The sequence below is a fragment of the Eleutherodactylus coqui genome, chromosome 5 (genome assembly GCF_035609145.1).
Source record: "Eleutherodactylus coqui strain aEleCoq1 chromosome 5, aEleCoq1.hap1, whole genome shotgun sequence".
NCBI classification, from domain to species: Eukaryota; Metazoa; Chordata; class Amphibia; order Anura; family Eleutherodactylidae; genus Eleutherodactylus; species Eleutherodactylus coqui.
Genome location: NC_089841.1, coordinates 10,938,814 through 11,005,923, shown reverse-complemented (window position 1 = coordinate 11,005,923; position 67,110 = coordinate 10,938,814). Strand labels below are relative to the sequence as shown.

The 67,110-nt window shown below is 47.8% G+C and overlaps 1 protein-coding gene across 1 annotated transcript; it reads left to right on the top strand.

The window, feature by feature from the left end:
- Window positions 1-27,539: 27,539 nt before the first annotated feature.
- GALT (galactose-1-phosphate uridylyltransferase) lies at window positions 27,540-40,517 on the top strand. Its single transcript, XM_066602303.1, has 11 exons — window positions 27,540-27,629; window positions 28,296-28,465; window positions 28,654-28,729; window positions 30,358-30,406; window positions 30,557-30,686; window positions 30,918-30,974; window positions 33,704-33,826; window positions 33,901-34,033; window positions 35,004-35,087; window positions 39,663-39,817; window positions 40,071-40,517. Exons 1-11 carry the CDS (start codon window positions 27,599-27,601, stop codon window positions 40,152-40,154), a joined length of 1,092 nt encoding a protein of 363 aa, XP_066458400.1. The 5' UTR covers window positions 27,540-27,598; the 3' UTR covers window positions 40,155-40,517.
- The last annotated feature ends 26,593 nt before the right edge of the window (window positions 40,518-67,110 follow it).

Below are 67,110 nucleotides of genomic sequence, written 5' to 3'. Positions count from 1 at the left end.
ACAGGATAACCGCAAAACACAGACTGAGATGGATCGAGATAAATTAACTATTGGGGGTAACCTCATTATCCTCAATGTTGTCTGACAGGATGTGGAGGAGCATAAGGGCTTTACTAAGGCACACTCCCCTGTCCAATTACCCTCCAGGCGGGTCCTCTACCTCATGTCTCCACAAAGCCAGTAAACGTCTCCTGAGGACTGGACCTGATTCTGCATCCATTCCCCTCCTATCGTACCGTAGAAGGAGCAATACCCGTTGGTGAGTTCCCCTAAAATCTCCCTCCACCCTGCCTATTTGCCTGGCAGGTGTAGTTTCCAGGGTAGTCAGTAATACTCTTTCCGGTGCAAAACACTTTAGTTATAGAGTATTCCTTCTTCCACTTCTCACAAACAGTGTAATTAGCGGAAATGTTCGTGAAGAGACTAATAAACCACTCTTCAGCATCTACAGGGAGATTTAGGGGGACCATCCCCGAGTGTAGTCGGGCACTACCGCACACGCAACAGTTAGACTTGTTGCTCCTGTTAGCATCGTACCTCATCAACTCCAACCAGAGATTCTGATCAGAGTAGCCAGTCGCTACTGTCAAGGTGTCCACAAAGGTAGGGTCAGCTATGATCATCATGTTCGTCAAGGTCTTTATCTTACGGCAGAGGGGGTTAATTATGGGCACGGGACTAAGTGAAGGCTTCCATTCGGGTGCATCTACCATATCCCTTATTTTAAACTTCCCTAAGGGATCTATCCTCCCGTACCGGTATGTCCCCAGACTATAAGTCTCCCCGTCCCCCGGGCTTGGATCTCCCATGGTTAATGTAAAAACTGCATTAAAACCAAGCAACATACTAAGTTCAGCCTTCCAATACCTGCTGTCATTATTCTCAAGGAGGGTTATACGACTAATTAGGGATTTCCCGCTCCTATCTTTCTTATTTAAGGCACTTCGCGGTTTATAGGGCCAGTCTATTCCTGTGTTACATCCCACTAATCCCCAATAACGGCAGTCTTCTCCCCAGACGTTATCAGTGGCGCAAACATATTGTATTCCCCGGGTATATAAGTCATATAACCAGCTGGACTGAGCTAAATCTGGCCTGCGGTGGGATCTTGCACCTAGACACGGGACCACAGTACAATAGTCGAAGGAATATGCGGCTACTTGAGCATTGAACGAGTTATACCAGAAGGTAACCATACCCTCATATTCTTCCGACTAAGGATTCCAGTTGCTACCTTCCTCTCTCACTAGCCCTAACCAGAGTAACGTCTTTGGCACAACTAAGACTGGTCTCCCGGATCTGAAGCTTTCTTACAGTATGAAGCATGGATCCATGTAAGTCTCTCGGCTAGTCTCACAGCGGTGGCAGTAGTCAGAAGCACCTGGTAGGGACCATCAAATCGGGGCTCAAGAGGGTGCTTCCTGAGGAACTTCTTGACGCACACCCAATCCCCAGGCTGCAAGATATGTGTCCCAGTGTCTGCCTCTGAGTCTGGAAGAGAACACCTGTGCATAGGCTTTGGTTAGTGCTTTAACAACGGAAATCACATACTTAGTCAACACATCAGATTGTAATTGTAACTACTGAGGATAGTAACAACCTAGCCTTGGGGCTAGCCCAAACAATCTCGTAGGGAGATAATGCATAATCCCCCCTGGGTTCATATCTAACACTGAATAGGGCTATTGGATGACAGTCTTCCCAAAGTGGCGTCATTTTTAAGTATCTTACTTTTTAGCGTGCCACTACGTCTCTCCACCTTTCCACTACTCTAAAGATGGTAGAGTATGTAAAAGGCCTGGGATACATCCAGAGCAGACATGACATGTTACATTCACCTGCGAAGTTTATACCTCTGTCTGACTCTGAATCACTTCTGGTACCCCATATTCACAGTTTACCTTGTTCATGAGCTTCTTTGCGGTTACCTACTTGTTTGCCTTGGTAACAGGGTCGGCCTCCAACCTGCAAAGACATCAACAACAACAAGCACGTATTCATACTTCCCAACAAGTGGGAGCTGAACGTACTCAATTTGCAATCCCTGAAATGGGTAGGGTGGTCCCGGTAAGTGTGATGTGGCAAATTTACTTCTGCCCTGACTCACCTATGGCATAGATCATGCTAAACTGGACAAATGATGCAGCAGCTACAGAGAACCCAAAAGTCACCCATCCTCTTTCAAGCGTCGTCGTCATTGCTGCTTTACTAGGTGGGTCTTTCCGTCCATCAGCTGGGCCATCATGGGATACAGGAACTGTGGTGGGCAAGTGCTGTTGACTGTTCACCACACGCTGTCCTGTTTCTGCTGCTCCCATATTAGTCCATTTATCCTTTCCTTCCTTGCTGGCTTGTAACTGTAAAAGTCTTTAGCATATCAAAGTCCACGTTTTTGTCAATGTCCAAAGTTTTTACCACTGACTCATGCTGTCAGTATCTTTCTTCTTTCTTCCACGGCTTGAGGGCCGCTGCCTTTGCTGTGCTGTCGGCGAGGGTGTCGTCTCTCGCTTTTCCAGTGTAGGAATCGGTGCGAACTCTCAACTTTGTCAGGTAGAAGTAGGGCCTCCATGAGACTCTGCACCGCTGCACCATTCTCAATTGGTTGTCCTGCTAAGGTAAAAACTGTCTGGCCTTCCATATTGGGCCGTAATCATGAGCTATGCCAAATGCATACCAGGATTCAGTGTAAATGATTGCCGGTCTTACCTCTCGCCACTCTACTCGCCTCAGTGAGGGCCTTCAATTCCGCTTCTTGTACTGTGACATGCGGAGGCAGAGCTTCTGCTTCTAGGACATCTTGTTGTGTGACCACTGCATATCCGATGTGGAGTCATCAATCCTCACCCTGGTACCATCTGCAAAAAGCTCAACATATGCATTGTCAACAGGGGTTCCAGTAACTGTTTGCATACCTGCAATTTCTTACTGTATTAGTACTAAATAATCGTGCTGATGTTCTATTTCACGTGGCTCGGAATCTTGTAGCACAAAATCATTTATTTCCTTTTATTTATTTATTTAAAAAAAAAACCCAATAGCTGATCTACAACACCTAGATCATCTATGCCTCAGATCACCTATGCCTCCCCCCTTTTGAACCAGAATACTCAATGGAAAAAAAGTAATCGCGTTCAAACTAGTACAACGTTGAAAAAGGAAACCAAGAGGCACAAAAACAAGCACTTTGTAGGTCAAGGTGACATTGTACGCAGCGAAGCCTGAGCGAAAATCTCCTTAAAATTTTTTTTTTCCAGGTCGCAGTTAGCATTTTTTAACACAAGGGGGCGCAGCACAAGTAAAATTTTACGTCACCCAGTGTAATAGTATTTCAGGGAACGTCCAGCGTTTAACTTTCACTCTCCTGTCGGAATATAATTATAGCTTCAGTGTAGACTGACACTAGAGTATACAAAAGACTTAAGGAAAAAACTAAAGAATACGGATGAATTAACATCCTACTCTGGGCAATTTAGTCCCTCTTTCTTCACATAAAAAGTAAAATTACTTCATCAAATTGCGTGAAAAAGTTTGCTGGGTGACTATAGGGAAATTATTCCATCTGTAGGAGCCTTCCATAACATCATCTGTCTGAGCATCCATTGGAGGAGCGGGCAGTGGAAAACAGAGCCCCTGGGAACATGAGAGAGCGTCCCCTGTCATGTATTCCCGGCCTCTGTCTCCCATGCATCAACTCCAATCTTTCATACACTATAAACCAGCTTAGTAATCTACTATGTCCCAAGCTGCATCTCCACAAAGGTTTGTTTCCCTGATCTTATCACACATCCAAAGTGGCCACATCTTGGAGTGTAACAAAGTCCGGTCAAACAAGACCTTGCTTCAGACAATCATGATGTTAGCACTGGATACAGTGGCATTGGGGAATATAGGCCTCCCAAGTGCAGCAAAATGTCCGCCAGAGGCAGAAAGGGGCGGGGCTACAAATCTCCCAGGTGAGGCAAGATGGCCGCTGGAGGAGGAAGGGGCGGGGCCAGGTCCTGTCCCAGATGGGGAGGGACCGGAAGTAACATCACACACCCTGAAAGTGAGCACATGGGGGGAAGTAACTTCAGGGTGGGGGCAGGGCTCACCACATTTTCTGCAGAGTCACACTATGTGGGGTTGTAAACATTGCAAGCGCGGCCGCCATTACAGGGAGGGGCTGTAGTCAACACAAAGGCATTACATTGTTCATAAGCAATACACATACCCCACTATACTTTCTCATCTTGAATCTCTTTCCTACGTTATACCACCTCCTAGCAAAAAGTAGCACCTAACACCTTTCTTTCTGCTGGGTTTCCTGCTCGTCTTCTGAAAACTTTCTACAGTCTCTTACCATGCTCATTTCTGCTTATCTGTCCATAACCTGACATTTCTTTCTGCAACTTTTCCTGATCCTTTTCTTTGTAAAACGTTTCTACATGTTTTGCATATTCCAAAACATCCTGTACTGATCCCTCATTCTATTCTACCTGCTTATTCTATCCTATTCGATGTTTCTGGACACAGTAGTGTTCCTCTTGTAAAATCTGCTTTCTTCAAATCCTTCCAATATAACCTCTCTTTCCCACTCAGATCACAATGCACATTAATTCTACAAAATACAAGACAAAGGGAACGGAAGGGTTAATTGAGAAAAGCTTTCAGTGGCGTAACTTCAGTCCACTCTCTTATCAGCAACCCTCCCCCAATAATAAACACTGCACATTCTTTAAACTGTCTGAAACACACACAAAGACTGATGATTATTTTCAACGACCAAGAGCTTCTGGAGACGTCAGCCGTCACAAAGCACGGCTATATTCCCGCGTATATACCTTTTCACATATGAGAACATAACACGCTCAATCATAAATGTAAATATGCGTATCATAAATCTTCCTAACCTCACTAGTTGCCTAGGAGTAAGTGTCTCTCCGGCGTGCTCCCTCAGACTTAAACAGCCGAGTCCGCCCTTCTGACACATTAACCCTCACAGAATTTATCTCTTGGTCTTGTATACACAATTTTTAACCGTCTCAGACATAGCAGCCACAGCATACAAAATACCCCTTAGGCAGGTTAAAACGGTGGTCTTTTCCGAGTAGAAAGAACTATATTACCTGCCTTTCATTGATTTATCACTCTGGATCAGAAACAGGCAGAATAGCAGTCAGAATTCAGCTCACATCGGTAGATTTTACATAAAGCAATCTTACCGTGTTCTGTAGATTTTCGGGCCCCTGAGTTCTGCGTGCTATCTGCCGATCTCTGTATTTTTCCAGAATGTAAGAAATCAAAATCTGTACTCGGCTCACCCAGAGACGCCACTGATCTGGATTATGGTTTTCTCCAGCAGGTTTCGGGGTATTTTGTAGCTTCCAAATTGTATAGTGTGCACACATCATCGAGCAGATCAGACACAAGCTATCAATCTCATATCCAAAATGGCTCTCTGGTCAGAAACACCCAGACAGCCCCTTTTATTGTAAAAACATACAATGGGCGTGCAACAGATTACATCAGTAACATATAGGATTCTCATTTGTCGGATCATATAGAATCCCCCCTCCTTCCTGACCACCTTCTCTCAAGTCCAATGTATAAGCAAGTCTTTGTCTTACAAACATGTGCTCAAATCTGAAACCGAAAGTAGATATCTCTTTGTTGAAGAAGATTCTGTGTGGGGGATGGGGAGGAATGGGAAAACACTCAGTAACATATACAAGCAATAACATAACACTGTGATTTAACTCTTTCCTTATGCAGCAGAGTTCCACATTAGGCTGAAGTCACAAAACACACATAATACGTCTAGTTTAGTACAAATCGATAGACATTTTATACTAACTAATCATCATGTCTATCACACCCCAACTATAATGCTTTATTCATAGTACTGGGCTCTCTATATATGTATCAGGCATCCCCCTGATACATATATATGTACACACACACACAGACACACGGTGGCACAGACAGATCTACAAGCCCAATGAGGGGAGACTGTGGCAACAGCGCCACCAGGAGAGCAGAGAGGATGAGGCCCGCTCTCTGCTGTGATGTCCTAGATACTCGGGGTTGAGAGACTCTGATCACGGCCCAGGCCTCAGCTCCACGGAACAGGAAGAGAAACTTCACATCCTACTGGAGGAAGACACAGCAGCACATTGTGTCAGTGGTTGCCATAGACTGAGAGGACTGTGATATGCCACTGACGCAAGCAGCCCCTACGCGATATGCCACGGACCCAAGCACCCCCTGCACGATATGCTATGAACGCCAGCACCCCCTACACGGTATGCCACGGACCCAAGCACTCCCTACGCGATATGCCATGGACGCCAGCACCCCCTACACGGTATGCCACGGACCCAAGCACTCCCTACGCGATATGCCATGGACCCAAGCACCCCCTACACGATATGCCACGGACGCCAGCACCTCCTACACGATATGCCACGGACGCCAGCACCCCCTACACGATATGCCACGGACGCCAGCACCCCCTACACGATATGCTATGAACGTCAGCACCCCCTACACGACATGCCACGGACGCAAGCACTCCCTATGCGATATGCCACGGACGCCAGCAGCCCGCACGCGATATGCCACGGACGCCAGCACCCCCTACACGATATGCCACGGACGCCAGCACCCCCTACACGATATGCTACGGACGCCGGCACCCCCTACACGATATGCCACGGACCCAAGCACTCCCTATGCGATATGCCATGGATGCCAGCACCCCCTACACGATATGCCACGGACGCCAGCACCCCCTACACGATATGCCACGGACGCCAGCACCCCCTACACGATATGCCACGGACGCCAGCACCCCCTACACGATATGCCACGGACGCCAGCACCCCCTACACGATATGCCATGGACGCCAGCACCCCCTACACGATATGCCATGGACGCCAGCACCCCCTACACGATATGCCACGGACGCCAGCAGCCCCTACGCGATATGCCACGGACGCCAGCAGCCCCTACGCGATATGCCACGGACGCCAGCAGCCCCTACGCGATATGCCACGGACGCCAGCAGCCCCTACGCGATATGCCACGGACGCCAGCAGCCCCTACGCGATATACCAGAGACGTCAGCAGCCCCTACGCGATATGCCACAGACGCCAGCAGCCCCTACGCGATATACCAGAGACGTCAGCAGCCCCTACGCGATATGCCACGGACGCCAGCAGCCCCTACGTGATATACCAGAGACGTCAGCAGCCCCTACGCGATATGCCATGGACGCCAGCACCCCCTACACGATATGCCATGGACGCCAGCACCCCCTATGCGATATGCCACGGACACAAGCACCCCCTGCTTGACATGCCATGGATGCAAGCACCCCCTACATGATATGCCAGAGACGTCAGCACCCCCTACACGATATGCCATGGACGCCAGCACCCCCTACACGATATGCCATGGACGCCAGCACCCCCTACGCGATATGCCACGGCCGCCAGCACCCCCTACGCAATATGCCACGGACACAAGCACCCCCTGCTTGACATGCCACGGACGCCAGCAGCCCCTACGCGATATGCCACGGACGCCAGCAGCCCCTACGCGATATGCCACGGACGCCAGCAGCCCCTACGCGATATACCAGAGACGTCAGCAGCCCCTACGCGATATGCCACAGACGCCAGCAGCCCCTACGCGATATACCAGAGACGTCAGCAGCCCCTACGCGATATGCCACAGACGCGAGCAGCCCCTACGTGATATACCAGAGACGTCAGCAGCCCCTACGCGATATGCCATGGACGCCAGCACCCCCTACACGATATGCCATGGACGCCAGCACCCCCTATGCGATATGCCACGGACACAAGCACCCCCTGCTTGACATGCCATGGATGCAAGCACCCCCTACATGATATGCCAGAGACGTCAGCACCCCCTACACGATATGCCATGGACGCCAGCACCCCCTACACGATATGCCATGGACGCCAGCACCCCCTACGCGATATGCCACGGCCGCCAGCACCCCCTACGCAATATGCCACGGACACAAGCACCCCCTGCTTGACATGCCATGGACGCAAGCACCCCCTACGCGATATGCCACGGACGCCAGCATCCCCTGCATGACATGCCACAGACCTCTATACCCTCTGCATCACACGTCAAACACAAGGCCCACCACATCATTTTATGTGACCCGCAGGCCGCGCAGCGCCCCTACAGGCATTCCACTTACCCAGCCTGCAGCTCCGGTCTGGCAGTGGTGCAGAGTCTATGGCTGCAGGCACCCCCTCACCCCCCTGGCGTCTACATGCCCCGTCCTGACTGTACACCGCCGCCGGACCGGCGCTGCAGGTGAGTGGAATGCCTGCAGGGGCACTGCAGGTCCAGAGCCCAATAGAGAGATCACTGTTACTATTGGGGCCACTATGAAGGACACGAACTTCCTTTTACTCTCGTTGTCACTGTTAGTAAGGATGATCTCGCCAGTCTCAGTTACCTCCAAAGAGTTATTCGTAGAAGTATGGGGGGACTAAAGCAGGCAGTCTGGCCTGACCTTCCTCCGACTCTTGACAGGTTCAGGGGTGAGTTACAGGTGTGAAGACTTGGTTTAGCCCTGTTCTCCGTGGCTTGCTCCTGGCATTTTCCTCCTGCTTTTAACCTCCATTAAGGCAAGGGTCTGCTGCAGACGGCAGACTACCTCCTCTCCAGATCACCTCCATACACCAGCTCTGACATTCCTTCTTTACTTCCTGCAGTCTTTCCCGCACTTTTCTCTTTCTCCCTGACTCACCTCCTGCCTCGCCCTGCTCATTTTCCCAGGTTGGTCTCAACTCCTCCCACTCCTACCAATCAGGAATTAATTAGCAAACAGCCAATCCGAAGCGTGCCGTTGCCGGGCAGAATAGTTTTTGCTATGTCTTATTGTCACTGGATTGGAGCTGTAGGTGTAGTAGCCGTTCCGGTCACTAGAAAATAGTCAAGATAGCCAGGAGTCGTTATCGGGAAATCACAGTATACAGTACAATTGTCGAGTCCTACCGATGCTGTATTGGAGCCCCTGTGTAGTAGCCAAGCCGGTCGCTGGAGAGTAGTCAGAATAGCCGGGAGTCGTTATCAGGAAGTCACAGTATGCAATACAAATGAATGAGATGGAAGCATAGTCAATGGAAGCCAAAGGTCAGCAGCAGGAGGTATCGGTATGCAGTAGAGGAGCAGGAGGGATAGGACAATAATCATGCATTGAGGAGTGATAAAGCCAGGCTTTTATAGGAGATGCGGTCAAGGCAAGAGGCGGGGTCAGGAACAGGAGGCAGGGGTCAGGAACAGAGACGGGTTCAGGAACAGGAGGCAGGGGCTAGATAACAGATCAGAGAACAAGTGTGAGACATATGCAGGGAAAGTGTCAAGAAGCTGGATAGCTCAACAAGAAGGGTCAGTGCTTGCAGTACAAGAAGTTCCTGGGTCAAGTCCTGACAGTAGCCCCCCCTCTTCTGGACATCCCAGGGGCTGGTGTATGGCGGTATCTTCTGTGGAACTCCCTAGTGAGTCTTGGTGCATGCACATTTTGGTCTGGCTCCCATGAATTTTCCTCTGGACCATATCCCTTTCATTGCACCAGGTATTGCAATCTACCTCTTCAAATGCGAGAGTCCATAATTTTGACAACTATGTATTACTCTTCCCCTTGGACTTTTACTGTTGGAGGAGGTGGCTGACTTCTTCCAGCCGATGTGTTCTCTTTGAATCGTTTCAGTAGCGACACATGGAAGACAGGGTGAATCTTCGGGCTGCCCAGGAGTTTCAAACAAAATGCCACCTGGCTGATTCTCGCTGAGATTGGGAAGGGGCCAAGGAATCTTTGCCCAAATTTGGGAGAGGGTACATTGGCCTTCAGATTCTTAGTAACCACACCTTCTCTCCGACCTGGAACATAGGGGCCGCATGGCCGTCTCTGTCTGCTGTTTTCTTATAAACATCCTGGGCCTCCCATAAGACTTCCTTCAACCTCTTCTGAGTTTCTGCTAATTTCGTCAGTCTGTAATTGATAGTTGGGACAGGAGTGTTGATCGTAAGGCAAGAAATGAAGACTGTATGGGAACCACAATTGGCATAGAACAAGCTCAGAGCGGTTGAATTGTGCTTGGCATTATTGTAGGTGAACTCAGCCGTTGGTAGGTTGTCTACCCAGTCATCCTAGAGATGAGATATGAAGCAGCGAAGATACTGCTCCAGGGTCTGGTTCGACCTCTCAGTCTGGCCATTAGACTGGGGATGAAAGGCTAAAGAAAGATTTACGGTGGTTCCTAGGGCCATGCAGAAGTGTCTCCAGAACTTTGAGGTGAACTGGAACCCTCTGTCAGAGACCACATCATCTGGAATTCCGTGTAATCTGAAAACTTCCTGGATCGTCAATTCTGTGGTGTGCTTGGCAGTGGGAATCTTTTCTATGGGGATGAAGTGAGTCATTTTCATGTCAGTCTACGACCACCAGAACAGTAGTCATCTCTTTTGACTAGGCAGATCCACTATAAAGTTTATCACTAGGGATTCCAAGTGTCCATATCTGGTCCTGAAGGCCGTCTTCCACTTGTCTCCGGGCCGGATATAACCAGCTTATAGGCTCTTCTGAGATCCAGTTTCGTAAACACCTTGGCTGCCCGAAGCCTCTCCGCAGTTCTGGGATTAACGGGATAGGGTAGTGATTCTTAATGGTGATCTTGTTTAGTTCCCAGTAGTCGATGCATGGCAGAAGAGTCGAATCCTTCTTTTTAGAAGAAAATGGGTGCTCCTGCCAGAAAGGAAGAAGGCTGGATGAAGCCTTTTTCTTGATTTCATCCAGATTTTCCCGAAGGGCCCCTAGCTCTGGTTCTGCAAGGTTGAAGATACGCCCAAATGGAATAGAGGAACCAGGGAGCAAATCAATAGGACAGTCGGCTGATGAGGTGGCAGCTGGTCAGCCTTCTTCTTGCTGCAAACATCCTTAAACATCTGGTAGTGAACTGGTAATTTCTCTAAGTCCTGTTGCTCATCCTCGAAGACCTGTACTGGTTTGGGGGCGGATGGTGCCATCTGGCAGTTTCCCTTACAGTATTCTGAGGGGAAGGCAATGGTCCTGGTTTCCCAGTTGATAGAGGGATTATGGGTAGAAAACCAGGGGATCCCGAGAATCACTGGAAGCTTGGTGGATAAGATGAGCTGGAAGCTGATTGTCTCAGGGTGGTCAGGGTTCATGTGGAGAGCCAGTTCAATTGTCTTCTGTGTAACGGGGCCTGAAGACAAGGGTGACCCAGCCACATTTTCTATATCTATTTGTATGGACTTGTGTCTGGTTACAATGTCTTTGTCACGAGTGAATGTTAAGTCCATGATGTTCCCCTGGCTCCCGAGTCTATGGTAGCTGGATTGGCCATTGGCTTGGCGTGGGCCAAGGCGAAAGTCCTTTGGGGCTTGCTTAGACAGTTTAGGGCATAATGTCCCGAACTCCCACAGTAGAGGCACAAATTTTCAGCCTGGCGCCTTTCCTTTTTTGTGATAGAAAGAGGTCTGTTGATGATGTCCACTTGCAAGGGTTCGGGGGAAGCTTAAGTCCCTAGTTGGGGACTAAATGTGGGTTTACTAAAATAGTACAGGGTGCTGGTGCCTGAACCCCGCAATCTCTCCCTTCCCCGCTCGAAAAGTCTCTGGTCAATCCGGATGCATAACTGGATAAAGTCTTCAAGGTTATCGGGAGTTTCCACTCTGGCAAGTTTGTCTTTTACTCACTCAGATAATCCCTGGCAAAATTGGCTCTGTTGTGCAGTAGGATTCCACATGGTATCATTGGCCCAGTGACGAAACTCTGCCATATATTCTGCAATGGAACGCCGCCCTTGTCGTAAACTATGTAACCTCCCTTTAGCCGTGGCACAGCAGTTCGGATCATCAAAGATTTGCCCCATAGTGGCCGTGAAGGCATTGATGCTGTCGGGGCTATTACTGTTGGTCTCTACATATGGAGAGGCCCAGGCAAGCGCCTCATCAGTGAGGAGGTTAATGATAAAGAGTACCTTTTTCCGGTCACTGGTAAACAATGTTGGCTGCATTCGAAAAATCCGGCATTGATTGAGGAAGCCAATCAATGCCGAATTATTGTGTGGTGGAACACAATAATCACGCACTGAGGGAGTGGCAAAGCCAGGCTTTTATAGGAGATGCAATTAAGGCAAGAGGCGGGTTAGGGGCTAGATAACTGGGATCAGAGAACAAGGCTGAGACATATGCAAGGCAAGTGCTCAGAAGCTGGTTAGCTGAACAAGAAGGGTCAGTGCTTGCAGTACAAGAGGTTCCCTGTTCAAGTCCTGACAACAATGGGATGATATGGAAGACAGATCAGCAGCAGGATGTATCTGTATGCAGTACAATGGGATGAGACGGAAGCATGGTCAAATGGAAGCCAGAGGTCAGCAGCAGGAAAGATCGGTACAATCGCAGAAGAGCAGGAGGAAGAGGAGCTTGATTAAGGTGGTGGAGCACAATCATCATGCATTGGATCTGAAGCGCGGTCAGGTGTTATAGGAAGGCCTAATTAGTAGCAGGACAGGAAGTGGATTTAGCAGGAGCAAGTAAACATAGAACAAGGCTGGGTTTCTGCAAAGAACTGTCCAAACTCCAGATAGCCCAGGGGAGAGAGCAGCTGACTGAAGCACAAGAGGTCCCAGGTTCAAGTCCTATCTGTTTTAGCCTGTAATTTAGGGAAAAGACAGGGCCTCTCTCCTACAAGATACCCTCTATATCTCCACAGGAGCACATAGCCAGGTATCAAGGACTTTCTGACTATTCGACTACCATGTAGTACCTTTTGGGCTGCTACTGTTCTACCCTCAACCTATTTAAAACAGTCGTCCTTGGTGTAACATAAGGTCCATAGGATGGGGCAGTTGACCTACTCGAATTCGTGACAGCACATTAATAGTAAGGGAACCAGAGTACTTGCAAGTATAAATTTTTAAGGGAGCACGTTGGGCTAAGACGGAGTCTTATGTCCCAGCTAGATATGGGGCCCCTACATTATTCTTCTCCACATACATCACATTAATGCATAAAATAGCATGTCAAATATGTACTGTAAAATAGGTAAGCTGGAAGGGAAAGAACATATATCTTCAAGTAGTCTCTCGGGGCACAATCTTGAGCGTTACTAACTCCTCTGAGCAGTCTCTCAGGGCAGACTCTTCAGTATTTTTGTATTCCATCAGTTAAGGGGTATTTACAATCCATGGGCATAATGGAAAAGTAACACGTTGACCATAAAACACCGGACGAAAAAATAAAAAATGAGAAACCATTTCGCACACAAACAAAAAGGCAGAAGAGAAGAATCATTCCTGATCACGTAGTGGTGGTTGTCCTCGGGTAATTCGAGAAGACCGTCTAGTCACTAGTGCTGGAATTACTGACAGACTTCTCCTGGTTCCAGGGGGTGTCGAAACAGAAACTGGTTGTGGAACTGAAAGGGTTAGCTGTTTTGGTATCTGTGGGATTGGCGACTGCAATCTGGCGAATGGGTTCTGGTACCGCAACATCAGATTATTCAGATCAAAAGGGGATGGACACTTAATGTCTCAAGATTCTAAGATTCTCCTGTCTCAGCATCGGACTCGGTTTCCGTTGTCTCAGAGTTTCTAGATGCCGAGGATGACAGAACTGCAAAGCATAGTTTGAGCCGATTGCGATGTATCACTTGAGAGCCTTTGTTAGGCTGTTCAATACAATACAGTCCTTTCTCAGTCCTTAGAAGGTACAGCTGAGATGGTGTAGGGTTGTAGTTCCCAACGAGAGTCAGGTTTCCTTGTACGGTGGTCTTTACAGAACCATACTCTGCATTTTTGTTAAAGGGGTGGTCTCGCGAAACCAAGTGGGGGTATACACTTCTGTATGGCCATATTAATGCACTTTGTAATGTACATTGTGCATTAAATATGAGCCATACAGAAGTTATTCCACTTACCTGCTCCGTTGCTAGCGTCCTCGTCTCCATGGTTCCGTCTAAATTCGCCGGCAGCTTGCTTTTTTAGACGCGCTTGCGCAGTCCGGTCTTCTCCTTTCAGCACGAGCCGCTTCAGTGTGCTCCCCGCTACAGCTCTTCTGCGCATGCGCAGACGAGCTGTCACTGCTCGGGAGCGCGCTGCAGCGGCCATTCTGCACCTTCCTCTGTTAGAGGAAGGTGCAGAAACTGGAGCTGCCCAGCGGAGAAGCCCAGCCCAGCCCAGCAGCCCCGAGAAGCGTCCCAGGTAAGTGATGGGTCGGGGGGGAAACTAGCGCTGCGCCGGGGGAACTAGCGCTGCGCCGGGGGGGGCTGCCGCTGTGATGGGGGAACTAGCGCTAGGCCGGGGGGGCTGTCGCTGCGATGGGGGGGCTGCCGCTGCGCCGGGCTGCGCCGGGGGGGGGGGGGGGCTGTCGCTGCGCCGGGGGGGGGGGCTGCCGCTGTGATGGGGGAACTAGCGCTAGGCCGGGGGGGGCTGTCGCTAGGCCGGGGGGGGCTGTCGCTAGGCCGGGGGGGCTGTCGCTAGGCCGGGGGGGGGCTGCCGCTAGGCCGGGGGGGGGCTGCCGCTAGGCCGGGGGAACTAGCGCTGGGCTCCGGAACCTAGCGCTGGGCTCCGGGGCCTTCACCTGGGCTGAGGGTCTAGCGCTGGGGAGCCGGGGGCTAGCGCCGGTTACCTGCTGCCTGGCGGTGGGCGTCTGGTCGGCGGCTGCGGGGCGTCTGGTCAGCGGCTGCGATGCGTCCGGTTGCCATGGAGACACAGCTGGCGGCGTCTCGGGAGCGCGCACGTCGGGCTGCAGCGAGCGACGGGGAAAGAGCCGGCGGCCATCTTGAGAAAACTTTTATAAGTTGCTGAAACGCTGGAACGGTAAGTACGAACCAGCTAGAAATGTCATTTACAGGGGGGCTTAGTAATGTATGTTTAATGGGGGGGACTGGGCAAAAAAAAAATTTAACTGCTTCCTCGAGACATCTCCTTTAAAGTCTTTTTGTTGTTTTCTCTGTACATCTTCTAAATGTGTATCCACAGAATGGGATTTAACAAGCAGAAATGCAAAGTCCTACATCTGGGCAAGAAAAATTAAGAAAGCACATACAGAATGGGAGGAATTGGGCTAAGTAGCAGCACATGTGAAAAAGACTTGTGTATACTAAGGCCTCATGTCCACGGGCAAAAGAAGAATTAAAATCCGTAGCGGATTTTAACTCTTCTCCTGCCCGCGGATCCGCATCCCACAGGGATGCATTGACCACCTGCAGGTAGATAAATACCCGCGGATGGTCAATAAAAGTGTTTAAAAAAAAAATGGAGCCTCTGGAAGCCGTCCGGATCCGCAGGAGACAAAAATCGGAATTTACTCACCCGCTCCGGTTCTTCTCTTCGCCGCGGCGCCATCTTCTCTCCGTCGCGGACGGATCTTTTTTCTTCGGGCTGGCGCATGCGCGGGGCACGTCACTGACGTCATCCTGCGCATCCGCCGGGCCGAAGAAAGAAAATCCAGCCGCGACGCAGAGAAGATGAAGCCGCAGCGAAGGAAGGATCCGGAGCGTGCGAGAGGTAAGTTTATTCTGATTTATTCTTATTTTCAGCCCTCATGTCCGCGGAGCAGGAGGGACCCGCTACGGATTCTCCATGGAGAATCCGTAGCGGGCCTGATTTTCCCCGTAGACATGAGGCCTAATACATCACAGAGTGAACATGAGTCAACAATGTGATGCAGCAGCCAAAAAGGCAAAAACAATTCAGGGATGTATTAAGAGAAGCATAGAGTCTAGATCACGTGAGGTCATTATCCCCCTCTGCTCTTCCTTAGTCAGACCTCATCTGGAATACTGGGTCCAGTTCTGGGCACCCCACTTTAAAAAAGACATGGACAAACTGGAGCAAGTTCAGAGAAGAGTTACCAAGATGGCGAGCGGTCTGCAAATCATGAAGAATGGTTAAAGGATCTGGGAATGTTTAGCTTGCAGAAGAGAAGGCTGAGAGAAGACTAAATAGCTGTCTACAAATATCTGAAGGGCTGTCACAGTGCAGAGGGATCAGCCCTATTCTCATCTGCACAAGGAAAGACTAGAAGCAATGGGATGAAACTAAAAAAGGAGGTGACACAGATTAGATATTAGACAGTGAGGGTGATCAATGAGTGGAACAGGTTGCCACGGGAGGTGGGGAGTTCTCCTTCAATGGAAGTGCTCAAAAAAAGTCTGGACAAATATCTGGACCCAATGACCCTGGAGGTCCCTTCCAACTCAACCATTCTAGGATTCTATAAAATGGAACAAGTCTGTTGGGCCTGGCGAACTCCGAAATCAGGCATCTCTGTTTCTTCCCACTGGTCTTCCTCAAGGAAATAGTCATCTGCTTCTGGTAACCTTGAGAGAGCATCAGCGTTGGTGTTAGTTTTACCAGCTCGATATTTGATACTGAAGTCGAAGTTGGCGAGTCTAGAGAACCATCTTTGTTCTAAGGCGCCTGGCTTCGCAGAGTTTAAATGAGTTACAGGATGGCTGTCAGTATATGTCACAAATTTCACGGCCGCTAAGTCTTTACAGATTGAAGGGTAGTGTGTAAACACGGATAAGCCAGAGCTGGGGGCGTGGGGAGATTCTCTTTTAAAGTTTGGAAGGCATGTTCTTGTTCTCCTCCCTCAGTTGATGGGAATAGCTTTTTCGGATGCCCTCTCAACACTTCCTGTAGAGTAGCAGCTACACAGGCGAAATTGGGTATAAAACGCCTATAATAGCCTATGAAACCTAGAAAACTGAAAACGTCTTTTAGGGTCTTTGGAGTCCGACAATTTTTGACAGCATCAGTTTTTTCTGGATCGGGGTATACACCATCTGTTACGGTATGCTACCCTTGATACGCCAGCACGGGTGCCCTAGATTTCATCCACAACCCCTGTCCCTGCCTACTTGCCTCCACTCCTGGCTAACCCCAGGCGGGCAACTGGGCGTCGGTCCCTACTCTCCCTAGGGACCGAAAAAGGGCCACTGGCGTACCTGGATAGAAAGGGTAGAATACCGACAGAACAGGCAGATGTAAATAACCAACACGAACAATACTAAGCAGAATTAAGGGAGATTGGAAAAACCTGGCGGATAATAGCAAAGTATAGCTGACAAGATCACAGAGGCAGGAGACCAACAGAGGCAGACTAGCTAGCACACTGAGGGAAACCAATAACTGGGAGTGATTGCAAGTCTCTGCCCGACCTTTAAACAAAAGCCTCCGCCCAGGGGCAGAAAGAGGGAGACAGCCAACTCCCAACAGAACACAGCTCAAGGGAGCTCGTGCACGGCAGCTGCACCCACAGGTGAGCGTGCGCACGGCGCCGTGTGCCACCACGCCGGCCAGGCACCCGCGCCCCCAGCAGCCGGGCAACAAACCGGGGGGACGCGCCCCGACCGCCGGACCCCGTACACCACCCCCCTGGGAGGACTAGCAACCGCTACAAGGTAACATTACTTCCCCTCTGATAGGGGACCTCCGGGACCCCACCACCATGTCCAGGCTTATCCGGAAACAGACGGTGGATACGCTGCACCAACACTGGAGCATGAACTTCATGTGCCGCCAACCAGGAATGATCTTCAGGACCAAAGCATTTTCAGGCCACCAAATATTGCAAGGTTTCCTAGCGCAGATGTGAATCCAGGATTTCCTGGATCTTATATTCAACTTCACCTCGGACCAGGGTGGGTGGTGGGGGACCGGAGGTGTGCCTCACCGAAGGGACAAAAAGTTTCAATAATGACTTTTGAAAAACCCTGTGAACCCTCCATGTAGCTGGCAAATCAAATTCATAAGCAAGCGGATTTACTACCCGCGTGATGACAAAGGGCCCCACGTAACGTGGCGCCAGTTTCAAAGATGGAATCTTCAATTTGAGATTTCTAGAAGACCTTCTGTCCCATCCTGTAAGGTTCAGATACTGACAGACTCCTCCCACTACGCAACTGCATACGAGCCCCCGATGCTTCCAGGTTCTTCTGTACTTCTTTCCATACCCCCTGCAGCGTCTCAGTGGCGACATCAGCTGCAGACGGAGTAGAAACAGCTGTAAGGAAGCGAGGATGCTGACTATATACGCACAGGAATGGAGATACCCCAGTGGAAGAACAAGTGCGGTTGTTTAGTGCAAACTCTGCCCACTGATGAGCCTTCTCGCTAGCAAACAACCGTAAATATTGCACTAAGTCCTGGTTCTTCTGCTCAGTCTGACCATTAGTCTGTGGGTGGAATGCTGACGAGAAGGAAAGTGACGTTCCCAGGTTTCTACAGAAAGCTCGCCAAAATTGCGCCACAAACTGAACCCCGCGATCACATACAATGTTCTCGGGAACCCCATGTAGGCGAATGATTTCTTTTACAAAAATAATGGAAAATTCTATCGCAGAAGGTAGCTTCTTTAACGCCACGAAATGTGCCATCTTTGAGAAACGGTCTACAACAACTAGGATAGTGGTGAACATCTGAGACTCAGGCAGATCGGTGATAAAATCTGTTGATAAATGCGACCATGGCCGAAAAGGCACCAGTAACGGTCTCAGAGGCCCCTCCGGACGATGACGACGCCTTTTACCGCGTGTACAGACAGAGCATCCCTTAACAAAGTCGCGGATCTCCCGAGACATGCCTGGCCACCAGTAGTGTCTAGTACAAAGATCCAGAGTCCCCTGAACCCCCGGATGACCTGTGAGAACAGATGAATGAGACTCTTCAATGACTCTGAGACGTAAGGTCTCTGGCACAAACCATCTGCCCTCCGGCACCCCCGAGGGAGCATCTTGCTGACGATTTTGTAGATAAGGAACGAGATCAGATTCTACAGCTGCCACCACCACCCCAGGTGCCAAGATATTCTCAGGAGGCACTGTCCTCACTTTCTGGCGAACCGAAACTTTGTGAGAGGGCGTCTGCATTCACTTTCTTCTCCCATGGAATATACAGTATGTAACGACGAGCTTAAACCTGGTGAAAAACAACGCCCACCTGGCCTAATGAGCTGTGAGTCTCTTAGCATTGGCGGGATATACCAAGTTTTTATGATCAGTATACACGGTAATGGGATGCCTTGCCCCCTCAATATGGTGTCGCCACTCTTCTAGAGCCCACTTAATCGCCAATAGCTCGCAATTACCTACTTCGTAGTTACATTCTGCAGAACTGAACTTCCGCGAGAAGAACGCACATGGACTATACCCAGATCTCCCGCTGACTTCCTGAGACAATACCGCCCCCGCCTCCACCTCCACCTCTGACACATCGACCTCAATGAAGAACGGTCGCTGCGCATCAGGCTGTACTAGTACTGGAGCGGCAGTGAACGCCCTCTTGAGATGACTAAAAGCCTCTAGGGCCTCAGGCGCCATCTCACCAAGTCGGCACCCTTCTTGGTAAGATCTGTCAGGGGTTGAGCAATAACAGAATAATTATTAATGAATTTACGGTAGAAATTTGCGAAACCTAAAAACCGCTGGAGAGCTTTCAGGTTGTCTGGTCTGCCCCATTGGGAGATTGCTGCCACTTTATCAGACTCCATCTGAATCTCTGTGGGTGAGACCACATAACCAAGGAACGATACTTTTAGTACCAAAAATGCATTTCTCCAACTTGACAAAAAGTTGATACTCACACAAATGAGTCAGAACCAGCCTCAGGTGCCGCACATGTGAATCCCAGTCTGGGGAGTACACCAGAATGTCATTGAGATATAGGACCAAAAATAACCCCAGGAAGTTGTGGAAGACCGCGTTCATAAATCCTTGGAACACAGCGGGGGTATTACAAAGTCCGAAGGGCATGACAAGACATTCAAAATGTCCGAACGGGGTGTTGAATGCGGTCTTCCACTCATCTCCCTTTCGGATGCAAATTAAATTGTAAGCCCCCCTTAAGTCCAATTTGGAAAACCAGTGGGCCCCTACCACCTGATTCAATAAATCAGGAATCAGGGGGAAGGAGCACTGGTTCTTCACTGTAATTGTATTCAAAGCCCGATAATCCACACAAGGCCTCAATGTCCCATCCTTCTTCTCTATAAAGAAGAGACCCGCCCCAGCAGGGGACCTGGATGGCCTGATAGGTCGTTTGGCCAGAGACTCTGAGATATAGGACTTAAGGGCTTCGTGCTCACGCCCAGACAAGTTGAAAATGGCTCCCTTAGGGATGGGACTGTCGGGGATCAAATCAATACCACAGTCCCACTCCCTATGGGGAGGCAAAGCCTCAGACAGTTTCTTGGAAAATACATAATGATGATCAGACAAATACTCAGGAATAAGTATGGTATCTGCTGAACACATGGATATAGTAGCTAAGTGACTGTGACAGGGGAACCCCCAATGTGTCAATTCCCGAGTGGACCAATCAAATCGGGGATTGTGCAGTGCCACCCAGGCCATACCAAGCACTACATTAACAGACATCCTTTCCATTACCAAGAACGACAGATTCTCAGAATGGAGAACACCCACAGTGAACTGTAACATGGGAGTCCTCCATTGTACAACCCCTGCCGACAGAGGGGTAGAATCAATACTAGTGAAGTGTATGGGGGACTTTAACGCCGAGAATTCAGTCATCAGAGGTCTGACAAAACTTGAACTAATCAAATTGGCGGCAGCACCCGAGTCAATAAAAGCTTGACCGGACCGAGTGAAATTCCGGAAGCCAACAACTTAGGGAGTACCTGTGATCCTAGGCCAGTGATGGCGAACCTTCTAGAGACCGAGTGCCCAAACTGCAACCCAAAACCCACTTATTTATCGCAAAGTGCCAACATGTAGGGGGGTCGGGGCTTATCATGACATATGATTTTACCACCGTCGATCCAAAAAAGACAGGGCTGCTTCAAAATAGACGGGGTGCAGATTTTGACTGCTTTTTGGATGCAGAAATATACTGCACAATGTCCTCAGCAGAAATTTCTGTGGAAAATTCTGCAGCATTTCCATATCTAAAAAGCAGTCAAAATCTGCACCCCGTCTATTTTTAAACAGCCCTGCCCATTTCCGCCACATGTAAACACACCCCAGCGGTAATAGTGACACCCCCCAGCGGCCCCCCAGAGCAGTAGTGACACCCCTCAGTGCAGTAGTGACACCCCCCCCAGCGGCCCCCCAGTGCAGTAGTGACACCCCCCAGTGGCCCCCCAGTGCAATAGTGACACCCCCCCAGTGGCCCCCCAGTGCAATAGTGACACCCCCCCAGCGGCCCCCCAGTGCAATAGTGACACCCCCCCAGCGGCCCCCCAGTGCAATAGTGACACCCCCCCCAGCGGCCCCCCAGTGCAATAGTGACACCCCCCAGCGGCCCCCCAGAGCAGTAGTGACACCCCTCAGTGCAGTAGTGACACCCCCCCCAGCGGCCCCCCAGTGCAGTAGTGACACCCCCCAGTGGCCCCCCAGTGCAATAGTGACACCCCCCCAGTGCAATAGTGACACCCCCCCAGCGGCCCCCCAGTGCAATAGTGACACCCCCCCCAGCGGCTCCCCAGTGCAATAGTGACACCCCCCCCAGCGGCCCCCCAATGCAATAGTGACACCCCCCCAGCGGCCCCCCAGAGCAGTAGTGACACCCCTCAGTGCAGTAGTGACACCCCCCCAGCGGCCTCCCAGTGCAGTAGTGACACCCCCCAGTGGCCCCCCAGTGCAATAGTGACACCCCCCCAGTGCAATAGTGACACCCCCCCAGCGGCCCCCCAGTGCAATAGTGACACCCCCCAGCGGCCCCCTAGTGCAATAGTGACACCCCCCCAGCAGCCCCCCAGTGCAGTAGTGACACCCCCAGTGGCCCCCCAGTGCAATAGTGACACTTCCCCAGCGGCCCCCCAGTGCAATAGTGACACCCCCCCAGCGGCCTCCCAGAGCAGTAGTGACACCCCCCAGTGGCCCCCCTAGTGCAGTAGTGACACCCCCTCCAGCGGCCCCCCAGTGCAGTAGTGACACCCCCTCCAGCGGCCCCCCAGTGCAGTAGTGACACCCCCCCAGCGGCCCCCTAGTGCAGTAGTGACACACCCCCCCAGCGGCCCCCCAGTGCAGTAGTGACACCCACCCAGCAGCCCCACAGTGCAGTAGTGACACCCCCCCCAGCGGCCCCCCAGTGCAGTAGTGACACCCCCCAGTGGCCCCTCAGTGCAGTAGTGACACCCTACAGTGGCCCCCCAGTGCAGTAGTGACACCCCACAGTGCCACTCCCGAGACCCACATAGTTTCCTCCTCCTCCTTCTGATGCTCCTCTTCTGGTCAGCATGCATATTAACTTTTTCTTCCCCACTTCTGCCTCAATAGGTAATTCCCAGCAACCTGATTGGTTGTTTGGTGAATCAGCCAACCCAAACAACCAATCAGGTTGCTGGGAATTGCTGATTGCTGCAGAAGTGGGGAAGAAAGTGTTAATATGCTCCCAGCACACACTCTGACACTCACGCTGCTGGACGCCTCCCCCTCCCAGCGAACCAAGTAGTAGGAGACGTCGGGGCAGGGGGGAGAGGGATTCCAGCTGCACACTGAAGTTAGTGTGTGCCGGGATCAGCGTGGCTAGCAGTGCCGTTTGTGAATGCCGGCAGGGGAGCCGTGGCCCTGCTGATATTCACAAGTGGTGAGCGGCCGATGGGGCGCGTGCCAGCAGGGAGAGCTCTGCGTGCCGCCTCTGGCACGCGTGCCATAGGTTCGCCACCACTGTCCTAGGCGATCCTCCCAAAAATCGCCTAGGATCTGAAGTCTTCCGCCGGTTCAGATTGATGTTGTAGACGCTTCTGAGGACAGGTCGCTACCCGATGTCTGGCTTTCCCACAATAAAGGCAGAGACGATAAGTCATCCGGAACTGTTGCCGTTCCTCGGTACTTAGCTGGTCCACTTCCATAGGCTCGGCACCAGAAGTTGGCATGGGAGAAGTGGGAGCGGGTCAGCTGGATTCCCTAGCCTTACGGGCCTGACGCTCCTCTTTTCTAGATCTCAGCCTTAACCGCCAATTCCATTGCATCATTGAGTGTCACGGGAGCGGGATGAGAAATGAGTAGATCCTTGACAGCGTCAGAAAGACCCAACAAGAACACATCTTTAAGGGCGCAACCATTCCAAGAGGTTTCACCTGCATACAGTCTAAATTTAGAGCAATAGTCCTCTACCCACTGCTGCCCCTGACGTAGAGACATGAGATGAGATACCGCCAACCCCACATGGTCCGGCTCATCAAAAATACCTCCAAGTTCCTGAAAAAACAAATCAACTGACTGCAGGCAGGACGAACTCTCTGGTAAAAAGTAGGCCCATGTCTGGGGGGGGGGGGGGGGGGGACCCCGAAGTAAAGACCTAATTAATCCAACTTTCTGGGATTCTGAGCTGGAGGAGCGGGGCCGCATCCGAAAATACAATCTACATGCCTGCTGAAAAACAAAAAACTTGCTGCTCTCCCCTGAAAATACCTCCAGAAAGAGGACACTTGGGCTCAGGAATAGAAGGGGCAGCAGAAACATGCACTAACTCCCGCTGCTCCTGGGCCACCATACGACCGGACAGGTCTTGGATCACGACCACTAAATCCTGCAACTGACTTGCGAGGGTACTCATGGCCTCCATTGGAGAGCAATTTTAGGGGCCAGTTATTATGTTATGGTGTACTACCCTTGATACGCCAGCCCGGGTGCCCTAGATCTCACCCACAACCGCTGTCCCTGCCTGCTTGCCTCCACTCCTGGCTAACCCCAGGCGGGCAACTGGGCAGCGATCGCTACTCACACTAGGGACCGAAAAGGGATGCTGGCGTACCTGGATAGAAAGGGTAGAATACAGATATTGAAGGCAGATATAAATAACCAACACGAACAATACTAAGCAGAACTGAGGCAGATGGAAAAACCTGGCGGATAATAGCAAAGTATAGCTGACAAGATGACAGAGGAAGGAGCCCAACAGAGGCAGACTAGCTAGCACACAGAGGGAAACCAATAACTGGCAGTGATTGCAAGCCTCTGCCCGACCTTTAAACAAAAGCCTCCGCCCAGGGGCAGAGAGAGGGAGACAGCCAACTCCCAACAGAACATGATAAAAGGGAGCTCATGCACGCACAGGTGCGTGCGCTCAAACGGCGCTGCGTGCCACCAGCACCACGCCAGCCAGGCACCTGTGCCCCCTGGCAGCCAGACAACAAGCTGGTGGGACCCTGCGCACCGCCGCCTCGGGAGGACCAGCAACCGCCGCATGGTAACACCATCAGCGCTCACAATGTGACCCGGGTATCGGACCTGTGGTTGAAGTAGATGGCTTTACCTTGAGGCCATGGTTCACCAGAATTTGGAATACTTGTCTCAGTTGTTGCAAATGGTCTTCGTAGGTTTTTGAGTATACAATAATGTCCTCCAAATAAAGTAGCTCTTCTCCCTGTATATACACTCCTGTATACTGAGGGTAATATATATATACACGGCGGCTCTCCTCCCTGTATATACACTCCTGTGTACTGGGGGTAATATATATATGTATACACAGCAGCTCTCTGGCTCGAACATGTCAGCTGCACCTCAAGAACATCGCAAGAATCCGCTCTTTTCTCACTGTGGACGCGCTAAAAACGCTCACTGTCGCCCTCATCCACTCCCGGCTCGATTACTGCAACTCGTTGCTGATCGGCCTCCCCTGCACCAGACTCTACCCCCTCCAATCCATCCTGTATGTGGCAGCCAGGCTCATCTTCCTGTCCAGCCGCTACTCGGACGCCTCTGCCCTGTGCCAGTCACTGCACTGGCTGCCCGTTAAATACAGAATTCAATTCAAACTCGCTACCTTCATCCACAAAGCCCTCCACAGTGCAGCGCCCCCTATATCGCCTCCCTCATCTCAATCCATCACCCAGCCCGGGCTCTCCGCTCTGCTAACGAAACCAGACTGAGCGCCCCTTTAATTCGAACCTCTCATTCCCGCCTCCAAGACTTCTCCAGAGCAGCACCGGTCCTCTGGAACGCACTACCAAAGGCTACCCGAGCAATCCAGGACTCGCAGAACTTCAGGCGTGCTCTAAAAACGCACCTCTTCAGGGAGGCATACCGCATTCCCTAAACAAACCCCTCTGTACTCCGCCTGATAACATGCTCCCTGACCTACTGACTGCAATCCCTGCCAGCCATCATAAACCGCTCCTGCAGTCATACTGTTTCTGCCATCACACGGCTCAAGGTCTGACCATTGTCTATGTGTATAACATCGCTCACTCTCCACCTCGCCATACAGTGCACATCTTCACCCCGCCATACCGTGCACATCTCCACCTCACCATACCGTGCACATCTCCACCTCGCCATACAGTGCACATCTTCACCCCGCCATACCGTGCCCATCTCCACCTCGCCATACCGCGCACATCTCCACCCCGCCATACCGTGCACATCTCCACCCCGCCATACCATGCACATCTCCACCTCGCCATACCGTGCACATCTCCACCCCGCCATACCGTGCACATCTCCACCCCGCCATACCGTGCACATCTCCACCCCGCCATACCGTGCACATCTCCACCTCGCCATACTGTGCACATCTCCACCCCGCCATACTGTGCACATCTCCAGCCCGCCATACTGTGCACATCTCCACCCCGCCATACTGTGCACATCTCCACCCCGCCATACCGTGCACATCTCCAGCCCACCATACCGCGCACATCTCCACCCCGCCATACCGTGCACATCTCCACCTCGCCATACCGGGCACATCTCCACCCCGCCATACCGTGCACATCTCCACCCCGCCATACCGTGCACATCTCCAGCCCGCCATACCGTGCACATCTCCACCCCGCCATACCGTGCACATCTCCACCTCGCCATACCGTGCACATTTCCACCCCGCCATACCGTGCACATCTCCACCTCGCCATACCGTGCACATCTCCACCTCGCCATACCGTGCACATTTCCACCCCGCCATACCGTGCACATCTCCACCCCGCCATGCCGTGCACATCTCCACCCCGCCATACCGTGCACATCTCCACCCCGCCATACCGTGCACATCTCCACCTCGCCATACCGGGCACATCTCCACCCCGCCATACCGTGCACATCTCCACCCCGCCATACCGTGCACATCTCCAGCCCGCCATACCGTGCACATCTCCACCCCGCCATACTGTGCACATCTCCACCTCGCCATACCGTGCACATCTCCACCTCGCCATACCGTGCACATTTCCACCCCGCCATACCGTGCACATCTCCACCCCGCCATACCGTGCACATCTCCACCCCGCCATACCGCGCACATCTCCACCCCGCCATACCGCGCACATCTCCACCTCGCCATACCGGGCACATCTCCACCCCGCCATACCGTGCACATCTCCACCCCGCCATACCGTGCACATCTCCACCCCGCCATACCGTGCACATCTCCGCCCCGCCATACTGTGCACATCTCCACCCCGCCATACCGTGCACATCTCCACCCCGCCATACTGTGCACATCTCCACCCCGCCATACCGTGCACATCTCCACCCCGCCATACCGTGCACATCTCCACCTCGCCATACTGTGCACATCTCCACCCCGCCATACCGTACACATCTCCAGCCCCTTTACCTTCTGTATCACCCATTACTTGTAGTATGTAAGCTCCTTGGAGCAGGACCCTCACCCCTACTGTCTCATCAGCTGATTACTATGTAACCGCGGTTCTGTAATGTTTGTATTTTGTCTTTCTGTATCCCCCCTGTCTATGTAAGCCCTGCGGAATATGTTGGCGCTATACAAATAAAGATTATTATTATTATTATTATTATTACAGCAGCAGCTCTCCTCCCTATATATACACTCCTGTATACTTGGGGTAGTATATATATAGATATATATACACAGCAGATCTTCTCCCTGTATATGCACTCCTGTATACTGGGGGTAATATATATATATATATACACACACACACGGCAGCTGTCCTTCCTGTATATGCACTCCTGTATACTCAGGGTAATATATATATAAACACAGAAGATCTCCCTGTATATACACTCCTGTATACTGGGGGTAATATATATATATACGGCAGCTCTCCTCCCTGTATATACACTCCTGTATACAGGGGGTAATATATATATATATATACACGACAGCTCTCCTCCCTGTATATACACTCCTGTATACAGGGGGTAATATATATATATATACACGACAGCTCTCCTCCCTGTATATACACTCCTGTATACTGGGGGTTTTATATATATATATATATATATATATATATATATATATATATATATACACAGCAGCTCTCCTCCCTGTATATACACTCCTGTATACTGGGGGTAATATATATATGTATACATCTCCACCTCCTTTACCTTCTGTATCCCCCCCATTATCTGTAGTATATAAGCTCGTTGGAGCCCCGCACCCCCACTGATCCATCAGCTGATTACTACATGTATCCGTGGTTCAGTATCTGGCCCCCCCCCCCGTATGCGCTGCTGAATATGTTGGGAGTTCTCAGTTCCGTGTTTCTTCAGCTGGTGATCAGCTGTCTTTTCCCAGGTCACATGACCCGGATCACATGACCTCCTGCCTGCAGTGAGGCGTGGAGCTGCCGCGGGTGTGATGGAGCCTCCGACCGCCTTCCTGCCCAGTGGTGAGAACCCGTCTGTGTGTGTATATATACATATATATATATATATATAGAGAGTACATGAGGGAAGGGGGGGACGTGGGATATGCTGCACCCTTTAGTCAGATACACCCTTTATATCACTCACTGACTGACTTCATATCTGTGGGGTTACATAGGACTGCCTATCACATCTACTACATTATCTGTGGGGTTACATGGGACTGCCGATCACATCTACTACATTATCTGTATCCGGTTATCACTATGTTATCTGTGGGGTTACATAGGACTGCCGATCACATCTACTACATTATCTGTGGGGTTACATGGGACTGACGATCACATCTACTACATCTGTAGCCGGTTATCACTGTGTTATCTGTGGGGTTACATGGGACTGCCGATCACATCTACTACATTATCTGTACCCGGTTATCACTGTGTTATCTGTGGGGTTACATGGGACTGACGATCACATCTACTACATTATCTGTAGCCGGTTATCACTGTGTTATCTGTGGGGTTACATGGGACTGCCGATCACATCTACTACATTATCTGTAGCCGGTTATCACTGTGTTATCTGTGGGGTTACATGGGACTGCCGATCACATCTACTACATTATCTGTACCCGGTTATCACTGTGTTATCTGTGGGGTTACATGGGACTGCTGTATCTCTCGTAGAGCACCAGCACATTCGGTACAATCCCCTCCATGACGATTGGGTTCTAGTGTCGGCACATCGGATGGGACGCCCGTGGCACGGTCAGCTGGAGAAACCTCCGCAGGAAGAGATTCCCAGACATGACCCCAGAAACCCGCTGTGTCCCGGAGCCCAGAGAGCGGGCGGGCAGGTACCGGGGGCCACACTTGTCTAGCTGGGAGGGGGTGAAGAAGCTTCTGTCCCCCTGTGTGTGTCGTCCAGCTGTAGGAGGGACCCCAAAGCATCCAACTTATTGTCTGCCCTTTCCCCCTCTTATGACTCCAACTCCCATCATCCTTTTCGCTGTCGGTGTTAATAAAGTTGTTCTTTGTCCTGAAGGTGAATCCCGACTATGCGGCCACCTTTATCTTTGAGAATGACTTCCCTGCGCTGCAGCCGGACGCCCCGGACCCAGGTGAGGAGCGGCGGGGTCCGTCCGCAATGTCTGCGATGACTCTTTACACACGCCCACGGTGACGCAGGGCGCTCGTTCGCTCGGTCAGGCTGTTATGGCATCCGCATATCAGTCGGTCGCTCACATTCACGAAGTGATGCCATGACTTAGCGGGCGCTGCTCGCACGCAGCAATGCCAATGAGCGAACAATAATTTTTTTTCCTGCGTGAAATGAATGATTAACGAGAAGCGAATGAACGGTTGGTGCAGGGAGCGATCACTCAGATCCGCACAATCCAAGGACTTTTTGATCAATATTTTTGTGTGTAAAAAGGCCTCAAGTAAGGCGGGTAATTACAGATGAGTAAGGAGGGGGGTGCAGGGCTGTGAGGCTGTGGATGGGCGAGGAAGATCTGTCAGCTGGGCAATGGGTGGTCGTGGAGAAAAGGGGGAGGCGGCTGGGCCGTGGGTGAATGTTGAGAAAGGGGGGTGGCGCTGGGCCGTGGGTGAGCGGGGAGAAGGCGTGGTGGAGGCTGGGCCGTGGGTGAGCGGGGAGAAGGCGGGGTGGAGGCTGGGCCGTGGGTGAGCGGGGAGAAGGCGGGGTGGAGGCTGGGCCGTGGGTGAGCGGGGAGAAGGCGGGGTGGAGGCTGGGCCGTGGGTGAGCGGGGAGAAGGCGGGGTGGAGGCTGGGCCGTGGGTGAGCGCGGAGAAGGGGGGGTGGAGGCTGGGCCGTGGGTGTGCGCGGAGAAGGGGGGGTGGAGGCTGGGCCGTGGGTGAGCGCGGAGAGGGGGGGTGGGGTGGAGGCTGGGCCGTGGGTGAGCGCGGAGAAGGGGGGGGGTGGAGGCTGGGCCGTGGGTGAGCGCGGAGAAGGGGGGGTGGAGGCTGGGCCGTGGGTGAGCGCGGAGAAGGGGGGGTGGAGGCTGGGCCGTGGGTGAGCGCGGAGAAGGGGGGGTGGAGGCTGGGCCGTGGGTGAGCGCGGAGAAGGGGGGGTGGAGGCTGGGCCGTGGGTGAGCGCGGAGAAGGGGGGGTGGAGGCTGGGCCGTGGGTGAGCGCGGAGAAGGGGGGGTGGAGGCTGGGCCGTGGGTGAGCGGGGAGAAGGGGGGTGGAGGCTGGGCCGTGGGTGAGCGGGGAGAAGGGGGGGTGGAGGCTGGGCCGTGGGTGAGCGGGGAGAAGGGGGGGTGGAGGCTGGGCCGTGGGTGAGCGGGGAGAAGGGGGGGTGGAGGCTGGGCCGTGGGTGAGCGCAGAGAAGGGGGGGTGGAGGCTGGGCCGTGGGTGAGCGCGGAGAAGGGGGGGTGGAGGCTGGGCCGTGGGTGAGCGCGGAGAAGGGGGGGTGGAGGCTGGGCCGTGGGTGAGCGCGGAGAAGGGGGGGTGGAGGCTGGGCCGTCGGTGAGCGCGGAGAAGGGGGGGTGGAGGCTGGGCCGTGGGTGAGCAGGGAGAAGGCGGGGTGGAGGCTGGGCCGTGGGTGAGCGGGGAAAAGGCGTGGTGGAGGCTGGGCCGTGGGTGAGCGTGGAGCAATGGGGAAGAAGCGGTGGCCGGGCAATGTATGGGTATTGCGGGGTATTGCTGTGGGTGGGCCATGGCTTAGTGTGGAGGGGGAGCAGGCAGCTGTGATGGAGCCATTTCTCATTCTCCATCCGTTCCTCCCTTAGGTCCTAGTGAGCACCCGCTGCTGCAGGCCAGATCTGCACGTGGAGTTTGGTACGTATAGCCTCTGGTCTACTATAGATTGGGGTATAAATATTGTGGGTGTTTGGTGTGTGACCCATGAGAAGGCGGGGCCACCACTATTTATGTTCCTCCCAGTACTCGGGCCACTGACTCCATAGCGCTCCCCTCCTCTCTCCCCAGCCAGGTCATGTGCTTCCATCCCTGGTCTGATATCACTCTTCCTCTCATGTCCTCAGACGAGGTCCGAGCAGTGATTGACAAGTGGGTGGAGATTAACTTGGATTTGGGGGCCACTTATCCTTGGGTTCAGGTAAGAAGCATCTGAGGCTTTTACATCACCCTTCGGCGCCATCTGTATGTGTGCTGCTCAGGAATAACTCCTCTAGGGGCCGTTTGGAGAAGCTCTGCTTCCTGTCAGTGAATAGAAACCTTTTCCATTACAAGTACAGGCTGAATACATCTCACAGCTAACGTATTATAGGTCACCCCCTGTAATATCTGGGGGCTCATTACGTCGCTTTTCCGCTCTTGTCTTTTCTAGATCTTTGAGAATAAAGGTGCCATGATGGGATGCTCCAATCCGCACCCCCACTGCCAGGTAATGTAGCGTCTACTGCCACCTACTGGTGATTTGTAGGATATGATGCCCTGTGACCTCCTCTATGGAGTAACCCCGCCTCGCCGTCCTCCAGTGGGGTGTCAGTCACCGGTTTAGGACTTTGGATGGCTTCTGTGCCTCTGTGGGATTTTTGACCTTTGCTCGGAGTGATTATATGGTTTGTTTTTAACCCTTTAGTCTCTCAGCTTCTCGGTGTAGTGGGCGGTGAGGGCGTGTTCACACTGTCAGTCATCTGTCCAGCACTTTCACGGGTTTTCACATTTGCCTCCCATTCGCTTCGGTTCTGAGCGGTTTCTGCTCTTTGGTTTTTCTTGCTGGGACATTACGGTTGTGGCCCGCGGACTTTGTCCACTACAAGAGGAAACCTAGCAGAACGGAAATGGTAGACAAGTGTGAAAGCGGGAAACCCATTGAAACAAATGGGGGAAGAACCGTTACTAAATACAGAACAGATAAAGATAAATGTGCTGCATAGACCAAACGGTAGTGTGAATGCACGCTGATCTGTAGTGATCGGGAGTGGTCACATGTCCCGCACAATGGGGAGGAGGTGGTTAAAGAGCCGCCATTATAACATCCGACCATCATGTGTATACAAGGGGCAGCTTAAAGGGAAAACAAATACAATAAACATGACTGCAAGAGTGTCAGAGATGTACAAAGGACTCTGCCCAGGGAGCACAGAGTTATGTAGTAGGCAGAGAAGGACATATACATACACATACACAGGAGTACAGAGTAGATGAGGAGGACAGGGCAATGTAGAAGGAGGAGCAAAAGGTAACATAGGAAGATAGAGGACATGTCTAGGAGGAGGAGCACAGCGTAATATAGAAGGAGAAGGACAAGTCTAGGAGGAGGAGCACAAGGTAATGGAGGAGGAGGAGGACAGGTCTAGGAGGAGGAGCACAAGGTAATGTAGATGGAGGAGGATAGCTCTAGGAGGAGGAGCACAAGGTAATGGAGGAGGAGGAGGAGGACAGGTCTAGGAGGAGGAGCACAAGGTAATGTAGATGGAGGAGGACAGGTCTAGGAGGAGGAGCACAAGGTAATGTAGATGGAGGAGGATAGCTCTAGGAGGAGGGCACAAGGTAATGTAGATGGAGGAGGACAGGTCTAGGAGGAGGAGCACAAGGTAATGTAGAAGAAGGACAGGTCTAGGAGGAGGAGCACAAGGTAATGTAGATGGAGGAGGATAGCTCTAGGAGGAGGAGCACAAGGTAATGTAGATGGAGGAGGACAGGTCTAGGAGGAGGAGCACAAGGTAATGTAGAAGGAGAAGGACATGTCTAGGAGGAGGAGCACAAGGTAATGTAGATGGAGGAGGACAGGTCTAGGAGGAGGAGCACAAGGTAATGTAGATGGAGGAGAACAGGTCTAGGAGAGGGAAGCACAAGGTAATGGAGGAGGAGGAGGACAGGTCTAGGAGGAGGAGCACAAGGTAATGTAGGTGGAGGAGGATAGCTCTAGGAGGAGGAGGAGCACAAGGTAATGTAGATGGAGGAGGACTGGTCTAGGAGGAGGAGCACAAGGTAATGTAGAAGGAGAAGGACATGTCTAGGAGGAGGAGCACAAGGTAATGTAGATGGAGGAGGATAGGTCTAGAAGCAAGAGGACCAGGGCAATGTAGATGGAGGAGAACAGGTCTAGGAGAGGGAAGCACAAGGTAATGGAGGAGGAGGAGGAGGACAGGTCTAGGAGGAGGAGCACAAGGTAATGTAGGTGGAGGAGGATAGCTCTAGGAGGAGGAGCACAAGGTAATGTAGATGGAGGAGGACAGGTCTAGGAGGAGGAGCACAAGGTAATGTAGAAGAAGGACAGGTCTAGGAGGAGGAGCACAAGGTAATGTAGATGGAGGAGGATAGGTCTAGGAGGAGGAGCACAAGGTAATGTAGATGGAGGAAGACAGGTCTAGGAGGAGGAGCACAAGGTAATGTAGATGGAGGAGGACAGGTCTAGGAGGAGGAGCACAAGGTAATGTAGATGGAGTAGGACAGGTCTAGGAGGAGGAGCACAAGGTAATGTAGATGGAGGAGGACAGGTCTAGGAGGAGGAGCACAAGGTAATGTAGATGGAGGAGGACAGGTCTAGGAGGAGGAGCACAAGGTAATGTAGATGGAGGAGGACAGGTCTAGGAGGAGGTGCACAAGGTAATGTAGATAGAGGAGGACAGGTCTAGGAGAGGGGAGCACAAGGTAATGTAGATGGAGGAGGACAGGTCTAGAAGGAGGAGGAGCACAAGGTAATGTAGATGGAGGAGCACAAGGTAATGTAGATGGCGGAGGACAGGTCTACGAGGAGGAGCACAAGGTAATGTAGATGGAGGAGAACAGGTCTAGAAGCAGGAGGGCAGGAAAATGTAGATGGAGGATGACAGGTCTTGGAGAGGGAAGCACAAGGTAATGTAGATGGAGGAGGACAGGTTTAGGAGGAGGAGCACAAGGTAATGTAGATGGAGGAGGACCGGTCTAGGAGGAGGAGCACAAGGTAATGTAGATGGAGGAGGACAGGTCTAGGAGGAGGAGCACAAGGTAATGTAGATGGAGGAGGACAGGTCTAGGAGGAGGAGGAGCACAAGGTAATGTAGATGGAGGAGCACAAGGTAATGTAGATGGAGGAGGACAGGTCTAGGAGGAGGTGCACAGGGCAGTGTAGAAGCAGGAGCACAGGTTAATTAGCCATGTAACACTTCTATTCCTTTCATTAAGATCTGGGCAAGTAATTTCCTTCCAAACGAGGCTCAAATGGAGGACCGAACGCAGAGGGAATACCTGCAGAAGCACGGCGCCCCCATGTTAATGGAGTATGGGAGACTGGAGGAGGAGAGGAAGGTGGGTACACTGTGTGCAGAATAACATGTTGGGGCGAGTGGGCAGCAGAAGGATTAACAGTTCTGTGTCTGCAGGAGCGTCTGGTGCTGCTTAATGAACATTGGCTGGTGGTGGTCCCATATTGGGCAGTTTGGCCGTTTCAGACCCTTCTTCTACCACGCCGCCACGTGACCCGCCTGCAGGACCTCAGCGATGCAGAAAGGGACAGTAAGTATTTCCAACAGACATTGATGTTTGTCTACATCCCAAACCGCTGACGCCCATGTTCCTCTCTAGTGTTTGTTCGGCCTATCCTAGCTGGGTACCCGCTTATCTCTCTCTCCTAGCTGGGTACCCGCTTATCTCTCTCTCCTAGCTGGGTTACCCGCTTATCTCTCTCTCCTAGCTGGGTACCCGCTTATCTCTCTCTCCTAGCTGGGTACCCGCTTATCTCTCTCTCCTAGCTGGGTGCCCGCTTATCTCTCTCTCCTAGCTGGGTGCCCGCTTATCTCTCTCTCCTAGCTGGGTACCCGCTTATCTCTCTCTCCTAGCTGGGTGCCCGCTTATCTCTCTCTCTCTCCTAGCTCGGTGCCCGCTTATCTCTCTCTCTCCTAGCTCGGTGCCCGCTTATCTCTCTCTCTCTCCTAGCTCGGTGCCCGCTTATCTCTCTCTCTCTCTCTCTCTCCTAGCTGGGTGCCCGCTTATCTCTCTCTCTCCTAGCTGGGTGCCCGCTTATCTCACTCTCCTAGTTGGCTGCCTGCTTATCAGGCTCTCCTAGCTGGGTGCCCGCTTATCTCTCTCTCTCTCTCCCCTAGCTGGGTGCCTGCTTATCTCTCTCTCTCTCTCCTAGCTGGGTGCCTGCTTATCGCTCTCTCTCTCTCTCCTAGCTGGGTGCCCGCTTATCGCTCTCTCTCTCTCTCCTAGCTGGGTGCCTGCTTATCGCTCTCTCTCTCTCTCTCTCTCTACTAGCTGGGTGCCCGCTTATCGCTCTCTCTCTCTCTCTCTCTCTCTCTCCCTCTCTCCTAGCTGGGTGCCCGCTTATCTCTCTCTCTCTCTCCCCCCTAGCTGGGTGCCCGCTTATCTCGTTCTCCTAGCTGGGTGCCCGCTTACCTCGCACATTACATCTTTCGCTGTGGGCAGAACTCCTTGCTCCATTATTCCACCTTTCTATGCTGTCGGTGTCGTCTTCTCTTCCCAGGTTTGGCCTCCATCATGAAGCGACTGCTCTGCAAGTACGACAACCTGTTTGAGATCTCCTTTCCTTACTCCATGGGCTGGCACGGTGAGTCACAACTGTCACAACGTCCCCGTGGTCCAACCAGCAGCCGCCCTTCTGGGGCCTAAGTCGCCTTCAAGCAAAATGTCTGTTCTGAAAGCCACTGTCTGCTCCTTTCGGTTTGGGCCCCGTTGTGCAGACAGTCATAATATTAGGGCCACAATGGGTATGTCTCTGAACACAGGACCAACAGGGGGATCCATTTTGGGGTCTAAATCCTCATTTTCATGTTCACTATAGAAAAAAATGACGTATTAGCAAAAATGTGAAGTTTAATTTTTCCTCCTCTAAATTGCATTAACTTTTAAAAAAGAAACATTGGGGTCATAATCCTCCTGACCCCCTCAGTGGATATATTAAGGGGTGTAGTTTGTAAAATGGGGTCATTTGTGGGGGTATCCATCATTCTGACACCTACCCTGTTTCCCCGAAAATAAGACAGTGTCATATTAATTTTTGGTTTGAGCCTTTGCAATCCTGGCTTGCTGCAGGAAAACTAAATGTTCCTCAAAATGTTGATAACGTTAAATTTGTATGTCTGCTAAATGGTAAAAAAAAACTAAAGTTTTTCAAATGTGCTTCCAGAATAAATTAAACAGATGGAAATATATGTCTCATCAAAATGTGTACGGCATGTTTAACATATTTCAGATATTGCAATTGAAAAATAGTGCAAAAATGACAATTTTGTTTTAAACGCTGGCGTTTTTAATAAATATAAACAAATTCTCTCAGCCTATTTTCACCACCTAAATGAAGTACAACATGTGGTGAAAACCAATGTCAGAATCACTGGGATCTGCAAAACCTTTACGGAGTTATTCTATGTTAAAGTGACACTTCATCACTAGAGCGCAAACGATTGTCCCAGATCATTAAAAAAAATAAAATAAAAGATTAACTCTATAAATTGATGGCAGCGACACATCTCACAAGGTTGGGCGGGCCGTGTCTACCGTTGTGTAGCATCCCCTCCTCTGGGGAGGGAGGAGACCAATTGCTGGAGTTCTGGGAGAGGAATGTTGTCCCCTTCTAGTCTGATGGAGGATTCTAGCTGATCTACGGTCCTCGGTCGTCTTTGTTTGATTTTGTGTTTCCTAATGCGCCAAATATATCCTATTGGGGAAAGCTCTGGACTGCAGGCGGCCGGTTCACCCCGGACTCTTCTACTGGAAGCCATGCTGTTGTGATGGATGCAGTATATAGTGGAAGCTCCGGACTGCAGGCGGCCGGTTCACCCCGGACTCTTCTACTGGAAGCCATGCTGTTGTGATGGATGCAGTATATAGTGGAAGCTCCGGACTGCAGGCGGCCGGTTCACCCCGGACTCTTCTACTGGAAGCCATGCTGTTGTGATGGATGCAGTATGGGGTTCAGCATTGTCTTGCTGATCTATACAAGGCCTTCCCTGAAGAGACATTGTCTGGATGGGGTATATGTTGTTGTGCCTGTCAGGATGTGTGCGCTGCCCGTGCCATAGGCACTAATGCCACCCCATACCATCAGAGATGCAGGACTGTGTGCTGATAACAAGCTGGATGGTCTCGCTCCTCTTGAGTCCGCAGGACACGGCGTCCCTGGTTTACAAAAGGAATTTCAAATTGTGATTCCTCTGACCACAGAACAGTTTCCCATTTTCCCTCAGTCCATTGTAAATGAGCTTTGGCCCACAGAAGACGCCGGCGTTTCTGGATTGTGTTGATATACGGCTTCTTCTCTGCATGATACAACTATAACTTATATTTGTGGGTTGCAGGGTGATCTCTGTTCACAGACAGTGACTTCTGGAAGTATTCCTGGGCCCTGCAGTGATAACATTACAGAATCAGGGCTGTTTTTCTGGAGACCTTTTTCCTCTAGTTGCCCAAGTCCTCCACTTTTACCCGAGTTACATGTCATTATCTCTGTACATTTCTAACGGACTGTAAAGTAATTCCTTATTCTGAGGCACCATAGCATGTATATTGTGCTCTGAGTCATGGCGGTATATAACACGGCGCCGCCTGAGGGCCCGTAGACCTCCAGCATCCAGTGTTGGCCGTCGGCCCTCTCCCTGGTGCACATGACCTTCTCCAGCATCTTCTGATGGTCTTATGCGCTGTAGATGGTGGATATACAAAGTCTTTGCAATTTTACATTGAGGAACATTTTTTGATGATCTCCCACAATTAGCTGCAGTTTCTCCCAGATGGGTGACCTCCGACCATCGTTGCTTCTGTGAGACTCGGCCTCTCTAACATGCTCTTGTTATACACAGTCATGTGACTTTGTAGAAGACTGACCCTCCAGCTGTATTTCAATTTGTGCCATTTACCTTTCCAGCCTTTTGTTACCCCTGGCCCAACTGTTGGGGGATGTGTGGCTGCCATCAATTACTAAATGAGTAGTTTTTAAAAATGAAATGGAACAATGCCCCCCCCCCTCGCCCTCCTTATATGTTCTATTGGGAATAAAGGATGGTTAGATGAGATGTGGGTCGCGCTGAGCATCGGGGCCATTCATACATCCGTGGGCTGGTAATGGTGCTGTCCTCATCTGTGCCTGCGGCTATTATACCGGGGGCTCCGCTGGGTCTCCCGTCACATGGGGTAGTGTGAATTGGTAAGCGGCTTATCTCCTTGCACACTGTTTACTGTGTCTTTAGTGCAGCCCCCCATAGATCATATAACGGGTGACGTCTGCGTGTCCCTCTGTATGGGGCGAGCCTCCTGGACATTTGATACATTGTTGATTTGGACCTTTGAGTGCAGTTCAGTCCACTCTGGCTGTAATCCATGACCTCCTCTTCTTCCTCGGCCCCTGTGGGTTGGTGGCTCTTGGGGACCATTTACTATGACGATGCTTCTGGTTTGTTCAGCGCTTCCCGTTGTGTCTTTGTGGGATTTATAATGTTTTGTTATTATGTGTATCAGATTATGTCTTTGGTTTCTCTATTGCTGCGCCATGTGATTTACACACAGTACTTGCTAGTGCGGATTCTGAGGCCACACAGCCGCCGCTCATTGGCTAATCCTGCCAGACAATATAACCAGCTTTCCCAGGATCCTCTTGCCGGTTACTGGCTCTTCTCAGCCACTCTGATGCGTTGGGGTCTCCCGGCCGGCCCCGGCGTTGGGGGTCTCCCGGCCGGCCCCGGCGTTGGGGGTCTCCCGGCCGGCCCCGGCGTTGGGGGTCTCCCGGCCGGCCCCGGCGTTGGGGGTCTCCCGGCCGGCCCCGGCGTTGGGGGACTCCCGGCCGGCCCCGGCGTTGGGGGACTCCCGGCCGGCCCCGGCGTTGGGGGACTCCCGGCCGGCCCCGGCGTTGGGGGACTCCCGGCCGGCCCCGGCGTTGGGGGACTCCCGGCCGGCCCCGGCGTTGGGGGACTCCCGGCCGGCTTTCCTTTTGACTCTTCTGGATTACCCTTCTCTTTGATCGCTCAGTATCTGACCCCAGACTCGGTGACCTTGTGGCTTTCTGATTTGCTTCAACCCGTGGTTTCTCTCCGGTGCTCTGACTCTGACCTGAATTTAGTCATCTGGCTTGGCTCCGACTCACTTGGACTCACAAAGTAGAGCAAGCAGTGTCAAGACCAACCAGTTTCACCTTTTTAGATGGATGAGCTAGGCCCCCTCCATATCAAAACCAAATTCAATTCTTATTTTACTGCCAACCGCGGGGATTTTTCTCATGTAACGGTGTGGAGAGTATACTGAGAATGGTGTGATCAAGGAAAACATCCAGCGAAAGGGGATCCTGCGGAGGGAAACAACTCATCACTGAAAGGGGTCAGAGGAGGATGTCAGGAATCGGTCTGACCAACAGGCTGCACAGTCAGCTGAATACAACGCTGGAGCTCCAACTAACGTGTCCGAACGCACAACTCGCCGTTCCTCCGCACGGATGGTATAACAGCGGGCGACGAGTTCCAGCGCCATTGTGTCTAAGAGAGACAGAAAGACTCCAGCGGGCAAAAGAGCGCAAAACTTGTATCACTGAGCAGCGGGAAAACATCTCCTGGTCAGATGGAGCCGGATTTCTGTTGCTGATGGGAGGACAGAATTTTGCACAAGCAGCATGAATCGCTGACCCCTTCCTGTCAGCCGGTCAGAACATGTCAGCACCGCCATCTAATCTGCAGCAATACAAGAAGCTTCCTGTCCGCAGGGGCCGATATTCCTGCAGAACCATTTCATCTCCTGGTGGGATCCACACCACAAGGAATTGTTGGAGACCAGTAAGTCCAGTGCCGCTTCCTCTGCGACAATCAGCTGATCGCTGCGGTTAGACCTCCGGCTCACAAATTAAAGGGGTATTTTTGATGACGCTCCCTCTTTAATGTCAGCATCTCCGGTGGTCTGTGTTGCAAAATCAACTCTCTGGTGGTCTGGAGCATTGAATCGGATAATACCATTTCTGTGGATGGAGCTGACCAAGTAGTGGCCTTGGACAACTTGACTTCAGTCCACCTTGCCCCCTCCTTTTGGGTGGTCCTGTATAGGTCGCCTGTGGTAAGCCCCCGCTCCATTACACCTTGGGGACTGTATTTGCGGATCCATGCCCCCCCCCCCGCATAAGCTCATTCATTGCATCCTTTCTCTACAGGGGCCCCGACCGGCTGTCACCTCAGTGAGGACTGCAGTCACTGGCAGCTCCATGCTCATTACTACCCCCCGCTCCTGCGGTCCGCCTCTGTACGGAAGTTCATGGTGGGATATGAGATGTTGGCCCAAGCTCAGAGGGACCTGACGGCGGAGCAGGTGAGCTGACAGTCTAAATGAGGAGCGGCATTGCAGTTTATAGTAATCTAAGGGTGGATATGGGAGTAGAAAGCCTTTGATCTATAGCTTAGTGGATATCCCAGCATGCTCCGTAGCACCGCTATGACAGAAGCTCCACCCAATTGACCAGTCATCACTGGTTGTATGGGTCATGCTGGGCTCTACTCCATAGTTATGAGGTCATCTCATCCACATGTTGGTGACTATTTTTGTGTTTTCTTCTTGCTCCCAGGCAGCCGAGCGGCTGAGAAACCTTCCCGAAGAACATTATAAACTCAGGAAACCAGAGGAGCCCCCGTGTGGTGGAGCAGAATAGTGACTGTCCCCGAGCCCACTCGCCCCACATGGTGGAGCAGAATAGTGACTGTCCCTGAGCCCACTCGCCCCATGTGGTGGAGCAGAGTAGTGACTGTCCCCGGCCCCGCTCGCCCTGTGTGGTGGAGCAGAGTAGTGATTGTCCCCGGCCCCGCTCGCCCCACATGGTGGAGCAGAATAGTGACTGTCCCCGCCCCCGCTCGCCCCCTGTGGTGGAGCAGGGTAGTGACTGTCCTGGCCCGGCTCAGGGACACTGACCCTGTATGAGGTGCAGTATGCCAGGCACACGTGTCCGTCAGGCCACTAATCTGCGAGCTCCACAGTGTACAAAGCGTATAATACAGAAGCTTTATTTTCTGACTGATCAATGTACAGTTCTCTGTCCGTCATTTCTGTTCTCCAAACAGAAGGTCGATGACATCATTGCTGTAGAATAGGATCTAAAGAAGTGGTGATGTCATAGCTGTGTAATATAATGTATACAAGAGGCTGTGATGTCACTGCTGCATAATAGAACTTTTATCTGCAGAGCGATGATGTCATTGATGTAGAGTATGAGGTGTACAAGAAGCTCTGATGTCACTGATGCATAACATAACTTCTGTCTTGGGGGCGGTGACACCATCTGTATAATACATCTGATATTTGGAGAGCGATGATGTCACTACTGAATGATATAACGGATAGCTGGAGAGTACTTATGTCATTGCTGTATAATATATAGCTTCTCTCTGGAGAGCAGTGATGTCACCAGTGACATCAACACTCTCTAGCTGTCAGTTATATTATACATCAGTACTCTCCTACTATCCGTTATATCATACAACAGTGACATCACCACTCTCAAGACAGCAGTTGCATTACACAGGAAGTGACATCACTGCTCTTGATCTATCAGTTATATCATACAGCAGTGACATCAGCACGATTCGTTACATTATACATCAGTGATATCAGCATTCTCCGACTATCCATTATATAATACTGCAGTGACCTAACCGCTCTCAAGACAGCAGCTGCATTACACAGGAAGTGACATCACTGCTCTCCGACTATCTGTTATATCATACAGAAGTGACATCGGCACTTTCCAAAGAGGTTATATCATACAGCAAGAACATCAGCGCTTTCAAGACAGAAGTTGCATTACACAGGAAGTGACATCACTGTCCCTGATCTATCAGATCATAAATCAGTGACATCACTGCTCTCCAGTCACTAGTGTAGATGTATTATATATATATATATATATATATATATATACTGGTATCAGCGCACACCAGGTAACATCCTTAGAAAGCAGTGATGCCCCCTCCTGTATAATAGACCTGAAGAGCGGCCTGTCAGCCGGATGGAGTCTAATGTCTTAAAGGGAAAGTTCTGATAATCCCGCCTTTATGTGGGCTGAAGCTGGTCCTGTTTGAACCTCTGACTAAGCGTAATATTACAGTGATTGGGATCATTGGGTGGACTCTCTGACCGCCGCATTCATCTAAATCACTTATCTATAATAGTAGACCCCAAAACTTGCTGAAATGGTTTTTGGGCTCCTGTATTGATGACCGGCCCTCAGGATAGGTCACATGTATCGGATTGTCGGGGTCCGGTGCTCGGGACCCTCACCGACCAGCTGACTGAAGAGGCCACGGCGACTGAGTGACGGCCCTGGCCCCTTGGCTTTAAGGATCAGCGAGGTAAGAAGTAGCTACTTTGCAGAAGGTGTGCAGACGTGTCGCGGCGGCCCGCTGATTGCGGATGCGTAATGACTGCAGGCGCGATGCCACATACGGTTTGTAATATCGGAGAAGTGATGAGTCCAGCGCAGTTTAATCTCGCTGATGAATGGGCTGTGAGCCGCGGCTCCTGGTGCTCCTCTGATTACTGATGGGGCTGAGAGGCATGAAGAGCCCCCCAGGAGCTCTCGTCTTAGTAGGGATCCTGCGGGAGGTGGGAGTCATGCGGTGCCTCCTCTCAGCAGGACGCTCTCTGCCATCAGCCGCTTCCTCTAATTATGCAGCATGCACACGTTTTCTGCAACTTTCCAGACTTTCTTTACTCGATGGACAAGTTTCCCTTGACCTGTGTGGAAATGGCACGCTGATCCTTTATTCACCACCAGGTGGCGCTCAGCTATTCCGTTCAGGCCCTTAAAAATCCTTTTTCAGAGGTTTTCTTTCCTTCTTATCATCTTGGATGTTCCGCAGCAGCCAAAATTTGCATGACCAACTCTGGTCATACACTGTGGAGATCAGGAGGCTGCATTGATGCATTGTAAGTATTGGGGTAGCGTCATACAAGCGCCATGAGGTGACTGCGACAAGTTGCAAGTGCTCATTCCAGCGTAGAACTCTATGTAGTACCTCGCAAAAAGCACCTTACCTACTGCCTAACCACATAGTACACACCTCAGCTGCTGCAGAACTTCACAGTGTTGATTTTATACACTCATTATGCACACGACCGCTGCTGCAGAACCTCATAATGCACACGACCGCTGCTGCAGAACCTCATAATGCACACGACCGCTGCTGCAGAACCTCATAATGCACACGACTGCTGCTGCACAACCTCATAATGCACACGACCGCTGCTGCAGAACCTCATAATGCACACGACTGCTGCTGCAGAACCTCATAATACACACGACTGCTGCTGCAGAACCTCATAATACACACCTAAGCTGTGGCGGTGCCTCGTAATTTGCAGGCTTCATAGCTCCTCCCCTACTGCATATACTCCTGGTCCACACCTCAGCTGCTGCAGAACCTCAGTGTTGATTGAGTAAAATAAAACCAAGGCCATATTACTTCCTCACACTGATACATTGTTGCAGAATGCATGCAATTACTATTTAAATCTTCATACACTAGCCATTTCTTGCTCTGTCCATGGGGTGGCGCTGCAGGACAGCGGATGGCTACTGCAGTCCATTGTGTTCCCTGACTGTTATTACATTACAAAGCGAAGACTCCCACAAAAGCCACTTGTAGGCAGACAGAGGAGAATGATCCTCCGTCTGCGGAGTCCTTACAAGTACGTCTCTTCTTTGTAGCTATTCTTGCTTCCTGAGTGGATGGGGATAATTGGCTGCACTGAAGATCCTCCACTTGTTGCCGCGGCGGCGAGGTCAGGATGGAATGTTAATTAGTGGCACTGTGACGGGTTCAGGACCTGACCTGCTCAATCCTCTGATCCCTCATTACGGGCCGAAGCCAAATGTCTCATTTACATAGTCAAAGCCCCGGTCACCTGATCATTCCCCGGCGGGCGGAGGACGTGGGCCGCAGACATAATATCAGTCCGATAACAGGGGCACGAACACGGAGCGTGAGAACGGGAATACCCAGAATCACTGTATGCGGATTATACACAGGGTCACATCCAAAACTGTATACGGTATATCCATGTACTGCAGTTATAGTACATAGGGGCAGTATTATAGTAGTTATATTCTTGTACATAGGGGGCAGTATTATAGTAGTTATATTCTTGTACATAGGGGGCAGTATTATAGTAGCTATATTCTTGTACATAGGAGCAGTATTATAGTAGTTATATTCTTGTACATAGGAGGCAGTATTATAGTAGTTATATTCTTGTACATAGGGGGCAGTATTATAGTAGTTATATTCTTGTACATAGGAGCAGTATTATAGTAGTTATATTCTTGTACATAGGGGCAGTATTATAGTAGTTATATTCTTGTACATAGGAAGCAGTATTATAGTAGTTATATTCTTGTACATAGGGGGCAGTATTATAGTAGTTATATTCTTGTACATAGGGGGCAGTATTATAGTAGTTATATAATTGTACATAGGGGGCAGTATTATAGTAGTTATATTCTTGTACATAGGAGGCAGTATTATAGTAGTTATATTCTTGTACATAGGGGGCAGTATTATAGTAGTTATAGTCTTGTACATAGGGGGCAGTATTATAGTAGTTATATAATTGTACATAGGGGGCAGTATTATAGTAGTTATATTCTTGTACATAGGAGGCAGTATTATAGTAGTTATATTCTTGTACATAGGGGGCAGTATTATAGTAGTTATATTCTTGCACATAGGGGGCAGTATTATAGTAGTTATATTCTTGTACATAGGGGGCAGTATTATAGTAGTTATATTCATGTACATAGGGGGCAGTATTATAGTAGTTATAATCTTGTACATAGGGGCAGTATTATAGTAGTTATATTCTTGTACATAGGGGGCAGTATTACAGTAGTTATATTCTTGTGCATAGGGAGCAGTATTATAGTAGTTATATTGTTGTACATAGGGGCAGTATTATAGTAGTTATATTCTTGTCCATAGGGGGCAGTGTTATAGTAGTTATATTCTTGTACATAGAGAGCAGTATTATAGTAGTTATATTCTTGTACATAGGGGGCAGTATTATAGTAGTTATATTCTTGTACATAGGGGCAGTATTATAGTAGTTATATTCTTGTACATAGGGAGCAGTATTATAGTAGTTATATTCTTGTACATAGGGGCAGTATTATAGTAGTTATATTTTTGTACATAGGGGCAGTATTATAGTAGTTATATTCTTGTACATAGGGGCAGTATTATAGTAGTTATATTCTTGTACATAGGAGGCAGTATTATAGTAGTTATATTCTTGTACATAGGGGGCAGTATTACAGTAGTTATATTCTTGTACATAGGGGATAGTATTATAGTAGTTATATTCTTGTACATAGGAGCAGTATTATAGTAGTTATTTTCTTGTACATAGGGGGCAGTATTATAGTAGTTATATTCTTGTACATAGGGGGCAGTATTATAGTAGTTATATTCTTGTACATAGGAGGCAGTATTACAGTAGTTATATTCTTGTACATAGGGGGCAGTATTATAGTGGTTATATTCTTGTACATAGGGGCAGTATTATAGTAGTTATATTCTTGTACATAGGGGACAGTATTATAGTAGTTATATTCTTGTACATAGGGAGCAGTATTATAGTAGTTATACTCTTGTACATAGGAGCAGTATTATAGTAGTTATATTCTTGTATATAGGGGGCAGTATTATAGTAGTTATATTCTTGTACATAGGGAGCAGTATTATAGTAGTTATATTCTTGTACATAGGGGGGCAGTATTATAGTAGTTATATTCTTGTACATAGGGGGCAGTATTATAGTAGTTATATTCTTGTACATAGGGGGCAGTATTATAGTAGTTATATTCTTGTACATAGGGGGCAGTATTATAGTAGTTATATTCTTGTACATAGGGGGCAGTATTATAGTAGGTATATTCTTGTACATAGGAGGCAGTATTATAGTAGTTATATTCTTGTACATAGGAGCAGTATTATAGTAGTTATATTCTTGTACATAGGGGCAGTATTATAGTAGTTATATTCTTGTACATAGGGGGCAGTATTATAGTAGTTATATTCTTGTACATAGGGGGCAGTATTATAGTAGTTATATTCTTGTACATAGGGGGCAGTATTATAGTAGTTATATTCTTGTACATAGGGGGCAGTATTATAGTAGTTATATTCTTGTACATAGGGGGCAGTATTATAGTAGTTATATTCTTGTACATAGGGGGCAGTATTATAGTAGTTATATTCTTGTACATAGGAGGCAGTATTATAGTAGTTATATTCTTGTACATAGGGGGCAGTATTACAGTAGTTATATTCTTGTACATAGGGGATAGTATTATAGTAGTTATATTCTTGTACATAGGAGCAGTATTATAGTAGTTATTTTCTTGTACATAAGGGGCAGTATTATAGTAGTTATATTCTTGTACATAGGGGGCAGTATTATAGTAGTTATATTCTTGTACATAGGGGGCAGTATTATAGTAGTTATATTCTTGTACATAGGGGGCAGTATTATAGTAGTTATATTCTTGTACATAGGGGGCAGTATTATAGTAGTTATATTCTTGTACATAGGGGGCAGTATTATAGTAGTTATATTCTTGTACATAGGGGACAGTATTATAGTAGTTATATTCTTGTACATTGGAGCAGTATTATAGTAGTTATATTCTTGTACATAGGGGGCAGTATTATAGTAGTTATATTCTTGTACATAAGGGGCAGTATTATAGTAGTTATATTCTTGTGCATAGGGGCAGTATTATAGTAGTTATATTCTTGTACATAGGGGCAGTATTATAGTAGTTATATTCTTGTACATAGGGGGCAGTATTATAGTAGTTATATTCTTGTACATAGGAGGCAGTATTATAGTAGTTATATTCTTGTACATAGGGGGCAGTATTATAGTAGTTATATTCTTGTACATAGGAGGCAGTATTACAGTAGTTATATTCTTGTACATAGGGGGCAGTATTATAGTGGTTATATTCTTGTACATAGGGGCAGTATTATAGTAGTTATATTCTTGTACATAGGGGACAGTATTATAGTAGTTATATTCTTGTACATAGGGGGCAGTATTATAGTAGTTATATTCTTGTACATAGGAGGCAGTATTATAGTAGTTATATTCTTGTACATAGGAGGCAGTATTATAGTAGTTATATTCTTGTACATAGGGGACAGTATTATAGTAGTTATATTCTTGTACATAGGGGGCAGTATTATAGTAGTTATATTCTTGTACATAGGAGGCAGTATTATAGTAGTTATATTCTTGTACATAGGAGGCAGTATTATAGTAGTTATATTCTTGTACATAGGGGGCAGTATTATAGTAGTTATATTCTTGTACATAGGGGGCAGTATTATAGTAGTTATATTCTTGTACATAGGAGGCAGTATTACAGTAGTTATATTCTTGTACATAGGGGACAGTATTATAGTAGTTATATTCTTGTACATAGGGGGCAGTATTATAGTGGTTATATTCTTGTACATAGGGGACAGTATTATAGTAGTTATATTCTTGTACATAGGGGGCAGTATTATAGTAGTTATATTCTTGTACATAGGGGACAGTATTATAGTAGTTATATTCTTGTACATAGGCGGCAGTATTATAGTAGTTATGTTCTTGTACATAGGAGCGGTATTATAGTAGTTATATTCTTGTACATAGGAGGCAGTATTATAGTAGTTATATTCTTGTACATAGGGGGCGGTACTATAGTAGTTATATTCTTGTACATAGGGGGCAGTATTATAGTAGTTATATTCTTGTACATAGGGGCGGTACTATAGTAGTTATATTCTTGTACATAGGGGGCAGTATTATAGTAGTTATATTCTTGTACATAGGGGGCAGTATTATAGTAGTTATATTCTTGTACATAGGGGGCAGTATTATAGTAGTTATATTCTTGTACATAGGGGGCAGTATTATAGTAGCTATATTCTTGTACATAGGAGCAGTATTATAGTAGTTATATTCTTGTACATAGGAGGCAGTATTATAGTAGTTATATTCTTGTACATAGGGGGCAGTATTATAGTAGTTATATTCTTGTACATAGGAGCAGTATTATAGTAGTTATATTCTTGTACATAGGGGCAGTATTATAGTAGTTATATTCTTGTACATAGGAAGCAGTATTATAGTAGTTATATTCTTGTACATAGGGGGCAGTATTATAGTAGTTATATTCTTGTACATAGGGGGCAGTATTATAGTAGTTATATAATTGTACATAGGGGGCAGTATTATAGTAGTTATATTCTTGTACATAGGAGGCAGTATTATAGTAGTTATATTCTTGTACATAGGGGGCAGTATTATAGTAGTTATAGTCTTGTACATAGGGGGCAGTATTATAGTAGTTATATAATTGTACATAGGGGGCAGTATTATAGTAGTTATATTCTTGTACATAGGAGGCAGTATTATTGTAGTTATATTCTTGTACATAGGGGGCAGTATTATAGTAGTTATATTCTTGCACATAGGGGGCAGTATTATAGTAGTTATATTCTTGTACATAGGGGGCAGTATTATAGTAGTTATATTCATGTACATAGGGGGCAGTATTATAGTAGTTATAATCTTGTACATAGGGGCAGTATTATAGTAGTTATATTCTTGTACATAGGGGGCAGTATTACAGTAGTTATATTCTTGTGCATAGGGAGCAGTATTATAGTAGTTATATTGTTGTACATAGGGGCAGTATTATAGTAGTTATATTCTTGTCCATAGGGGGCAGTGTTATAGTAGTTATATTCTTGTACATAGAGAGCAGTATTATAGTAGTTATATTCTTGTACATAGGGGGCAGTATTATAGTAGTTATATTCTTGTACATAGGGGCAGTATTATAGTAGTTATATTCTTGTACATAGGGAGCAGTATTATAGTAGTTATATTCTTGTACATAGGGGCAGTATTATAGTAGTTATATTTTTGTACATAGGGGCAGTATTATAGTAGTTATATTCTTGTACATAGGGGCAGTATTATAGTAGTTATATTCTTGTACATAGGAGGCAGTATTATAGTAGTTATATTCTTGTACATAGGGGGCAGTATTACAGTAGTTATATTCTTGTACATAGGGGATAGTATTATAGTAGTTATATTCTTGTACATAGGAGCAGTATTATAGTAGTTATTTTCTTGTACATAGGGGGCAGTATTATAGTAGTTATATTCTTGTACATAGGGGGCAGTATTATAGTAGTTATATTCTTGTACATAGGAGGCAGTATTACAGTAGTTATATTCTTGTACATAGGGGGCAGTATTATAGTGGTTATATTCTTGTACATAGGGGCAGTATTATAGTAGTTATATTCTTGTACATAGGGGACAGTATTATAGTAGTTATATTCTTGTACATAGGGAGCAGTATTATAGTAGTTATACTCTTGTACATAGGAGCAGTATTATAGTAGTTATATTCTTGTATATAGGGGGCAGTATTATAGTAGTTATATTCTTGTACATAGGGAGCAGTATTATAGTAGTTATATTCTTGTACATAGGGGGGCAGTATTATAGTAGTTATATTCTTGTACATAGGGGGCAGTATTATAGTAGTTATATTCTTGTACATAGGGGGCAGTATTATAGTAGTTATATTCTTGTACATAGGGGGCAGTATTATAGTAGTTATATTCTTGTACATAGGGGGCAGTATTATAGTAGGTATATTCTTGTACATAGGAGGCAGTATTATAGTAGTTATATTCTTGTACATAGGAGCAGTATTATAGTAGTTATATTCTTGTACATAGGGGCAGTATTATAGTAGTTATATTCTTGTACATAGGGGGCAGTATTATAGTAGTTATATTCTTGTACATAGGGGGCAGTATTATAGTAGTTATATTCTTGTACATAGGGGGCAGTATTATAGTAGTTATATTCTTGTACATAGGGGGCAGTATTATAGTAGTTATATTCTTGTACATAGGGGGCAGTATTATAGTAGTTATATTCTTGTACATAGGGGGCAGTATTATAGTAGTTATATTCTTGTACATAGGAGGCAGTATTATAGTAGTTATATTCTTGTACATAGGGGGCAGTATTACAGTAGTTATATTCTTGTACATAGGGGATAGTATTATAGTAGTTATATTCTTGTACATAGGAGCAGTATTATAGTAGTTATTTTCTTGTACATAAGGGGCAGTATTATAGTAGTTATATTCTTGTACATAGGGGGCAGTATTATAGTAGTTATATTCTTGTACATAGGGGGCAGTATTATAGTAGTTATATTCTTGTACATAGGGGGCAGTATTATAGTAGTTATATTCTTGTACATAGGGGGCAGTATTATAGTAGTTATATTCTTGTACATAGGGGGCAGTATTATAGTAGTTATATTCTTGTACATAGGGGACAGTATTATAGTAGTTATATTCTTGTACATTGGAGCAGTATTATAGTAGTTATATTCTTGTACATAGGGGGCAGTATTATAGTAGTTATATTCTTGTACATAAGGGGCAGTATTATAGTAGTTATATTCTTGTGCATAGGGGCAGTATTATAGTAGTTATATTCTTGTACATAGGGGCAGTATTATAGTAGTTATATTCTTGTACATAGGGGGCAGTATTATAGTAGTTATATTCTTGTACATAGGAGGCAGTATTATAGTAGTTATATTCTTGTACATAGGGGGCAGTATTATAGTAGTTATATTCTTGTACATAGGAGGCAGTATTACAGTAGTTATATTCTTGTACATAGGGGGCAGTATTATAGTGGTTATATTCTTGTACATAGGGGCAGTATTATAGTAGTTATATTCTTGTACATAGGGGACAGTATTATAGTAGTTATATTCTTGTACATAGGGGGCAGTATTATAGTAGTTATATTCTTGTACATAGGAGGCAGTATTATAGTAGTTATATTCTTGTACATAGGAGGCAGTATTATAGTAGTTATATTCTTGTACATAGGGGACAGTATTATAGTAGTTATATTCTTGTACATAGGGGGCAGTATTATAGTAGTTATATTCTTGTACATAGGAGGCAGTATTATAGTAGTTATATTCTTGTACATAGGAGGCAGTATTATAGTAGTTATATTCTTGTACATAGGGGGCAGTATTATAGTAGTTATATTCTTGTACATAGGGGGCAGTATTATAGTAGTTATATTCTTGTACATAGGAGGCAGTATTACAGTAGTTATATTCTTGTACATAGGGGACAGTATTATAGTAGTTATATTCTTGTACATAGGGGGCAGTATTATAGTGGTTATATTCTTGTACATAGGGGACAGTATTATAGTAGTTATATTCTTGTACATAGGGGGCAGTATTATAGTAGTTATATTCTTGTACATAGGGGACAGTATTATAGTAGTTATATTCTTGTACATAGGCGGCAGTATTATAGTAGTTATGTTCTTGTACATAGGAGCGGTATTATAGTAGTTATATTCTTGTACATAGGAGGCAGTATTATAGGAGTTATATTCTTGTACATAGGGGGCGGTACTATAGTAGTTATATTCTTGTACATAGGGGGCAGTATTATAGTAGTTATATTCTTGTACATAGGGGCGGTACTATAGTAGTTATATTCTTGTACATAGGGGGCAGTATTATAGTAGTTATATTCTTGTACATAGGGGGCAGTATTATAGTAGTTATATTCTTGTACATAGGGGCGGTACTATAGCAGTTATATTCTTGTACATAGGGGGCAGTATTATAGTAGTTATATTCTTGTACATAGGGGGCAGTATTATAGTAGTTATATTCTTGTACATAGGGAGCAGTATTATAGTAGTTATATTCTTGTACATAGGAGCAGTATTATAGTAGTTATACTCCTGTACATAGGGGGCAGTATTATAGTAGGTATATTCTTGTACATAGGGGGCAGTATTATAGTAGTTATGTTCTTGTACATAGGGGGCAGTATTATAGTAGTTATATTCTTGTACATAGGGGGCAGTATTATAGTAGTTACATTCTTGTACATAGGAGCAGAATTATAGTAGTTATATTCTTGTACATAGGGGGCAGTATTATAGTAGTTATATTCTTGTACATAGGAGCAGTATTATAGTAGTTATATTCTTGTACATAGGGGGCAGTATTATAGTAGTTATACTCTTGTATATAGGGGCAATATTTATAGTAGTTATATTCTTGTACATAGGGGCAGTATTATAGTAGTTATATTCTTGTACATAGGGGGCAGTATTATAGTAGTTATATTCTTGTACATAGGGGGCAGTATTATAGTAGTTATATTCTTGTACATAGGGGCCAGTATTATAGTAGTTATATTCTTGTACACAGGGGGGCAGTATTATAGTAGTTATATGCTTGTACATAGGAGGCAGTATTATAGTAGTTATATTCTTGTACATAGGGGGCAGTATTATAGTAGTTATATTCTTGTACATAGGGGGCAGTATTATAGTAGTTATATTTTTGTACATAGGGAGCAGTATTATAGTAGTTATATTCTTGTACATAGGGGGCAGTATTATAGTAGTTATATTCTTGTACATAGGAGGCAGTATTATAGTAGTTATATTCTTGTACATAGGGGGCAGTATTATAGTAGTTATATTCTTGTACATAGGAGCAGTATTATAGTAGTTATATTCTTGTACATAGGAGGCAGTAATATAGTAGTTATATTCTTGTACATAGGGAGCAGTATTATAGTAGTTATATTCTTGTACACAGGGGGCAGTATTATAGTAGTTATATTCTTGTACATAGGAGGCAGTATTATAGTAGTTATATTCTTGTACATAGGGGCAGTATTGTAGTAGTTATATTCTTGTACATAGGGGCAGTATTATAGTAGTTATATTCTTGTACATAGGGGCAGTATTATAGTAGTTATATTCTTGTACATAGGGGGCACTATTATAGTAGTTATATTCTTGTTCATAGGGGCAGTATTGTAGTAGTTATATTCTTGTACATAGGGGCAGTATTATAGTAGTTATATTCTTGTACATAGGGGCAGTATTATAGTAGTTATATTCTTGTACATAGGGGGCAGTATTATAGTAGTTATATTCTTGTACATAGGGGCAGTATTATAGTAGTTATATTCTTGTACATAGGGGGCAGTATTATTGTAGTTATATTCTTGTACATAGGAGCAGTGTTATAGTTGTTATATTCTTGTACATAGGGGGCAGTATTATAGTAGTTATATTCTTGTACATAGGGGCAGTATTATAGTAGTTATATTCTTGTACATAGGGGGCAGTATTATAGTAGTTATATTCTTGTACATAGGGAGCAGTATTATTCTTGTACATAGGGGGCAGTATTATTCTTGTACATAGGGGCAGTATTATAGTAGTTATATTCTTGTACATGGGGGGCAGTATTATAGTAGTTATATTCTCGTACATAGGCGCAGTATTATAGTAGTTATATGCTTGTACATAGGAGGCAGTATTATAGTAGTTATATTCCTGTACATAGGGGCAGTATTATAGTAGTTATATTCTTGTACATAGGGGGCAGTATTATAGTAGTTATATTCTTGTACATAGGGGCAGTATTATAGTAGTTATATTCTTGTACATAGGAGGCAGTATTATAATAGTTATATTCTTGTACATAGGAGGCAGTATTATAGTAGCTATATTCTTGTACATAGGGGGCAGTATTATAGTAGTTATATTCTTGTACATAGGGGGCAGTATTATAGTAGTTATATACTTGTACATAGGGGGCAGTATTATAGTAGTAATATTCTTGTACATAGGGGGCAGTATTATAGTAGTTATATTCTTGTACATTGGAGGCAGTATTATAGTAGTTATATTCTTGTACATAGGGGGCAGTATTATAGTAGTTATATTCTTGTACATAGGGGGCAGTATTATAGTAGTTATATTCTTGTACATTGGAGGCAGTATTACAGTAGTTATATTCTTGTACATAGGGGGCAGTATTATAGTAGTTATATTCTTGTACATAGGAGGCAGTATTATAGTAGTTATATTCTTGTACATAGGATCAGTATTATAGTAGTTATATTCTTGTACATAGTGACAGTATTATAGTAGTTATATTATTGTATATAGGAGCAGTATTTTTGTAGTTATATTCTTGTACATAGGGGGCAGTATTATAGTAGTTATATTCTTGTACATAGGGGGCAGTATTATAGTAGTTATATTCTTGTACATGGGGGGCAGTATTATAGTAGTTATATTCTTGTACATAGGGGGCAGTATTATAGTAGTTATATTCTTGTACATAGGGGGCAGTATTATAGTAGTTATATTCTTGTACATAGGGGGCAGTATTATAGTAGTTATGTTCTTGTACTTAGGGGGGCAGTATTATAGTTGTTATATTCTTGTACATAGGGGGCAGTATTATAGTAGTTATATTCTTGTACATAGGAGGCAGTATTATAGTAGTTATATTCTTGTACATAGGGGACAGTATTATAGTAGTTATATTCTTGTACATAGGGGGCAGTATTATAGTAGTTATATTCTTGTACATAGGGGGCAGTATTATAGTAGTTATATTCTTGTACATAGGGGGCAGTATTATAGTAGTTATATTCTTGTACATAGGGGGCAGTATTATAGTTGTTATATCCTTGTACCTAGGGGGCAGTTTTATAGTAGTTATATTCTTGTACATAGGGAGCAGTATTATAGTACTTATATTCTCATACATAGGAGGCACTATTATAGTAGTTATGTTCTTGTACATAGGGGGCAGTATTATAGTAGTTATATTCTTGTACATAGGGGGCAGTATTATAGTAGTTATATTCTTGTACATAGGGGGCAGTATTATAGTAGTTATATTCTTGTACATAGGGGGCAGTATTATAGTTGTTATATCCTTGTACCTAGGGGGCAGTTTTATAGTAGTTATATTCTTGTACATAGGGAGCAGTATTATATTACTTATATTCTCATACATAGGAGGCACTATTATAGTAGTTATGTTCTTGTACATAGGGGGCAGTATTATAGTAGTTATATTCTTGTACATAGGGGGCAGTATTATAGTAGTTATATTCTTGTACATAGGGGGCAGTATTATAGTAGTTATATACTTGTACATAGGGGGCAGTATTATAGTAGTTATATTCTTGTACATAGGGGGCAGTATTATAGTAGTTATATTCTTGTACATAGGGGGCAGTATTATAGTAGTTATATTCTTGTACATAGGAGGCAGTATTATAGTATTTATATCCTTGTACATAGGGGGCAGTATTATAGTAGTTATATCCTTGTACATAGGAGGCAGTATTATAGTAGTTATATTCTTGTACATAGGGGGCAGTATTATAGTAGTTATATACTTGTACATAGGGGGCAGTATTATAGTAGTTATATTCTTGTACATAGGGGGCAGTATTATAGTAATTATATTCTTGTACATAGGGGGCAGTATTATAGTAGTTATATTCTTGTACATAGGAGGCAGTATTATAGTATTTATATCCTTGTACATAGGGGGCAGTATTATAGTAGTTATATCCTTGTACATAGGAGGCAGTATTATAGTAGTTATATTCTTGTACATAGGAGCAGTATTATAGTAGTTATATTCTTGTACATAGGAGGCAGTATTATAGTAGTTATATCCTTGTACATAGGGGGCAGTATTATAGTAGTTATATGCTTGTACATAGGGGCAGTATTATAGTAGTTATATTCTTGTACATAGGGGCAGTATTATAGTAGTTATATTCTTGTACATAGGAGGCAGTATTATAGTAGTTATATTCTTGTACATAGGAGGCAGTATTATAGTAGTTATATTCTTGTACATAGGAGGCAGTATTATAGTAGTTATATCCTTGTACATAGGGGGCAGTATTATAGTAGTTATATCCTTGTACATAGGAGGCAGTATTATAGTAGTTATATTCTTGTACATAGGAGGCAGTATTATAGTAGTTATATTCTTGTACATAGGAGGCAGTATTATAGTAGTTATATTCTTGTACATAGGAGGCAGTATTATAGTAGTTATATCCTTGTACATAGGGGGCAGTATTATAGTAGTTATATTCTTGTACATAGGAGGCAGTATTATAGTAGTTATATTCTTGTACATAGGAGCAGTATTATAGTAGTTATATTCTTGTACATAGGGGGCAGTATTATAGTTGTTATATCCTTGTACCTAGGGGGCAGTTTTATAGTAGTTATATTCTTGTACATAGGGAGCAGTATTTTAGTACTTATATTCTTGTACATAGGAGGCACTATTATAGTAGTTATGTTCTTGTACATAGGGGGCAGTATTATAGTAGTTATATTCTTGTACATAGGGGGCAGTATTATAGTAGTTATATTCTTGTACATAGGGGCAGTATTATAGTAGTTATATTCTTGTATATAGGTGGCAGTATTATAGTAGTTATATTCTTGTACATAGGGGGCAGTATTATAGTAGTTATATTCTTGTACATAGGAGGCAGTATTATAGTAGTTATATCCTTGTACATAGGGGGCAGTATCATAGTAGTTATATGCTTGTACATAGGGGCAGTATTATAGTAGTTATATTCTTGTACATAGGGGCAGTATTATAGTAGTTATATTCTTGTACATAGGAGGCAGTATTATAGTAGTTATATTCTTGTACATAGGAGGCAGTATTATAGTAGTTATATCCTTGTACATAGGGGGCAGTATTATAGTAGTTATATCCTTGTACATAGGAGGCAGTATTATAGTAGTTATATTCTTGTACATAGGAGGCAGTATTATAGTAGTTATATTCTTGTACATAGGAGGCAGTATTATAGTAGTTATATCCTTGTACATAGGGGGCAGTATTATAGTAGTTATATTCTTGTACATAGGAGGCAGTATTATAGTAGTTATATTCTTGTACATAGGAGCAGTATTATAGTAGTTATATTCTTGTACATAGGGGGCAGTATTATAGTAGTTATATTCTTGTACATAGGGGGCAGTATTATAGTAGTTATATTCTTGTACATAGGGGCAGTATTATAGTAGTTATATTCTTGTATATAGGTGGCAGTATTATAGTAGTTATATTCTTGTACATAGGGGGCAGTATTATAGTAGTTATATTCTTGTACATAGGGGGCAGTATTATAGTAGTTATATTCTTGTACATAGGGGGCAGTATTATAGTAGTTATGTTCTTGTACATAGGGGGCAGTATTATAGTTGTTATATCCTTGTACCTAGGGGGCAGTTTTATAGTAGTTATATTCTTGTACATAGGGAGCAGTATTATAGTACTTATATTCTCATACATAGGAGGCACTATTATAGTAGTTATGTTCTTGTACATAGGAGGCAGTATTATAGTATTTATATCCTTGTACATAGGGGGCAGTATTATAGTAGTTATATCCTTGTACATAGGAGGCAGTATTATAGTAGTTATATTCTTGTACATAGGGGGCAGTATTATAGTAGTTATATTCTTGTACATAGGGGGCAGTATTGTAGTAGTTATATTCTTGTACATAGGGGCAGTATTATAGTAGCTATATTCTTGTACATAGGAGGCAGTATTATAGTAGTTATATTCTTGTACATAGGGAGGCAGTATTATAGTAGTTATATTCTTGTACATAGGAGGCAGTATTATAGTAGTTATATCCTTGTACATAGGAGGCAGTATTATAGTAGTTATATTCTTGTACATAGGGGCAGTATTATAGTAGTTATATGCTTGTACATAGGGGGCAGTATTATAGTAGTTATATTCTTGTACATAGGGGCAGTATTATAGTAGTTATATTCTTGTACATAGGGGGCAGTATTATAGTAGTTATATTCTTGTACATAGGGGGCAGTATTATAGTAGTTATATTCTTGTACATAGGGGGCAGTATTATAGTAGTTATATTCTTGTACATAGGGGGCAGTATTATAGTAGTTATAATCTTGTACATAGGAGGCAGTATTATAGTAGTTATATTCTTGTACATAGGAGGCAGTATTATAGTAGTTATATCCTTGTACATAGGGGGCAGTATTATAGTAGTTATATTCTTGTACATAGCGGGCAGTATTATAGTAGTTATAATCTTGTACATAGGAGGCAGTATTATAGTAGTTATATTCTTGTACATAGGAGGCAGTATTATAGTAGTTATATCCTTGTACATAGAGGGCAGTATTATAGTAGTTATATCCTTGTACATAGGAGGCAGTATTATAGTAGTTATATTCTTGTACATAGGGGGCAGTATTTACATCCAAGCACATAACTACCATGACCTTTCCGATTAGTAATCACATTTCACTGCTACCGCCGTCTGTATTGCTCGTCTGTGGTCCATTGTGGGTAGTGTAGTGTTTGCACCAGTCTTTGATTTACAAAGGTGTATATACATAAAAGGTGTATCTTGCGCAGTGCGGAGCAGCGGAGTGCAGTGAAGGATCTGTGTAAGCCGTGAGGATTACGCTTCTCTGCATTGAACAAAATCCACTTGTACAGAGAAGATGAAATTGGCGCGTTGATGTACACAGTATATACCTCTCATCAGTGTCTCAGTGGGGGGGGGGGGGGGGATGGATATAGGCACACCTCTAGCTCCAGTTATACCTGTTGCTTTGTCTTGGCAGTGTAGCAGTTAACAGTTATTTAACCCCTTGAGTTCTCGCCTCTGACTTGGCAGGACTTCGGTGCATTGTGTCATCAGCAGGTCCGGCTGCCATGTGTTTTATCTACATTCATGGAGGTGATGGAATGGACGGCTGATAACTGGTTGGAGCGTCTGTGCCCACGTGTTTACCAACCATTACAGCGTACCCCACAGCAGCACAATAGGTCTCATCCATCTCCATTCTGTCCATGACACTATCCAGATTCCTTGCCCCAGACTGACAGATTTCATGAGAAAGGCTCCTGTCAATTAGATGGGAACTGTTATAGATGGGGGCACGGTGTGGCGTCGCTCCCCCCCCCCCCCCCATTACACCCGGGTACTTAGTGCGCTGTAATGTGCAAGATAAAGGTTTATCCACTCACTTATTATGGCTGCCGGATCGGAAGGGGGTCATATATAGCAGGGTTCCCCAACTCCAGTCCTCAGGGACCGCCAACAGGTCATGTTTTCTGGATTTCCTCAGTATTGCACAGGTGATGTAATTATTGTCAGTGCCTCAGACATTGCCACAGATGTTCTTACCATAGGATATCCTGAAAACATGACCTGTTGGTGGTCCCTGAGGACTGGAGTTGGGGACCCCTGATATATAGCATCACTGTCAGGCCATTCACACTGTAAAACACGCCAAAAGGGGGCGCTCACAACTTGCTTTAAACATGGCTGACCCCAGGTGGAATGATGGGGAGGTAAGTATAACACCTCCCCCGACTCAGCCCGTCACCTGCTTTAGCCTATAACATTAGCTTAAAGGGCTAAAAGTAGGTGACAGATTCCCTTTAAGTTAAGCAAATTTTTGGTGATTTTTATTAAAAATTTTCAATGTCAAGATTCATATTTGTTTTAAAAAAATCTTAAATTCCTCCATTTCTCACAGTGACCCCCCAGCCTAATCATAATGGGATTCTTCTTATTCTGTAGAGAAAACTTCTCAGAAGTCATCTCCCTATTATCAGAGGAGCATTACACTGAGAGGTTACCACCACAGCCCCAAAGAATAATGCCCTCTCCACCAGAGCGCCAAACTATGCCTTCACCATACAAACCAACTATGATATCCCCATCACCTTGGCCCCAAACCATGATGGTCCTTCCACCATAGCCCCAAACAATGATGCCCCCTCTACCATAGCCATATCTATTATGCTCCTTTCACCATAGCCCCAAACTAGGATGCTCCTTCCACCATTGCTTCAAACCATGATGCTCCTTCCACCATAGCTTCAATCCATGATGCTCCTTCCACCATTGCCCAAACCATAATGCTCCTTCCACCATTGCCCAAACCATAATGCTCCTTCCACCATTGCCCAAACCATAATGCTCCTTCCACCATTGCCCAAACCATAATGCTCCTTCCACCATTGCCCAAACCATAATGCTCCTTCCACCATTGCCCAAACCATAATGCTCCTTCCACCATTGCCCAAACCATAATGCTCCTTCCACCATTGCCCAAACCATAATACTCCTCTCCTTCCACTATAGCCCCGAACCATAATGCTCTTTCCACTAAAACCCCTAAACTAGGATGCTCCTTCCACCATAGCCCCAAACTAGGATGCTCCTTCCACCATAGCCCCAAACTAGGATGCTCCTTCCACCATAGCCCCAAACTAGGATGCTCCTTCCACCATAGCCCCAAACTAGGATGCTCCTTCCACCATAGCCCCAAACTAGGATGCTCCTTCCACCATAGCCCCAAACTAGGATGCTCCTTCCACGATAGCCCCAAACTAGGATGCTCCTTCCACCATAGCCCCAAACTAGGATGCTCCTTCCACGATAGCCCCAAACTAGGATGCTCCTTCCACCATAGCCCCAAACTAGGATGCTCCTTCCACCATAGCCCCAAACTAGGATGCTCCTTCCACCATAGCCCCAAACTAGGATGCTCCTTCCACCATAGCCCCAAACTAGGATGCTCCTTCCACCATAGCCCCAAACTAGGATGCTCCTTCCACCATAGCTCCAAACTAGGATGCTCCCTCCACCCTAGCCCCAAACTAGATTTCTCCTTCCGCCATGGCCCCAAACTAGGATGCGCCTTGCGCCATGGCCCCGAACTAGGATGCGCCTTGCGCCATGGCCCCGAACTAGGATGCGCCTTGCGCCATGGCCCCGAACTAGGATGCGCCTTGCGCTATGGCCCCGAACTAGGATGCGCCTTGCGCCATGGCCCCGAACTAGGATGCGCCTTGCGCCATGGCCCCGCACTAGGATGCGCCTTGCGCCATAGCCCCGAACTAGGAGGCGCCTTGCGCCATAGCCCCGAACTAGGAGGGGCCTTGCGCCATAGCCCCGAACTAGGAGGCGCCTTGCGCCATAGCCCCGAACTAGGAGGCGCCTTGCGCCATAGCCCCGAACTAGGAGGCGCCTTGCGCCATAGCCCCGAACTAGGAGGCGCCTTGCGCCATAGCCCCGAACTAGGAGGCGCCTTGCGCCATAGCCCCGAACTAGGAGGCGCCTTGCGCCATAGCCCCGAGCTAGGAGGCGCCTTGCGCCATAGCCCCGAGCTAGGAGGCGCCTTGCGCCATAGCCCCGAGCTAGGAGGCGCCTTGCGCCATAGCCCCGAGCTAGGAGGCGCCTTGCGCCATAGCCCCGAGCTAGGAGGCGCCTTGCGCCATTGCCCCGAACTAGGAGGCGCCTTGCGCCATAGCCCCGAACTAGGAGGCGCCTTGCGCCATAGCCCCGAACTAGGAGGCGCCTTGCGCCATAGCCCCGAACTAGGAAGCTCCCAACCATGATGTTCCTTCTAGTATAGCCCCAACCAATGATGCTCTAACCACCCTAGCTCCAAAACCTCATGCCCCTGGACCATAGCCCTAAACCATGATGCCCCCTCTACCATGGCCCCAAATCATGATGCCCCCTATCATTATGTGCCCTCTACCATAGTCCTAAATCAGGATGCCTCCTCTACCATAGCCCCACAGCATGATGGTCTTCCGCCATAGCCCCGAACTAGGAGGCACCTTGCGCCATAGCCCCGAACTAGGAGGCGCCTTGCGCCATAGCCCCGAACTAGGAGGCGCCTTGCGCCATAGCCCCGAACTAGGAGGCGCCTTGCGCCATAGCCCCGAACTAGGAGGCGCCTTGCGCCATAGCCCCGAACTAGGAGGCGCCTTGCGCCATAGCCCCGAACTAGGAGGCGCCTTGCGCCATAGCCCCGAACTAGGAGGCGCCTTGCGCCATAGCCCCGAACTAGGAGGCGCCTTGCGCCATAGCCCCGAACTAAGAGGCGCCTTGCGCCATAGCCCCGAACTAGGAGGCGCCTTGCGCCATAGCCCCGAACCAGGAGGCGCCTTGCGCCATAGCCCCGAACCAGGAGGCGCCTTGCGCCATAGCCCCGAACCAGGAGGCGCCTTGCGCCATAGCCCCGAACCAGGAGGCGCCTTGCGCCATAGCCCCGAACCAGGAGGCGCCTTGCGCCATAGCCCCGAACCAGGATGCTCCCAACCATGATGTTCCTTCTAGTATAGCCCCAACCAATGGTGCTGTAACCACCCTAGCTCCAAAACCTCATGCCCCTCGACCATAGCCCTAAATTATGTCGCCTTCACCATTGCCCTAAACCATGATGCCCTCTCTACCATGGCCCCAAATCATGATGACCCCTATCATGATGTGCCCTCTACCATAGCCCCAAATCAGGATGCTTCCTCTACCATAGCCCCACAGCATGATGGTCTTCCTGTTTTTGGAGCCATACTCACTCATGTCCAGGGAGGTCTTGGTGAAGTTAATTCTTGTTGCAACATTTGGGTTTGCTGTCCCAATCTGTCCCTGGAGTCTAGTGACTACTTACCTACAGTGTATGTTTTGAGAAGAGTGGGATTCCGGCTACTGAAACCCCCAATAGCCAATGCAGCTGAGCTAGAGTCTCTGTCATAGGTGTGTCCTAATGAAGCAGAGCTAAAAGCAGCAGATAAGTATCTTCCAGGTTCTTAGGACTGCGGCTACTTACCACACAGGCCGTAATTTATCATTGGCCTCATACATATACATACAACTGCTCGACAGTCAGACCCTAATATCCAGTAAATGCAGCTTAAAGGGATTCTCTGGCACTCAACCTTTGACCCATCTTCAGGATGGGTTATCAATAGTTGATCGTGGGGTCGGGTAAGGGCCGCTGTCACTTCAGTCCTTACCAGACACAGCGCCGTTCATTGTATAGTGGCTGCCCTTGATATTGCAGCTCCTGCCCTTTCATTTGACGTGACGAATGAACGTGACATCACTGACCTGAGAAGAGGCCACAACGCTTGCTGGAGCGCAGCGGCCTCTTCAATCAGCTGATCAGCGGGGATCACGAGTGACGGATTCTCACCGATCAGCTATTAATGACCCAACCTGGGGATAGGTCATCAATAATTTAGTGTCAGAAACCCCTTTAATTGAGTGACAACTGTTAAGGGAGCACAAGAGGAAGGCGTCCGCGCCGCTTCCCGTCTTCTCTTTCAGGCTTCCTTATACAAACGCGCGGCCGGAAGCAGTTAAGACGTTGCGTGGATGTCAGCGGGAGCTGCGAGGAGAGGGAAATAAGGGGCTTTTATGAAGATGAAGGGTTTAACCTCTGAGCGGTGGCGGCTCCTGGAGCCGCGGCTCTTATTACACGGTGCGCTTTATGTACTCGGAGCTTAACGATCTATTAATCTGCTCTTTCTTGCATTTTTACTATTGACTCCAGTCTAAAAAGCGTTTTATAGCCTTAATATATGGAGGCCGCAGCAGCAATACGGAAGAACTCGTTGCCGGCTTATTAATAGCTCAACGGCGCGATGAGATAATCGCCAGATTCACAGCGCCGGGTGTGAGCGCTCATCAATAACAGCTGCGATAGTCCCAGACTTCTGTCCAGAAACTAGAGGGTTAATACACACCATAGATGGCAAAGTCATACCCAGAGAGGGCGAACCGCTGAGACATGTATCCGAGCCTATCGTGATACTGCCTGCCAAGCTGCTGTATCTCATCCTATATAATATACACTGCATTCGGAAAGTCTTTAGACCCCCTTCTCACATGTTCTCTTGTGGCCCCCATCATTCTGCACTCAGGACCCCATAATGACAAAGTGACAACAGAACGGGAGAAATGAAAGAGAAACTCCCATTCAGCAGTGCCATAAGTATTCCCACCCTGTATTCAGTATTAGTCGGAGCCCCTCTGGCAGTGATTCCAGCCTCCAGTCTTCTTGGGGATGATGCCATAAGGTTGGATTTAGGGATTTTCTGCCCTCTGTCAGGTTGGATGGGGGCCGTCTGTGGACAGCCATTGTCAGGTCTCTCCAGAGATGTCCCATTGGGTTCAGGGCTCTGGCCGGGCCACTCAAGGACATTCACAGAGTTGTACCTAAGCCTCTCCTGTGGTCTTAGGGTAATTGTCTTGTTGGAAGGTGACCCTTCTGCCTGGTCTGAGGTCCCTTGTACTCTGGATCAGGTTGTCATTATCTCTGTACTTTGCTCCGTTCAGCTTTCCACCAACTCTGACCATCTCCCCTTCCTCAGCATGATGCTCCACCACCAGGCTTCACTGTAGGGATGGTATTGGGCCAGTGATGAGCGGCGCCTGGTTTCCATCCACCCTGACCGGTCTCCCCTCCCCCACATGATGCTCCACCACCAGGCTGCACTTTAAAGATGATATTGGGCCAGTGATGAGCAGCACCTGATTTCCATCCACCCCCCCCCCCCCCGCCCGGTCTCCCCTCCCCCAGCATGATGCTACAGCACCAGGCTTCACTGTGGGGATGGTATTGGGCCGGTGATGAGTGGCACCTGGTTTCCATCCACCCTGACCCATCTCCCCTCCCCAGCATGATGCTTCACCGCCAGGCTTCACTGAAGGGATGGCATTGGGCAGGTGATGAGTGGCACCTAATTTCCATCCACCCTGACCCATCTCCCCTCCCCAGCATGATGCTTCACCACCAGGCTTCACTGTAGGGATGGCATTGGGCAGGTGATGAGCGGCGCCTAGTTTCCACCCCCCCCCGGCCGGTCTCCCCTCCCCCAACATGCTTCACCACCAGGCTTCACTGTAGGGTTGCTATTGGTCTGGTGATGAGCGGCGCCTGGTTTCCATCCCCCCTGACTGGTCTCCCCTTCCTCAGCATGATGCTTCACCACCAGGCTTCACTGAAGGGATGGCATTGGGCAGGTGATGAGTGGCACCTAATTTCCATCCACCCTGACCCATCTCCCCTCCCCAGCATGATGCTTCACCACCAGGCTTCACTGTAGGGATGGCATTGGGCAGGTGATGAGCGGCGCCTGGTTTCCACCCTCCCCCGGCCGGTCTCCCCTCCCCCAACATGATGCTTCAGCACCAAGCTTCACTGTGGGGATGGTATTGGGCCGGTGATGAGCGGCACCTGGTTTCCATCCACCCTGACCGGTCTCCCCTCCCCAACATGATGCTTCACCGCCAGGCTTCACTGAAGGGATGGCATTGGGCAGGTGATGAGTGGCGCCTAATTTTCATCCACCCTGACCCATCTCCCCTCCCCAGCATGATGCTTCACTGTAGGAATGGTATTGGACCGGTGATATGCGGCGCCTGGTTTCCATCGCCCTGACCGCTCTCCCCTCCCCCACATGATGCTCCACTGTAGGGATGGTATTGGGCAGGTGATGAGCAGCATCTGGTTTCCATCCACCCCCTGACCGGTCTCCCCTCCTCTACATGATCCTCCATCACAAGGCTTCACTATAGCGATGGTATTGGGCAGGTGATGAGCGGCGCCTGGTTTCCTCCAGACAAAATGCTTAGAATTGAGGTCAGTTCCATTTTGGTGTCATCAGAGCAGAGAATCTTGTTTCTTGCACTCTGAGGGTCCTTTAGGGTCTTTTTGGTAACTCCAAGAGGCTTTCATGTGTCTTACTGAGGAGGCTTCTTTCTGACCCCTCCGCCATAAAGCCTAGATTGGTGGAGGCTGCAGGGATGGTTGACCTTCTGGAAGTTTCTCCCATCTGCCCACAGGATCTTTGGAGCTCAGCTGGAGTGACCGTTGGGTTCTTGGTCTCCTCTCTTACCAAGACTCTTCTCCCCCTTTGTTTGGGGGTCGGCGGCTCTAGGATGAGTCCTGGTTGTTCTTTCATGTAAGTATTATGGGGGCTGCTGGGTTCCTGGGAACTTTCAGGGCAGCTGAAATGTTTTGTAGCTTCCCTAGATCTGCGCCTCCACACAATCCAGTCTGAGCGCTACAGGCAGTTCTGTCATCATCATGGTTTGGTTTTGGTCTTATATGGCCACTCAACTGAATTCCCACCGGTGACTCCAATCAAGGTGCAGAAACATCTTGGAGATGATTAGGCGGTAGGGAGCCCCCAGACCACAAGATAACATATAAACAAGTAAGCAGAGGGGGTGAAGAATGCGATATAAGGCTACATTATCACGGGGCGAGCATGATATTCGGCCCCATTGTCCCAGCGCATTTCAGAGTATGTTCAAACTGATGTCCCATTGATTTTAGGGCGTGTTCAGTGAATGGGGCGTAAACTGTCAGATCGATATCCAATTTCTCCGAAGTGCATCACAGTTTATTCGGTGGCAGAATTCTGAGGCCGAGCGGCGTAGTTCCTCTGAGGCCGAGCGGCGTAGTTCCTCTGAGGCCGAGCGGCGTAGTTCCTCTGAGGCCGAGCGGCATAGTTCCTCTGAGGCCGAGCGACGTAGTTCCTCTGAGGCCGAGCGGCGTAGTTCCTCTGAGGCCGAGCGGCGTAGTTCCTCTGAGGCCGAGCGGCGTAGTTCCTCTGAGGCCGAGCGGCGTAGCTCCTCTGAGGCCGAGCGGCGTAGCTCCTCTGAGGCCGAGCGGCGTAGCTCCTCTGAGGCCGAGCGGCGTAGCTCCTCTGAGGCCGAGCGGCGTAGCTCCTCTGAGGCCGAGCGGCGTAGCTCCTCTGAGGCCGAGCGGCGTAGTTCCTCTGAGGCCGAGCGGCGTAGTTCCTCTGAGGCCGAGCGGCGTAGCTCCTCTGAGGCCGAGCGGCGTAGCTCCTCTGAGGGCGAGCGGCGTAGTTCCTCCGAGGCCGGGCGGCGTAGTTCCCCGCGGATTAAGCTGCGGTCGCTGAGGCCAATCCACCTGCAGCTCCTGATGTGGTTTCTGCATGGAAACAAGAATGGACTCTTCTCTTCTTTCTTCTGCGACATTTCAAAATCTACGTATGAAAATCCCCCCGTATAAAGTGTGGCGCAGGTTTTCCTGACATTCAGTATAACATGACAGTAGTGGGGAATACGTGGCAAAATCGTAGTGAAATAACAGCATGTGAATGAGGCCTTGATGGGAATCGGCAGGCGGCACGTGGATCCTTCTGCAGAAACAAATGAGACACGTGGTGAAACGACCTAGAGGATGTGTTCATAGGAAAGGGCAAAGCCTGCGTGCGGATCTGGGGGCGTACAAGTGCATATCGGAGGTAGAGCGCCACGGCGCAGCGTCACATGATGAGGCAGAATCTATGCTGAAGTATGTGGCATGGACGGCGCCCACGTGAACGAAGCAGGAGGAGGGCAGTTTGTGGGTTCCAACCTTGGGGTGTCCACATCCTGGGATGTTCCGGGGTACCATGCCTCCCAACCATCCCGTCTTCTGCAGGATAGACCTGGATGTGAGAAGCTGTCCTGCAGTCCCAGGCGGCAGGAGGCACATCCGGCCCCGAGGTTCAACGTACAAAAATAGCCCCATTATGCTCACCTTTTCCGCTACCGATCTGCCTGTATGAGACACCGCACATTGAAAGTCCTAATTTCGTGTGAGGGGGTCAATAAAACGCAGTATTACGGGATGCAGAGGGGCGTGGCTTAGTGTAAAAGGGGCGTGGCCAGGCATAACAATTTGCAGCTACTTTTGTCTCCCCTTGCTCAAATGTTGTGAGGTGAGGGGTACCGGGCATAGTGAGCGCCCTTCAGCACCCCCCTGCCCTACAGTGTAGA

What these genes read in the sequence shown, in the direction of transcription:
- GALT (XM_066602303.1), top strand. Translation starts at nt 27,599, where the DNA reads ATGGAGCCTCCGACCGCCTTCCTGCCCAGTG. An exon ending in ATCCGCACCCCCACTGCCAG is followed by an intron (nt 30,975 to 33,703) that starts GTAATGTAGCGT and finishes CCTTTCATTAAG; the next exon opens with ATCTGGGCAAGTAATTTCCT. An exon ending in GACTGGAGGAGGAGAGGAAG is followed by an intron (nt 33,827 to 33,900) that starts GTGGGTACACTG and finishes CTGTGTCTGCAG; the next exon opens with GAGCGTCTGGTGCTGCTTAA.